Consider the following 72089-nt stretch of genomic DNA (forward strand, 5'->3'; position numbering starts at 1 on the left):
ATAGTCCATTTATATTATTTGATAATTCGTTTCCTCTGATGCATTTCTGGAGTGCCTTGTGTCCTTCGATTAAGCAGGCAACCGCCGTCCACATGCTCTGGGATTCCCCACATCCTGTCACGCGTTCCTCGCGCTTCTGTTGGCGCTGTCCAGAGGAAACGAACAGCTAAATAAATGTCAAATCGTACTGTATAATATTGGAACTATCAAAGAAGTGATAAAACGTATTCTGTATGTTTAAAATTACTACATCGCATGTTATCTCCGCTAGTTGGACAATAACAGTTTACTATAGATGCAATATGGACGTCAAATCAAACAAGACGTTGCTTGGGAGTGGCAATAAACCCAATGCAGCTGTGGTGAAAATGAATATTAAACTTATTGCAACTACTCTGAAGCTTTCCTTTTCAAAATTTTAGAATTATATTTTACGTGATTATTTGGGCATTTATTCAATATGATATAATTTTATACTTTGTGTTAGATTTACAATAATTTTTTTATAGTAGGTGTTATGACATAACCTAGGAAGCACGTGCAGATTCATATACCATCACAAAGATACTCACACTATTCTTCTGACCCACAGAAGTAGCGTATTCTATTTATTATGTTACATATTTTATTGATTATGCTATGGAAGTATGTCAAATTTGGTGGAACTTATTGTGGCAAGTTACGAAGTTAAACCGCCGCTTTAAATGGAGGTGTGTAACGTTACATGTATGTAGTCAAATTATTCGGCCACCTATGATTGGTAGGAGGCAAAGAAAATTTGTTTACACAGTTGAGCACTAGCTGATTGGCCCAGGTCAGAGGGTGCAGCATGGCTGGCCGAGCCAAAGCCAGTACTACTGGTCAGCCCAGATACAAAGGCAAGGAGCACTTAGTAGGATGTAGGTAAATCCCAAAGTATGTGGATGACAGTTGCCCACTTAGCTGGGGAAAGAAGATACAGTATAAAGCAGTATGAAATATGGTTGTAGAAATTCAATAGTTAGCCACACCTGCATAACAAAGCAAAGAAAATTGAGGCACATCCAATGAAACAACAGTATTTTCAATATTTCAGAAGCTGCAGAAGTTAATATTTTACAGTAATTAAATATTTTCACAATGAGCCTTAGAATTAACAACTTTTCAATACTTCATCAAACGAAATCTCTGATGATACCATTACACTATAACTACCATCTATCAAAACTTCATGTATGTATATTTTGTATTTATTGATTTATTACAGTAGATATATTTTACATTATGCAAACATCTGTCAGAACATTATATCCTCCACAATAACAAAACAACTGACTACAGCATTAGTACCTCACATCTTGACATACTTGTGTAGTTATTTAAGGAATATGTTACTATTTTAGCCAAGAACTTTATTTAAATATGATTGCAATCAATATTAAAAAAACCAATGTGATCTGAAAGTGGTCAGTTGCATGTGTTTGCTGACACCACCATTGAAAAGAACCCCAAAAGATTCTTCTACCAAACAAACATAAGTAATAGTTTGAACAATATTTAATAACATGTTGCTGTCATTGAACATAAGAGCATGCATGCAAGAATGCTGGTTTCTTCATTTATGAAAAAAATTACGATTAATATTTATTGTAAATAGTCTAGATGTGACCAAATGTTTGTGACATTCTTTTCTTTAAATATTGTTTTAGTATATTAGCTTAGAGTGGAAAGCTGTCCAGTTAAGTCAAATCATGCCTGTACAATGTAAGAGCGATATAGTTCTGATAGGATGTCCTTCGGCCAATGAAGAAACGGACAGTGACGAAATGCTACTGGAGTCAAGTCGAGACAAGGACTTTTTGGGTAGTGTGCTTATGGGAGTGGTTCAAGACACTTGGACGTTAGGTCTGGAAGATGGCAGACCAACCTGAGGTAGCGTATATATTCAGACACATCAATGGTAGATTCTGAGTGGTGAATGGCCGCTAAAATACTTTAACTTCTGAAGAGAATTTAACTTTCGTGATGTCTAAATAGCTCCAATGCAGAAGTTAAACTTTCCCACTTGCAATACCCTTTATGTCTCGTGTGTTAATGAGTAAACAATCATGCTAGATTCTGAGTTATTTTGAGCTGGCTAATATTTTGTGTATTGTGGTCTCGAAATAGACTTAGTTTTTCGTGATCTTGGATGACTGCTTAGCCTGAGTATTCTTCTACTATTCTTACTATCCACTTGATGCAGCTTTGTTGCATGTTAATAAAGTTATCTTTTTGACTGTTGTATAAGTGGTAATTGCAGACCGAATTTCCAAATAAATATTATTCAACAGAACTGTCTAGTGTTGTCTACATCGATTTCAGACATTAGAACAGATCCCATTTAGTAATTTTTAATTTATCTTTTATGTAATATTTTTGATTATTTTATCAATTTGCAACTCTACTCAACGCATAATTATTTGATTGCAGGTGATTATTTCCAGTGAATTTGTTGCTGGGCATCGAAGCAGATGTGTACAGTTCGACCCTACAACTTCAGCGAGCCATTCTTTTTAAACAGAGCCGTGCAATACCCAGTGTAAGTAACAGTACGTAAAGTCGCAGTTGGAAGTCCAAAACGTAACCTTTCTAAATAAGACATTAAAACGAGACCTCCTACATTACGTGAACGAATTCACGTGATCGCAAAAGGGTCGAATGACTGTGGAGCATATGTTTCAACACATAGAACAGTATCGCAACACTTGTATTGAGCACAAGTGTCAGTGTTTATGGCGGCTTATTGGGTCTTGTTATTCTTTGTCTAGCCTAAATCTAGTGTAAGAATAAAACTGTATCCTCTTCTGAACCAGAAGTGCTCCAGATACCAGTAGTATGGTTTATTAATATAAGTAAGAATAGATGAGAAAGATTTAGAGAAATGAATTATTGGTAAGGTATGGAAGAGCATATGTGAATTACAGCATGTTTCTGAGTAGTATGTGGAAATCGATTGTTTTGGTGTATAAGTATTTTTAGTTGAAATGTGTCCTTGTACAAATAGAAGTCTTCTGGGTTGAGTTTAACAAATTAAGGTTATAGAATTAGGACCATAACTCAGGAACTCTGAGGTTCGAACTAGACAGACTGAGTGGGGAAACTGAATCATGGCATAAATTGCATTCTGTGCATGTATGTCTAACTTGAATTAAAATACGTTTTATAACATCTAATCAACCTCAATGTAAGTTCATATCCATACGTGCCTAACTCTGTATAAAATATTCTTTTAACATTCCATCTACACTATGACATTTCCCTTACATAACTACGTAACTTACTAATCCAAAATAGATCAGGATCTGTCAAAGATTAAACATTGTTAAACATATTTGTTGTCCATTTTGACTTAACACTGCGTTATACTGCTTCAGCAGCCAAGAAGTTGAATCCTGAATAATATTTACAAATAACATAACTGCTACCCCTTCCTTCTGACCTTATCCTTCACTCAAAATTAAATAAATCAATAATTCATTGGCTATATCGCCTCAGGTAAGTAATAACATAGAGCAAAAAGGTAATAAAGTAACAGAATATAGTTTTACAATATTCTTGGTAAATAAACAAGCTTCATACTGTCTTGTACCAGATCACATGAGGTGGTGCATCACAACTTCTTCATGACGTCCTCTGCAGTACATTAAATGCTATACTCTCGTCCTGGAAACCGAGCTAAGATGCTTTCTTTATAAGTGATTCCATCTTCTCTGAAAACCATTGCGAGTGTGACACAGTATACAGTTTGCTATAACCAAACTTTGGATTTAATCGTCAACAAGAAGATATCTTCCCACAGACATCAGTTGATATATTAGCTTACATACTATGCAGTCATAATTTAAGGCTTTCTTCCAGTAACTCACAAGGTGGACATACTCTTTGCCATAGAACTTAAGACATGAATACTCCTATATCCACTCCTTTCAAAGCTGAAATCTTCCTCAATGTACAGCTTATAAGTTAAATATTTTCCTTATGTAGGTTTTCTGTTATTGTAGACTCAAATATATTCATTAGGACATGTGAATTGTCTTTTAAAAGTTACTTTGAACTGACACAAAGTCTTAAAATTATTTCTGCAATTGGAACTCCTTTCTGCTGCTTCTCCACTTAAATGTTTAATGGTAAAGTCAATTTGCATAGTCTCTACCCAAGCCTTGGGGAACACTTCCTTAAACTGCTTCATAGATGTAAATGAGTGCACAGAAACCACTGGATCATAAGTAATTCCAGTTCATTGTTATTCGCTATTCGTTATCAACTGCTGTATCTACTCATCACAAATCTCTTAAAATCGAATACCTTTACTTGCTCCATTAATAACGTGTTGCCATGTAATTTAGTTCCATGCCAATCTTATGGAAGTGTCAGTAGTTGTCATTCTAACATAAACATAATACCTTGCTTCAGGTTTCATATTAGCTGTAACAACCTTTATGAAGCTTACCCTTTTGACCTTAGCGAATATTTTACTCAATTCAAAAGCATGTGTCACTGGTGATATACTGATAATCCCAACGGCTCTACTATTATTAAAATCACATATTCCACTTTTATTACTTATATTATTAACTGGCTTAGGTGACAATGTCGACTTAACTGGTTATTCACTGTTATTACTTATCTGCATGCTTAGGTACTGCTGATTGACCTTCTGTGTATAGACAACCTTATACTCTTTTACTACTTGCTGTGTAGACTCTTGAATATTCTTTGTCAAGAGAGTGGTTTCTGCCCTTAAAAACTTCAAGTGACTACTCTCAGATCTTAATGCTCCTTTATATTTACTAATTTCAGTTATAACATCATCTATTAATTCTTCTTGTAGGCAGTCCACCTTTTCACATAATTTACCAAAGTTATTCACCAAGTCACATAATTTACCAAAGACATATAATTCCATATTGAAGCTTTTAAACTAGGTTATATTTTAGCCTCCAATCTGGGCTACAGCCTTTGTTTATCTGATTTCAACCCCTTATATAGACTCAACAAAAGGCTACATAAATTCCACTCCCTTTAATTACGCAATCTATGACTGACAGTTTCACTCTGTGCCTCAAACAAGTGCTCCTTATCAACATGGTCTCCTTCCACATGAATATAGATTAATTATTAACAAATGCCTTCAACTTATCTAAAGTATTTTGAAAAATGAAGAAAACAGCAGACTAGCTGCTTTACCCACAATCTTTCATTGGGTTGATGGCTGGTTTTGGAACAGTTACAGCTCAATTATCTGGTGCAAAAAATAAACTCACTTAATCATCTGAGGTCATCCTCACCCCAGTCCTGTCATAGAACCAAAAAATCCATGTCAAAAGAGTAAAAGGGACAAAAAGTCCATAACAGCCGTTCCCCATACTGCGCGACTGGAAACACATGTTCAGAGCCGGTGGTAGACAGAAAACATCTTTCGAAATTGTACTGAATGCTTTCTCTGAGAATCACTTTGAACAATTAGTTCATGAGCCCACACGAATTAAAAATGGTTGTAAAAACACCCTTCTACATCTACATCTGCATGGATACTAATCAAATCACATTTAAGTGCCTGGCAGAGGGTTCATCGAACCACCTTCACAATTCTCTATTATTCCAATCTCGTACAGCGCACGGAAAGAATGAACACCTATATCTTTCCGTACGAGCACTGATTTCCCTTATTTTATCGTGGTGATCGTTCTTCCCTATGTAGGTCGGTGTCAACAAAATATTTTCGCATTCGGAGGAGAAAGTTAATGATTGGATTTTTGTGAGAAGATTCCGTCGCAACGAAAAACGCCTTTCTTTTAATGATTTCCAGCCCAAATCCTCCTATATTTCGCGATAATACAAAACGTGCTGCCTTTCTTTCAACTTTTTCGGTGTACTCCATCAATCTTATCTAGTAAGGATCCCACACCACGCAGCAGTATTCTAAAAGAGGAAGGACAAGCGTAGTGTAGGCAGTCTCCTTAGTAGGTCTGTTACATTTTCTAAGTGTCCTGCCAATAAAACGTAGTCTTTGGTTAGGCTTCCCCACAACATTTTCTATGTGTTCCTAAGTTGTTCGTAATGAGATCGATGTTTAATGAGATCGACAGGAAGTGCAAAATGGCTTAGCAGGGATGGCTAGAGGACAAATGTAAGGATGTAGAGGCTTATCTCACTAGGGGTAAGATAGATACTGCCTACAGGAAAATTAAAGAGACCTTTGGTGAAAAGAGAGCCACTTGTACGAATATCAAGAGCTCAGATGTTATTCAATCTGTATATGGAGCAAGCAATAAAGGAAAGAAAAGAAAAATTCGGAGTAGATATTAAAATCCATGGAGAAGAAATAAAAACTTTGAGGTTCGCCGATGACATTGTAATTCTGTCAGAGACAGCAAAGGACTTGGAAGAGCAGTTGAATGGAATGGACAGTGTCTTGAAAGGAGGATATAAGATGAACATCAACAAAGGCAAGACGAGGGTAATGGAATGTAGTCGAATTAAGTCTGGTGATGCTGAGGGAATTAGATTAGGAAATGAGACACTTAAAGTAGTAAAGGAGTGTTGCTATTTGGGGAGCAAAATAACTGATGATGGTCGAAGCAGAGAGGATATGAAAGGTAGACTGGCAACGGCAAGAAAAGCGTTTCTGAAGAAGAGAAATTTGTTAACATCGAGTATAGATTTAAGTGTCAGGAAGTCGTTTCTGAAAGTATTTGTATGGAGTGTAGCCATGTATGGAAGTGAAACATGGACGATAAATAGTTTAGACAAGAAGAGAATAGAAGATTTCGAAATGTGGTGCTACAGAAGAATGTTGAAGATTAGATGGGTAGATCACATAACTAGTGAGGAGGTATTGAATGGAATTGGGGAGAAGAGGAGTTTGTGGCACAACTTGACAAGAGGAAGGGACCGGTTGGTAGGACATGTTCTGAGGCATCAAGGTATCACAAATTTAGCATTGGAGGGCAGTGTGGAGGGTAAAAATCATAGAGGCAGACCAAGAGATGAATACACTAAGCAGATTCAGAAGGACGTAGGTTCTCTGGGAGATGAAGAAGCTTGCACAGGATAGAGTAGCATGGAGAGCTGCATCAAACGAGTCTCAGGACTGAAGACCACAACAACAACAACAGGTATTTTGTTGAATTTACGGCTTTTAGATTAGTTTAACGAGTTCCTTTTAGCACTCATGTGGATGACCTCATACTTTTCGTTATTTAGGGTCAACTGACACTTTTCGCACCATTCAGATGTTTTTTCTAAATCGTTTTGTAGTTTGTTTTGATCTTCTGATGACTTTATTAGTCGATAAACGACAGCGTCATCTGCAAACAACCGAAGGCGGCTGCTCAGATTGTCTCGCAGATCGTTTATATAGATAAGGAACAGCAAAGGGCCTATAACACTACCTTGAGGAACGCCAGGAATCACTTCTGTTTTCAATTACTACGAACTGTGACCTCTCTGACAGGAAATCACAAATCCAGTCACGTAACTGAGACGATATTCCATAAGCACGCAATTTCACTACGAGCCGCTTGTGTGGTAGTGTCAAAAGCCTTCCGGAAATCCAGAAATACGGAATCGATCTGAAATCCCTTGTCAATAGCACTCAACACTTCATCTGAATAAAGAGCTAGTTGTGTCTCACAGGAACGATGTTTTCTTACTCCATGTTGACTTTGTGTCAATAGACCGTTTACGTCGAGGTAATTTATAATGTTCGAACACAATATATGTTCCAAAATCCTGCTGCATATCGACGTTATGTGGGCCTGTAATTTTGTGGATTACTCCTACTACCTTTCTTGAATATAGGTGTGACCTGTGCAACTTTCCAGTTCTTGGGTACGGATCTTTCTTCGAGCGAACGGTTGTATATGATTGTTAAGTATGAAGCTAATGCATCAGGATACTCCGAAAGGAACCTAATTGGTATACAGCCTGGATCAGAAGACTTGCATTTATTAAGTGATTGAAGTTGCTTCACTACTCCGAGGATATTTACTTCTACGTTACTCATGTTGGTAGCTGTCCTCGATTCGAATTCTGGAATATTTACTTCGTCTTCTTTTGTGAAAGCATTTCGGAAGGCTGTGTTTAATAAGTCTGCTTTAGCAGCATTGTCTTCGATAGTATCTCAATTGGTATCGCACAGAGAAGGCATTGATTGTTTCTTGCCGCTAACGTACTTCACATACGACCAGAACCTTTTTGGATTTTCTGCCAGGTTTCGAGACAAAGTTTCGTTGTGGAAACCTCTTAGCCACAAATAATCCTGATCTAATAGAGAGCGTCAGATGAATACAGGGATTAGTGAACACAAGGTCATTGTAGCGAGGCTCAAAACCATATCAACCAAATCACTAAAAATAAACGCAAAGTATATTTATTTAAAACAGCAGATAAAAATTCGCTACATGCCTTCCTAAGAGAGAGCCTCCATTCTTTCCAAGCTAATTATGTAAGTGTAGACCAGATACAGTATCGACAGCAGTAGATAGATTCATACCACATAAGTTAATAAGAGACAGGACTGATCCACCATGGTACTCAAAACACGTCAGAACGCTGTCGCAGAAGCAACGAAAAAAGCATGCCAAATTCAGAAGAAGGCAAAATCCCCAAGACTGGCTAAATTTCACGGAAGCTCGAAATTTAGTGTGGACGTCAATTCGAGATGCTGTTAATAGTTTCCACAATGAAATATTGACTCAAAATGTGGTAGAAAACCTAAAGAGATTCTGGTTGTATGTAAAGTACACCAGTGGCAAAAAACAGTCAATACCGTCACTGCGCGATAGCGATGGAAATGTTACCCATGGTGGTGCCACTAAAGCGGAGTTATTAAATACAGTTTTCCGTAATTCCTTCACGAAAGAAGGCGAAGTAAATATTCCATAATTCGAAACTAGAACAGCTTTTAGCATGAGTGACGTAAAAGTAGATGTCTTAGGTGTTGCGAAACAACTTAAATCACTTCAGAATGGCAAGTCTTTCGGTCCAGATGGTATACCAGTCAAGTTCCTTTTAGAGTACGCAGGCGCAATAGCGCCTGTCTTAGCAATCATATACAACCGCACACATGACGAAAGGTCTGTTCCTAAAGACTGGAAAGTAGCACGGGTCACACCAATATTCAAGAAAGGAAATAGAAGTAACCCATTGAATTACAGACCCATATCACTGACCTCAATTATAAGTAGGATTTTGGAGCATATACTGTACTCGAACATTATGAATCAACTTGAAGAAAATTATACTGATACATAACCAACACGGATTCAGAAAATATCGTTCTTGTGCAACACAGCTAGAGCTCTATTCCCATGAAGTAATGTGTGCTGTCGACAAGGGATCTCAGATCGATTCCATATTCCTAGATTTCCAGAAGGCTTTTGATACCGTTCCTCACAAGCGACTATGAATTAAATTGCGTGCATATGGAGTATCGTCTCATTTGTGCGACTGGATTCGTGATTTCCTCTCAGAGAGGTAACAGTTCGTAGTGATAGACGGTAAATCATCGAGTAGAACAGAAGAGATATCTGGTGTTCCGCAAGGTAGTGTCATAGGCCCTCTGCTGTTCCTGATTTACATAAATAATCTAGGTGATAATTTGAGCAGCCCCCTTGGATTGTTTGCAGATGATATTGTAATTTACCGTCTAGTAAAATCATCAAACGATCAATTCCAATTACAAAATAATCTAGAGTGAATTTCTGTATGGTGCGAAATAAAAAACAGTGCGAGGTCATCCACATGGGTACTGAAAGAAACCCGATGAATTTAGGGTATACGATAAATCGCACAAATCTAAGGGCTGTCAATTCGACTAAATACCTAGGAATTACAATTACGAGCAACTTAAATTGGAAAGACCACATAGATAATATTGTGGGGAAGGTGAAACAAAGACTGCGCTTTGTTGGCAGAACACTTAGAAGATGCGTCAAACCCACTAAAGGGACAGCCTACATTACACTTTTCCGTCCTCTGCTGGAATATTGCTGCGCAGTGTGGGATGCTTACCAGGTAGGACTGACGGAGGACATCGAAAAAGTGCAAAGAGGGGTAGCTCGTTTCGTGTTATCGCTCAATAGTGGCAGTCACTGAAACAAAGGCGGTTTCCTTTGCGGCGAGATCTATTTACGAAATTTCAATCATCAACTTTCTCTTCCGAATGCATAAATATTTTGTTGACAACCACCTACATAGAGAGAAATGATCATCGTAATAAGATATGAGAAATCAGAGCTCGAACGGAAAGATTTAGGTGTTCCTTTTTCCCAGGCGCCATTCGAGAGTGGAATGGTAGAGAAGTAGTATGAAATTGGTTCGATGAAGGCTCTGCCAGGCACTTAAGTGTGATTTGCAGACTAACGATATAGATGTCGATGTAGACAAACAGGAAAACAGCTGTATTAAGCAACTGTCCAGAGGTTTTCTTCATTTTTCAAAATGGACTTGTACAGTTGAAGCTTCCTCATAAGAAGATATCTTTATCTAAGGTATCCATCTAGCAACAAGATGATCAGTGATGCTGGATGGTGAACCGTCTGCCACTTTTGTTGGTGTACCATTGGATCTGTAATGTATTGACTGCTGCTGTGCTTCCAAACATTGCTACGTGTGGCCAGCAACCAGTGATCCATGAACTGGTTGCCCACGTGGTAGTTGCGTTGACAGCTCAGTTGTGTCACGTCCACTCACCGACGTCTGCTTTCGCCAGTGAAAAGACTTCTTCTATTTACTCACATGTCGCTGGAAACAAGTAAGTGAACAAACTTGCTTAAGTCCACTCTGGAGCAAAACAGGTCGCACCATCGTAACTAGTTCACTCCCAACTGCCAGGGTCGAACGTGCACACAGCTCACTAACTCAGAGCCAGCTTTCCCAGGCTCGTCCCCATTACTGCAGACGTCATTAGGGATGCAACTGATTGCACCCTGCTGTCAAGACGAGTGGAGCAGGGCCCAGAATACTATCCATAGCTGACTGGATCTGCTGTGCCACTGCCAACCTCTGTTTCTCCATATCTGTCTCTTTTCTAATAGTAGTAGCCAAGATCCTGGCAGGGTCACCATTGTGGAGAATCTCCTATCATGTGGGTCTACCTTTTTGTAGGTGTCTGCATCCTTAGCTCAGTGGTTAGCACATCTGACTCCCAAAAAGGATATGTACTAAAGCAACTGATAACCCACGCATAACAAAAATGGTTCAAATGGCTCTGAGCACTGTGGGACTTAACATCTATGGTCATCAGTCCCCTAGAACTTAGAACTACTTAAACCTAACTAACCTAAGGACAGCACACAACACCCAGTCATCACGAGGCAGAGAAAATCCCTGACCCCGCCGGGAATCGAACCCGGGAACCTAGGCGCGGGAAACGAGAACGCTACCGCACGACCACGAGCTGCGGACATGCGTGCATAACAACAACAAAAAATCTATACACAGAACGGAGAGGAGAAGAGTGGCATAACAAAACTGAAATGAAAAACCGATCTTTAAATAGAAACAAGTGTGGCAAATCTTGGACAAAGCTGCCTGAAGTACCAAGGTATCAGGTAATAAACGACATAGCGCCCACAAATGTAAAACTTGCAGCAGTTAGCCTGAGACCAACTGACAAATTCCTCAATTTCGATTCCAGTTACACCTAAATATACAGCTTCTAATGTGGGAACACAGCAAGAATATGGCAAGCATGCAAATAAATTCTAGCGCTCATCAGCAGAATCACTCCGGCAAATGTAAACTGAGAGTTGCTGACCGCACCGAATACAAAACCTGTCCCAAAACGAAAAAGGATAAGCACTATATGGATTTTAGGCCAGACTGTGTATAGAATAATCGAATTAAAGGGCAAAGACAACATAGAGTGCCTGTCACACTAATGGGGGGAAAATAAAAAGGACATGGTTTCCGACAGACACAGACCTTCAACAAAGCCACTCAGCCCACACGACGTCGCCGCCTCCCATACCCCTTGCATACGGGAGTCTAGCTGAGGAAGGTCGCAGCCCGTAGCTGCGCCCCACCTGCACAGCAGTCTCTCCCACAAATCATCTTGAATCCAATGACTGTGTAGTGTCAGATTTGTTTCTGTGTTGTTGCCAACGAATGTCGCCGTCAGTGCCAGTGAATAGTAAGTAGCAAATAAAGGAGAAAGTAAAAGGAAAAATTAATATTCTCTCACTGCCAAAAGTGTCAGTTCTCACAGAAACATTTTTTGCTTTATTAATTGCCACATACTTACATTAGACCTCTGCTAAGAGTTTTACTGTACTAAAGCACATCCAGTCGAAAAACTAAATTCTACTCTGAACTATCTTGCCTAATCAGTCCAAAAATGATGTGACTGATTTAAATTTCCCCTCAATATGTGTTTCCTCGTATCCCTTTATTTAGGTCTCACTGTCCGTCATATTCTTCCTATCAACTTCTAAATTATGTTAAAATTGTAGGCGATAATATAAAGTATTTTATTTGCACTGTCGCAGTGATAAATGTCTGTGTCACCTCTCCACATAAAATATTGACCTCCAAACTACGAAGTGAAGTCCTTGGAAGATCAAAATGTACTAAATTTCACTGCATACTAGCAACAGTGCAGACGATAGACCTAATCTCATACGTTTGTATCCTATAAAAATTTGTACGCTAGTAACATAGAACTACTTATTTGCTGACTGGAATGGTCAAATGAGGAAAGATGTCAAGAAACCTAACTCGAAAAGTTCACAAAAAGACTAAAAACATTCCAAAAACAGACACAAAGAAACATATCCTAAGTGCAAAAACAGAACGCACTTTCAACACCAAAAAGATGTTCAATAAAAATGTAATAAAAGAGGAAAGTTTTAAAAGGAAAAACTGAAATGAAATATAAAGTAACATTTCTTAATAATATGTATTCCTTGTAAGTATACAATAAAATAAATAAAGTTTTATGAATCCTAAAAAAGGAAAGATGCCATGCGACGGGGGAGGGAGGAAATCGATTCTCGGACGGATCGGCAATTTTCTCTGCACAGTGCTGGGCGTTGTGTTGTTCTCATCAGAACTGCATCATCATCGAAATGCAAGTCGCACAAATGGCAGCACTTAAAAAGACTTGTAACTCTGCCGCCGAACTTCCCAAATGTGAACTGCCGGCCATCAATGCCATACGATCCACCAACGGGTTACACGAACCCGGATGTACTAAGTCCTCGACATCAATCCAGGCCATATGCTACACAATAGGAGTCTAAACTAGATTCCCTGATACTTGCTAACTGCAACAAGCCCTGAAATATCCTTCAAATTACTTGACATCATGCTGTCAGTGTTGAGAGACATCGTGATTACTGAGACTGCTAAAAATTGCAACTTCTGGAGAATATGTAGTTCTTCCTAAAACTGCATAAACTGTCACTTTTATGTATATATTTTCTCACACGATAACGAAACTAATCGATCAATATTAACTTCAAATCAAGGAGTAAAACTAATAATCCAGTTCATTAAAGTCAAACAGATAATCACAAATCAGGAGACGCTGTAAACCAGTGGCGACCTATTTCTTTTATTTTCAGAGAGATATTGCGCCTGTGACTTCCTGGTTGTCATTAGCATTACAGTTCAAATACAATCTAGGAAATGTGGCCTGGCGCACAAATGGTATACACGATTCATAAATGAGAAGAGAAGAGGAGACTTCTTACAAGACTGGTTCATAACAATATAATCATACACTCTCGGCCATTAAAATTGCTACATCACGAATATGACGTACTACAGACGCGAATGTTGACCGACAGGAAGAAGATGCTGTGATATGCAAATTATTAGCTTTTCAGAGCAGTCACACAAGGTTGGCGCCGGTGGCGACACCTACAACGTGCTGACACGAGGAAAGTTTCCAACCCATTTCTCATACACAAACAGCAGTTGACCGGCGTTGCCTGGCGAAACGTTGTTGTGATGCCTCGAGTAAGGAGGAGAAATGTGTACCATCACGTTTCCGACTTTGATAAAGGTCAGATTGAGCCTACCGCGATTGCGGTTTATCGTAACGCGACATTGCTGCTCGCGTTGGTCGAGTTCTAATGACTGTTAGCAGAATACAGAAGCGGTGGGTTCAGGAGGGTAATAAGGTAAAGGCAGTTTACTGCCCGCCATCCATGAGGAGGACGTGTTGGTCTAGACTGAGCCACACACAACTGATTTCATCAGAGCGTACGGGCCTGACGATGGCTTTGATGCAGCGTCGAAACTAGTAGCGAAGTAAATAAAAAAATCGTAAGTACAGCTGGAGGAATTTCATTTTTAATAAAAGTTATACCAGCTGTGTCCCACCTTCATCCAGTTTAAATATGGAAGTACGGAGACTTTGACATCTCGTCGTACAACAGATCGATTCCCTGACCCAACTGTGTTTCATTCCCTTTCGCCCTTCGTGCAGCCGCCTAACTGATTCCAGAATATCTATTGTCTTCGCGTACGGTCTATCAGACTCCAGATAAATCTAGATTCATCAAGTGCAGACTGGCAACCAATACATTCGTGACAAAAACACCGCAACGCCCGCTGCTCGTCTGAAGCGAACAAGGGGCCAGGTAATAAAAAAAAAAAAGAACGAAATAAAAACGTATCTCGTAGGAGCGCAACAGGGGCGCCGTATTGTGTTGGTCTGTATTGTATTGTACTGTGCAGAGCCGGCGGTGCTAATGAGCGATGTCGCGGCACGGCCGACAGCCTGCCGCTGACGTATCGGTAGGAGAAAAGGCACAAAAGGAAGGGGGCGCGAAAAATGCCACGGGGTGGGGAGCAGCGGAGTGCAGCCAGCCAGCCAGCCAGCCAGCCAGCCAGCCAGAGTCACCTTGCGCGTGAAACGAAATTACGCGCCGGCTGTGAAAAACAGCGGCCCGCCGCGTCGAGAGGCGAGCCACGGGCCGTGACGTCGGCTCTGCGACCGTGGCGCGGCGCGGCGTGGCGTGCCCGGTCGGTCGCGCACTTGCGCCCGCCTCGCTGCCGCCCATAAGCAGAATTTGAGTAACACGCAAACAGAAACAAAATAAAAGAGAACAGCACGGTGGAGGAGGAGGAGGCGGAGGGAGAGAGAGAGAGAGAGAGAGAGAGAGAGAGAGCGGGAGAGGGTGGGGCGTGAGAGGGTGGCTACGCGGACGTAAAAAAAAAAAAAAAAGGAAAAGAAAAAAAAAGCACCTGTTGTGAGTGCTAATGAAAGATCAATACGGCCGGCCAACGGCAAGGGGAAGAGGCGGCAGCGACCGGGCGCGGCGGAATTAATTTTCCAAACTGGAGGCTGGATGTAAATAGGTTATATACTGTTCGGCGTGATTCTCTACGGCCGTTTTTCCCCCTGTAATTCCGCTCTCGAATCGTAAATCAAATGAAATAAAAATGGGCCGCGCGCCGGCCGCTCTTCATGCATCACTGATAGCTGCTGCCGACCGTCCGCCACGTCGCCACCCCTACGGACCGCCGCCCCCGCTCTTTTAGCCCGTAAACTTTTTTATTTTTTTAGTCACACGTGCTGGCTGCTTTTTTACGCGCTGATACCCCATACGCCTCTGCAGCCTAGAGAATGGCCACCTGAGCTCCACGTAGGACCTCACGCAGGCCGATCGTTCTGGAAGACACCCTCCACTCGCCCCCAAACGCCAATCGGCGCGGTAGCCCACCCCTCCTGAGACATCATCGAATACGGCGAATTTCCTCCAGCAACAGAGCGATTACGATTATACGTGGGTTGTTGCTGGCGGTTCTACGTACTCCGCAATGATTTTTTCCAAAGCCAGTTTCACCACCTAATACGCAAGAACAACCTGAAAATTTCCATAAACTACTTTTTCAATTTATAAAGAACAAAAGTCGACTTCGTTTACAAAGATATACCAAATTTCGTACAAGCTATAAATTTTAATCAGTCTGCAACCGCGCGACCGCTAAGGTCGCAGGTTCGAATCCTGCCTCGGGCATGGATGTGTGTGATGTCCTTAGGTTGGTTAGGTTTAAGTAGTTTTAAGTTCTAGGGGACTGATGACCTCAGCTGTTAAGTCCCATAATCCCCAGAGCCATTTGAGCCATTTTTATAAATTCTTAAAAACATGTAACACTTGACCATCTCACCCGAGTGTCAGGATTAGATGGCTAGGCACCTAAGCGATAATTGGCCATCGGACAAAACGCTTTAAAATCAAAGAAACAATTACAAAAAAGCTTTTAGCCTTTTAAAAGTGTTTTATTGAATCTCTCAACGTAAAAAGTATTTCATAAAGATATTAATTGTAGGTAAATCATAACTTAAACAGAATGTCATTTGTAAAAAGCAGTTTACAATTTCTCAATTTTTTAAACATGAAACTTCCTGGCAGATTAAAACTGTGTGGCAGACCGAGACTCGAACTCGACTCACGCCCCGGCCTCACAGCTTTACTTCTGCCAGTATCTCGTCTCCTACCTTCCAAACTTTACAGAAGCTCTCCTGCGAACCATGCAGAACTAGCACTCCTGCATGAAAGGATATTTTAAACATTTTTATTAACTCGTAGGAATATACTAGTTGTATATAGAAAATAATGAGACATCGTCTCAATTTTGCAGTTAGTTGAATCTAGAACTAAGCCAAGTTTATGAAGAGCAGTGTTTACTTTCTAGGCTTAGATTAACTTTTTTCAAATTGCGTTACCACTGCGATGCCACGCATCAACATATGATGTGCAGGTTTCACGTAGCCAATGCTTACACCCGACACACTCGATTCAATCAGGGTTTTATCTGTTTTTGAGTAATCTTCTCCGCATTCACCACACGCATCCTCTTCTTCAAGAAGTTCGCCACTTGATTCTTCCTTGTAATGAACGTCATACGACGAGTCTGAACTGTCTGAAGTACCTTTAACCTTACTGCTCCGAGCCTTTTTTCCCAATAGGCCCAGTTTTGTTCTCTTTTGCATGAAGTTTCAATTTTAATTTCTTAATATTTTCTTTTGACGTCAGGTTTTTAGCTTTAATTTTTCTAGGCCTGCGTGTGATAGTTTGACAGTCGAGTCTAGTTGGTAGGTGACTAGGTTCGTTTCACTTGAAAGCACACATCAGATAGGTCTATCGTCTGGACTTGTAGAAGGTCCTTATAGAGGTGACGTTGCTCTTCTTTCAGGCGATTTTTGGCAATATTTTCTTTTCATTATTAAATTTAGGGCAAGTTGCACAGTTGAATCATAACGTAGGCTTCGTACACAGGCCCTTGTTAAAGGAAAACCATGGGCTTTTATTCCTTTTTATGTGGTGCACAAGTCGCAACTCATTAGCTGAACCCAAACAAGGACTAGGGCCCACTGAAATTTTGGAATCAATGCCGGTCTTTAATTTTCTCTCAAGAGTTTTTTTTTTGGGGGGGAATATTAAACTCCGTGGAAGCTTTTCTCAGTGAATCACCATCATTTATTAATAGGATTCTGAACGTCTTCTTCTTTCCACGGTCCCCTAGAACAGTCGGCCTTTCGAATGTACTTATTTGGCATCAGTAAAAAAGAAAATAACGATGCCATCAAGATTTAGAACATAACACGTTTATGGGATGGCCATCCACCCCGATTATCGTATGGCCATCTCTCCCCATCAGCCAGGAGAGACGGCCATAGCGCGTCATCAAACATGGTGGACGCAAGCTCAAACAAAAGCTGCGTACCGGTATGCAGTTAGACCTAAACAATTCTAGAAGTAAAGTTTCCGTCGCTACTCACAGCCTATGTTTAAATCGAAAGGTTATCAAGTACTACATAGTTTCATGGTATTATTTTTATTTTATTTATTAATTCCTTTAGCTCCTTGTGTGGAGCATAGGGCTGCAACAAAGGATCGCCATCTCGTTCTGTCTTCTGCTGGTATCTTCATTTCTTCCCATCCTATTCCTTGCTGATGGCCTTCTGCTTCAACTGACCGTCTCCACGCCATTTTGGGCCTGCCTCGTCTCCGTCGTCCTTGTGGGATCCAGTCAAGTGCTTCTCTCGCAATATGTTCATTTGGTCTTCTAAGAGTATGTCCTAACCATCTCCCCTTCTTGTTTCTGATTTGCAGCTCAGGTGGCTTCTGGTTTGTTATTTCCCGCGGTAGCGTTCTCGCTTCCCACGCCCGGGTTCCCGGGTTCGATTCCCGGCGGGGTCAGGGATTTTCTCTGCCTCGTGATGGCTGGGTGTTGTGTGCTGTCCTTAGGTTAGTTAGGTTTAGGTAGTTCTAAGTTCTAGGGGACTTATGACCACAGCAGTTGAGTCCCATAGTGCTCAGAGCCATTTGAACCATTTTGTTATTTCCCAAAGAGTTCCGTTAGGGATGACTTTTGCCCACCGTATCCCCAGGATGTTCCTCAGGCATCTGTTGTTGAATGTCTGCAGCTTGTGGATTAACTGTTTTGTCACTTTCCATGTTTCACATCCATAAAGGAGCACAGGTTTTATATTACTTTGAAATATCCGCAATTTGGTTCCCAGTCATATTTCCTTCGATCTCCAGATAGAGCGTGGAGTTGTAAAAGCTCCTCTTGCTTTGTTGATGCAGCTGTTAATGTCCTCTGTTGCATCGCCATCTGGTGTATTCATGCTTCCAAAGTGGCAAAACGTATCCACCTTTTCAATTATCTAGCTCCCAAGCTAAAGCTCTGCAGTGCTGTTATCACTTGCCCGCATGTCTTCCGTTTTTTGGGCGTTAATTTTCAAGCCAACTTCCTTCGTTGCAGATATCAGATCTTCTAGCTTCTCTTTCATGTCTTTGAGGCTGTGGGATAGAAGGCAGAGGTCATCTGAAAAATCTAGGTCTTCTAGATGAGACCCATTGCTCCATCTTATTCCTCTCAATTTACTTATTACTTGCGCCATTACAAGATTAAGTACTATGTTAAAAATTATCGGTGAGAGCATGCAGCCTTGCTTAACTCCTGTTTTCACTGCTATTGGATCTGAAAGCAGACATTGATGTTGAATCTGGCATGTGTAGTTTTCATACATGCACTTGACAAGAGCTATTATTTTCTTAGGGATTCCAAAAGTTCGCAGTGAAATCCAAATTTTTGTTCTATTTGTACTGTCAAATGCGTTTTCAAAGTCTACAAACAGCATGTAAAGTGGTGACTGGTATTCATATGAATGTTGTGCTATTTTTCTCAAGTTGTTTATCTGGTCAATGCAAGAGCGACCTTCCCTGAATCCTGCTTGTTCCCTTCTTATTTTCTTGTCTTCATGTGCTTTTATCCTATTTAGGATTATTCGTGAAAGGATCTTACTTGGCATTGACTGGAGCGTGATGCCTCTTCAATGATCACCATAATAAAATAAGGGATATCAGAGCTCGCACGGAAGGATATAGGTGTTCGTTTTTTCCGTGCGCGTCGGAAGCGACCACCACCTTATGCTAGCAACAGTCCGACTAAAAATAGCTGCACACAAAAGACATTGTGGGCAAAAGAGGATTAAGTTTAACTGTAGAAAGTTGGACAAATGTCCGAAAAGAGTTCTTGACCCAATTGAGGAATCGTTTTGAAGTGATAAGCAGAGGAATCTGAGAGAATAACATCGAGGGGCAATGGGATGCAGTGAAAATGACCTATGCACTCAGCTGAATGTGGATGGAGAAGGACTCCTACAAGGTATGCCAATCAACGTACAGGCGCCATTCAGAGAAGAAATCGCCAAAGCTGTCCAACAAATAAAAAACGGAAAAGCTCCATGCCTAGACAACATCAACCCAGAGTTACTCAAAGCAGATCCATCTACAACAGCAGAAATTTTACATCCACTCGTAACAACCATATGGATGAATGAACAAGTACCAAATGACTGGAACAGAGGCTTGCTCATAAAGCTCCCCTAGTTTCATGGTATACTGAAAACTAAAACCATGGAAATTAGCTGAAATAAAGAGTCATCCGGAGCGGTAACAATAACCCACCTTACTAACTGCCAATTGACCGAGAGTGCTGTACAGCGAATCGTGGAAGACCTACAGCATTTGGTCATCTCTAACGTATGGCCGTCTATGTCGGGTTTACCCTACACTACCTGGTCAAATGTACCCGGACAACTACTCGTAGGGGTCGGTATGAAGTGTCCGCCGTTCGCCTTTGGGTGAGCTTCAGCCCCTCTGGGCAGACTTTAAGTGAGGTGTCTGAGTGTCTATGGAGGAATAGCAGCCCAGTCTTTCTCAAGAGCCGAAAGCAGAGAAGCTTGTGACGTTGGATACTGCAGTCTGGAGAGAAGTCGACATTCTAACACATCTCAAAAGTGTTAAATTGGCTTCCAATCGAGACTCTGGGTAGCCCAGTACATTTCAGGGCTGATGTTGTTGTTCTTCTTCTGCCAGTTGTGGCATGTTACGTTTCCTATTTTTTCTTCGATCTGTCAGGATCTGTTTTCGCTTTTGGTTTAAAGTTCTTCATTTGAAGCGGTAGTCTCTGAATCGATTTTTTACACATGTTCTACATTTACATCTGCATCAACATGTACATGGATACTCTACAAATCACACTGAAGTGCCTGGCAGGGGGTTCATCCAACCATCTTCACGATGATTCTCTATTATTCCAGTCTCGAACAGCGCACGGAAAAAACGAACGCCTATATCCTTCCGTGCGATATCTGATATCCCTTATTTTATTATGGCGATCGCTTCTCCCTGCGTAGGTTGTCGTCAGCAAAATATTTTCGCATTCGGAGGAGAAAGTTGGTGACTCAAATACAGGGTGATTCAAAAAGAATACCACAACTTTAGGAATTTAAAACTCTGCAACGACAAAAGGCAGAGCTAAGCACTATCTGTCGGCGAATTAAGGGAGCTATAAAGTTTCATTTAGTTGTACATTTGTTCGCTTGAGGCGCTGTTGACTAGGCGTCAGCGTCAGTTGATGCTAAGATGGCGACCGCTCAACAGAAAGCTTTTTGTGTTATTGAGTACGGCAGAAGTGAATCGACGACAGTTGTTCAGCGTGCATTTCGAACGAAGTATGGTGTTAAACCTCCTGATAGGTGGTGTATTAAACGTTGGTATAAACAGTTTACAGAGAATGGGTGTTTGTGCAAAGGGAAAAGTTCTGGACGGCCGAGAACGAGTGATGAAAATGTAGCACGCATCCAGCAAGCATTTGTTTGCAGCCCAGGAAAATCGACTCGCAGAGCTAGCAGAGAGCTGCAAATTCCACAATCAACTGTATGGAGAGTCCACATTGGCACTTATCTGTCCGTAACTACCTGAACGTCAACTACCCGAGGCGATGGATCGGCCGCCAGGCAGCCCGTGACAGAGCACTTCATCACTGGCCTCCAAGAAGCCCTGATCTTACCCCCTGGGATTTTTTCTTATGGGGGTATGTTACGGATATGGTGTTTCGGCCACCTCTACCAGCCACCGTTGATGATTTGAAACGAGAAATAACAGCAGCTATCCAAACTGTTACGCCTGATATGCTACAGAGAGTGTGGAACGAGTTGGAGTATCGGGTTGATATTGCTCGAGTGTCTGGAGGGGGCCATATTAAACATCTCTGAACTTGTTTTTGAGTGAAAAAAAACCTTTTTAAATACTCTTTGTAATGATGTATAACAGAAGATTATATTATGTTTCTTTCATTAAATACACATTTTTAAAGTTGTGGTATTCTTTTTGAATCACCCTGTATTGTGTGAAGATTTTGCAGCAACGAAAAACGCCTTTCTTTTAATGGTGTTCACACAAAATCCTGTATCATCTCAGTGACACTCACGCCCCTATTTCGCGATAATACAAAACATGCTGCCCTTCTTAGAACTTTTTCGATAGCTGGTAAGGATACCAGACCGCGCAGCAGTACTCCAAAAGAGGACGGACAAGCGTAGCGTAGGCTGTCTCCTTAGTAGATATGTTACATCTTCTAAGCGTTCCGTTAATAAAACGCAGTCTTTGGTTTGCCTCCTCAACAGCATTTTCTTTCTTCCCAATTTAAGTTGTTCGTAATTGTAATCTCTATACTAAAGCGTCAGAGAAACTGTATAGGCATGCGTATTCAAATATAGAGATATGTAAATAGGCAGAATACGGCGCCGCGATCGGCAACGCCTGTATAAGCCAACAAGTGTCTGGCGCAGTTGTTAGATCGGTTACTGCTGCTACAATGGCAGGTTACCAAGATCTAAGTGAGTTTGAACGTGGTGTTACAGTCGGCGCATGAGCGATGGGCCACAGAATCTCCGAGGTAACGATGAAGTGGCGATTTCCACGTACGACCATTTCACGAGTGTACCGTGAATATCAGGAATCCTGTAAAACATCAAAACTCCGACATCGCTGCGGTCGGAAAAAGATCCTACAAGAACGACTGAAGTGAATCGTTCAGCGTGACAGAAGTGCAACCCTTCCGCAAATTGCTGGAGCTTTGAAGGCCCGGCAATCCGCAAGTGTCAGCGTGCGAACCACTCAACAAAACATCATCGATATGGGCTTTGGCAGCCGAAGGCCGAGTCGTGTATCCTTGATGACTGCACGACATAAAACTTTACGCCTCGCCTGGGCCCGTCGACACCGGCATTGGACTGTTTATGACAGGAAACATGTTGCCTGGTCAGACAAGTCTCGTTTCAAATCGTATCGACAGGATGAACGTGTACGGGTCTGGAGCAATATTATGAATCCATGGATGCTGCATGTCAGCAGGGGACTGTTCAAGCTGGTGGAGGCTCTGTAATGGTGTGGGGCGTGTGCAGTTGCAGTGACATGGAACTCCTGATACGTTTAGATACGACTCTAACCGGTGACACGTACGTAAGCATCCTGTCTGATCACCTGCATCCATTCATGTCCATTGTGATCTCCGAGGGACTTGGGCAATTCTAGCAAGACAATGCGACACCCCACATGTTCGGAATTGCTATACAGAGGCTCCAGAAACACTCTTCTGAGTTTAAAGACTTCCGCTGGCCGCCAAACTCTCCAGACACGAACGATATTGAGTATACCTGGGATGCAGTATTGTTCAGAAGAGATGTCCACCCCTCGTACTCTTACGGATTTATGGACAGCCCAGCAGGGTTCATGGTGTCAGTTCCCCCCAGCACTACTCCAGACAATTGTCGAATTCATGCCACGTCGTGTTGCGGCACTACTGCGTGCTCGCGGGGCCCTGCACGATATTAGGCAGGTGTACCAGTTTCTTTGGCTCTTCAGCGTAGCTGAATTCACAGCATTTAGATTTGACTGGTTTATCGTGTAATCGAAGTTTAACGGATTCCTTTTAGCACTCGTGTGGATTTCATTATTTAGGGTCAACTGCCAATTTTCGCACCATACAGATATTTTTTCTAAATCGTTTTGCAATTTGTTTTCATCTTCTGATGACTTCACTAGACGGTAAGCGACAGCATCATCTGTGAACAACCTAAGGCTGCAGCTCACATTGTCTTCTAAATCGTTCATGCAGATAAGGAACAACACTTCCTTGGAGAACGCCAGAAATCACTTCTGTTTTACTGTACGATTTTCCGTCAATTACCACGAACTGTGACCTTATTGACATGAAATCATGAACCCAGTCACATAACGGATATGAAAGTCCATAAACACGCCGTTTCCCTACAAGCTGCTTTTGTCGCACGGTGTCCAAACCCTCTGGAAATCTAGAAGTACGGAATCAATTTGAAATCCCTTGTCAATAGCACTCAACACTTCGTGTGAGTAAAGAGCTAATTGTGTTTCACAAGAACGTTGTTTTCTAAATCCGTGTTGAATGTGTGTTAATAGACCATTCTCTCCGAGGTTGTTCATAATGTTCGAACACAATATATGTTCCTTCCAGTTCTTCCGTTTTAATGTAACTCTTCTTCCACACTCCAAATTTTCACTTCCTTTCGAATATCTTCATTTCGTATTTTACCTATACATTTCTCTTACATGCCTTTACTGGTCTAAGAAATCTCGTTTCTATTCTCTGTACTCGTTTTTCTTTTCTTTTGTTCAATATCCAAGAGTAGACATCATCTTTCAGTTGTAGAAACACGCCTACCAACTTTCGTTTACGTCGTACAACTTCTTGGAGTCGCGATTTTTTTTCCTTCGGTGTAGATACTTGCGCTATCTTCATGAGGACTAGGTGAAAACCACCTCACATCAGTTGCAATAGTGAAAAGGTATATTAAAACCCTTTGAACTAGGTGTCGACATCGTTAGAAACACCTTGTTCAGAAGGCTCAATCATTGACACTGATTACATAATGCTGTGCAGTTACGTAAAAAATATTATTTATCCTTCTGAGGAAAACGTTTTTAAAGACTTTGAAACCTAGGTGAAGGGGTCTTAATGAACCTTTTTCCTATAGCAACTGGTTTGGGCGTTTTCCGCTTTTTCCTCCCCGAAGATTGGGTTCTACGGCTGCTGTGTCCAACAACGTTCAAGACTTGGTTATCTGTCGTGAAGACTTCGAACAACTGTCTCGTGAATCGGTACTAAGAATGTTACGCAGTAGTTATCAAATGGGTGATACTTTTATCACAATATCTTTCGGCACTGCATTATTCCTTTATCAAGTGCTATAAAACAGGCAAACAAATCAATACATCGCAATACTACACAACTTTGTAAACATTTATATCGTCCTGTAGTTCAACAAACTTTAAAGTTTCTATCCCACTAGGCACCTTCAAAAGTAAAAGCCAGCAACCAAACTGGCATTGGCAAACTTAGAACTGCTCCTAGGACGTCTCATATTGCTTGTTATACTCCCACAAGGTGCAGTTATAAGCTAAAGGTATTTGCCATCACCTCTCCAAGATATTATACGTATGTCATAGCTGCCGTTGATGCTATTGTCTTTCGTAAAATCTATGAGTTTTGTATATCAGGGCCTTGTATATTGTAAAAACCAATACTACACATGTGTTGCAATATGTGCATCCACAAAGAATGGCCAACAGAAAACATTAAACCTAACGCGGCAAATTCGAATAAGTTTGTGGCTGTTTCCCAAGGAAGACATCGCCAAAGTGGGCGTATAGACTTATTCCGATGTGCAACTACATGTATATGACCAAGAGGGAGACACAGAAACTGCCTTGAACGTTGGTAAACTGCGACAAAGTGCAATGAAAGAACAATATGCTATAAAAATCAAAAACCGTTTCTAAGCCCTAGAAATGCTGAAAGCGGGAGAGAACTTGCAATAAAAGCGGAAAGAAACAAACTCAACTGTACTGACTTTAGCGGACGATACGTTGGGAAGAAAGAAGAGAAAGGTTCAATGAGACATGGCCGAAGGCTACAGAAAAGAGAAGAAAGACAAGGTAGAAATGGCTGGCTGACAGGGAACATGAGCAGAAAAGGATTTTCAGCATCAAAACGAAGAGAAGCGAATCCCGACAACAGAGAAGAGAATAAATGTAACCATTGTGTTAGATCAAGTTGAGACGGCGACGCACAACAAAAATTCAAGATAACTTTTCCAAAGCATCAAATCGGAAACGTGGATTTCAGAGTCAAATCTTTTTTATGAGAGACAAGGACTTCAACTTGAATGCCAAGGAAAGTTTTAATACCTTTCAGAATCGCCCAGACTCAGATGAGATGTTACTCAGAAACACCACGGAGGGAACGAAGATGCAGAAGAATTGGAAGTGACTGAAGAAGATGTGAAGATTGCAATCAAAACACTCAGAAACAACTGAGCCCCTAGGGCAGGGGGCAGGTTAAGAGGGGAATAAATCAAATAGTGTGTAAGGTGGCTATAATTTCGCGCCTTACAAGCACTCACCCACATACTTTGCCGTGAGCTACCACCACAATTAGGTATCATCTGATAGGTTGTACATCGTACATATGAATATTTAAAGGAGACTGACATTGTCACGTACATCTTGTAAATAATTGATAACGCATTGCATGAAAGGTGACGGAGTGTCTTTATCATAAAAATGGTGTAATGGATGATTGCCTATACTAGTAGAGGTTGGAACGCCAGTGGAGATGAAACGGCAGGCAGAACTCAAACTCTGGGTGGAAGGCCCGCACAGGTGTTGGTCCTGCTTAAAAACAGGGGAATGTTTCCAGAATGAGTGCGTCGTGCTTGGGTAGCTCAGTTGGTAGAGCACTTGCCCGCGAAAGGCAAAGGTCTCGAGTTCGAGTCTCGGTCGGGCACACAGTTTTAATCTGCCAGGAAGTTTCATATCAGCGCACACTCCGCTGCAGAGTGAAAATCTCATTCTGGATACATTAATACTGTCTTCTCCTCTCTGTGTTCTGCAGACGAGAAACGCGAACTCCCAGCCACAAGGACGGAGTTGAGATAACGTCTCAACGTAGGTATAGGCAGAGAGAGTGCTCCCAATTACTGAACGCTGCGTACTCAACGACGACTTCCAACCCGGATGTGAAGTCCACAATCGTATATGTCAAAGCTGATACTGAGCGACCGTCACACACGGGCGCTCACAACGGAAGACTTCGTCTCTCCACCGCTGGCCTTCCAGCAAGGCAAGAAATCGACGAACAAGTGTTTTGTAGCTGTAAGTCATTTCTTTCGTGGATGAATTACATTTCTGTAAGATTCATTGAATGAATCTCTGTCTGCCATTTACCTGTCCTACAGTTTGTTTCATGTCATCATTCCACGTTAGGTCGCTCCAAATGGTTAGTCCTAGGTATTTTATGATGATCAACTGTTTCTAGTCAGCTGTGACCAATAATGTATCTCATACAGTCAAAATCCGTTTCCATTACTGAGTGGTTGTAGTTGATTTTCTACTTTGCAAACATTTATCTCAGTATTAGAGACGGGCAATCCGCTCCTGAACTGATTTAGGAGTGGGTGATTGGTCAATTGGAAAGAAAGAACGTTAGCTGCTCTGATGCGATATGTCTCTGTGGTGACATTAGTGGGCAGAATGAGGACTCTGCAGTAGGCTGCTAAACGTTTCCCAAGCTGCAAAATAATGGACAATAGACTACACACATGTGAAGATTCGCGTATCATACCAAAGTGTTCAGGTTTTCTCAGCCATAAAAAGAACAGAAAATGAAGAAAGATAAATTCTTCAGAACATAGTATTAGTGCAGAAAACACTTTGCCACCTTATACTGAGTTTAAAGGATAACTGATTACAATGTAGGTACAATAGTGGTGTAGAAGAAGAGCAGAAACAATTTGATGTAGGACTCTTGTGGTCAATCAAATCGGTTAACTATTAATCATGTCTCTTTTCTGGCTCGGGTGATGGTTTGATAGTTTGTGTGGGTATCGGTCCGTGTGTGTCGGTTTTCGATACACGCTGTGTCCCAGGTTTTCGCCATCCCTTGTGATCAGCATATCTAGGAATGGTAGTTTTTTTGTCCTTTTCTACTTCCATGGTAAATTTTATGTTGGCGTGGAGGCTGTTCAAGTGTCTAAGGAAGTCACAGAGCTCTTCTTCACCATGGCATGATTAGTTCGATCGTAACGCGAGCAGGACGAATATGTGAGCCGCAGCACCTCAGACGCTAAATGCAACACCTGGAAAGTGTTCTGAGGAGCAATGGGTACTCCACAAATTATATTAGAAGTGTAACATCGCCAAACACTCGGTGATGTAAGGAATCTGAAAAAGAAATGTCGGGTACGGCCTTTCTTTCATATATTCCCAGAGTGACGGACAGAATCGGCCGTATATTGCGCAGACATGGCGTAAAGACGATTTTCAAACCGACAAGGAAGATCAAAGGGTGCTTAGGTCGGCAAAGGAGGAAAGGGACCCACTTGCAATGTCGGGAATATACCGTATACCATGCACATGCGGAAAAGTTTATGTCAGAATGACTGGACTATCCATGAACACCAGGATCAAAGAGCACAAGCGACATTGCAGGTTGGGGCAGGTGGAGAAATCGGCCGTGGCAGAGCACGCACTGAATGAGACCGACCACGTAATAAAATTCGCCGACACGGAAGTTCTGGCTGTAGAGAAGCACTATCACACGCGCTTGTTCAGAGAAGCTGTAGAAATACAAAAACACGCGAACAGTTTCAACATGAAAGAGGAAAGCCTTAAGGTAAACGGATCCTGGCTTCCCGTACTGCAGCGAACGACCGTCGCAGGTAGCAAGAGGAGAACCGCACCGGAAATGACCGCGGAGGAGTCCTCGGACGATGGCGCGCTCCAGTTTACCACCGGAAATGGAGGGTGAAGCTTTGACTATACCAGCCACTAGAGCTGGCGAAACGTCAGTAAAATCATTAGATGAACGTCGGCCGAAAAACCCGAGACAGGAGCCAATAGGCCATTTGTCAACAAGTGGCCACGAAAGCCTCAACAATTTTGTAGAAATATGAAAGCTTTACAAGAATCAATCTCACTTTTAGAGTTTTCCTTCTCAATGAAAGATATTTAGGATTTGGTTGTGGTATCTTTAAATTTTTCTGCAGATGAAAGGTAGAATACATAAATCTCAAAACTACTAGGGATGTAACGCAAACTTATTACTTCTCTATCTGTGATATTTACAGATAGGAGTAAATCATATAAAAGTGCAAGTAGAGTGACATGAATTAAAAAGGCAAAGTGACTTTCCTTTATTTACTTTTATGAGTGTTGAGTCATGAAAATGATGTAGTTCACGCCAATGAATGAACAGTTCTGATCCCATCTATGAAAAGAATGGTTTTGCTCATGTATACTCTTTATCTACCGTTTCGACATCCGTGCGATGATTGAAGGGAAGAACTGTTTTATTATATTTAGCGGTCAAACAGTTTCAGAAGAGCAGATCAAGTATTTTGTCGTTCTCCCTGTCACATTCTGTTTTGGTGTCAGTATAGCGACAGAGAGACTGAGTAGATCAATTCGATATGCATACTGACTTTTTATAAGGTCCAAACTTCTTAGCATCTGTTGGCAAAATTTTACTTTCACTGTGTCTTCTCCACATAACACCCCTCCCCCCCCCCCTTTCCCATGACAGTGCATCTGCAGACACTCATTGTGAGGGAGAGGACGTGTGTCAGAAAGCATTTTCCGTGAACTAATGTTCAGTGTTATGTCAAGGCTCATGTCACGAAGAATACAATCAAGAGAATCAAAAATTGTTTGGAGCCACAAAGCGGGTATCTAATTCAGGCTGTATAGGCAAGTCGAGACAAGATCAGTGGAAACGTGGCCTGGGACACATAAAGTTTGTCAGAACAACGTCTGATGTTAATGTTTCACTTTCGAAGAGCGGTATTACTGTGTGAATGTGAAGTGGATATCGAGGAAGTAGGGAACAAGTGCAACTTCACTGGCTGTGACAGGAGGTGCAGATTTCCTGGTCGCTGTTTTTCTACCTCCGCAACAGCTCCTGTGGAAGAGCCCGCGCTGTGGTTTTATTGCGGCGGTTTTAATGAAACGACGAGCAAACGCCGTGCTGCGTTTGCGAAATGTTTACAGTGGCCACAGCGGATGGGTAGAGAATATGAAATGATAACATTCCGCTTATGCTAATAAATTACTTTACGCTGCGAACAGCAAATAAAGTAAGGAAAAAAATGTGTGCTTCCGATCGAGACTCAAGTTCGGTTTTAGGAGTACCACGTATCGGTGCCAACAACTTTATACGATGCTTTGCGAACTCTTTTATTGTTAAACAGCTCGCCGAAAATACGGAAGAAAAATAAAAACGTACCGAATTAAATTTTTTCACCGAGATCAACTTCTGCATCTACACGATTACTCTGCGATTCAAACTGAAGCAGAGAGTTTATCAGTTACTTTCGGATTATTTCTCTTTCGTTCCTCTCTCGAATAGCAAAAAGAACACCTAAATACGATTTCCTTGGTGATTAAAGTTTGGTGAAAAGATCTGGCTACAATAGAAATGTCTTTCTTTCCAAGATTTCCACCCCAACTCACTTATGATATCCGTGACCCTCTATACACATACATAATACAAAATAATATGTCGTTCTCCGAAGTTTCTCGGTGTCCTGCGTCAATTCTATCTGCTAAAGATCCCACACAGTGCAGCAATACTCCTGAAGAACACTGACAAGTGTAGTGTCGACAATCTATTTAGCAGATTTGGTTCACCTAAGTGCTCTGCCAATAAAATGTTATGTTTTCTTGGCCTTCATCACGATATTTTCCATGTGATGTTTCCGGTGTAGGCTGTTAGTAATAGTAAACTCTAGGTATTTAGTTGAAATAACAACTTTTAAATTTGTGTGATTCATCATACAACCGAAATTTAACGAAATTTTTTAGCAGTCGTATGGAGGACCTTAAACATTTTATTGTTCAAGCTCTATTGCCACGTTTCCTACCATCCAGATATCTTCTACAAATAATTTTTTAATTCGTTTTGATACTATGATGAGTTAGCTAGACGGTAAACGTCAGCATCATCTGCAGAGAATATAAGAGGGCTCTTCAAATGATATCTTAAATTGTTTGTATAAATTATTTAATTTCACGTGATTAGAGGAGGCATCAGGATTACATTGGACCAGGGCTTCACACACACAGCACCTATTTTACATCACAGTTTCCTAAGAAATAACATTTTAGTTTGACAAATACAATTCAAATGATTTGAGTGTTGAAACGGAATTTGTTGTACCATTCCATATTTTTTTCAATAAGTTACGGTACCGGAGAATTATAGCGAGAGTGTTTTTTACTCTGTAGAAATAAATCTGTGGGTAACAAGCAGGAGAGAATGGACCAAGCGGTATTTTATTAATTTATTCATTATTTTTATTTCGCGTGTGCCACGTTTCCCTGCATCCTTTCCCTTATGCGATTTTGACAGTATAAATGAGAAATTATGTGAAGTAGGTGAAACCTTTAGTCAGAGGTTGCAGCATTGCATGAGTAGAGTGGTTCTGTGGTAGAATAGTACCAACCCCTAAACGCGAACAAGTTTGGCAAAGATAGTGTGCAAGTCAGGTCAGAGAGGTTGCGAAGGCACGAGTATTGCCTGTGTTAGGTTGACGAACCATCCCCTCCACTACCTTTTGAACGAACAACGGTTAGGCGATGTGACCGCAGGTCCGCTTGTTCCTGGGTAGCGGCGCTGGACGGATGTGGAGACGAAGCTCTCGGTTTTGGTGATGTTAACAATGGTATTAGAAAGTTTCAAATCTGTTCGTTAATAAGGTACAAATGTTGAAATCAGGTGTGAGATTACCACCAAACCCCCACAAGGCATTTTATTTTCATAATTTAGTCGAATTTCAGTAAGAACTTCGCGTTTGTGCCTTCGTCAGGCCATGGACCATCGGCCTGTGGTCTGTCCTTCACAGTAATATTTTGGGGATTTTTTTTTTATTTTTCATATTTTCTTTGTGTACTTGCTTTCAAGCCGAATGGTCATTTGGAGCAACCGCCACATTGGTAAAGTGCAGTTTCGATCTGAAAATGTATAGTAGACGAGTGGATAACCATATGGTAGTGGGTGAGCGTAAGATAGGGAAGGAATAACCTTGTGTGTTCGTATTTTTGCATTTCTGTTGGCTACCGCAACTTGGCCACGTTTGTGGAATAGTATTAATGTGGTAATTAGTCAATGTTTCTTGTGCCCCCCCCCCCTCCATAACTATTTGATTTGCTGACAATTCTGCGCGTTACATAAAATATACTCGTTAAACTCTTGTATCTGGGGAAGTCCAGATTTTAATGCCCATTGATGGAATAAAGACTTACAAAATTTTCCGCCCATATGAAAGTAAATGTTCTTCCCCCCAGCTCAGTAACGTAGTGTTGTATCTGAACGCAAGATTGAACCAAAATTGGCAGACATAGTCAAGTGCACCGCTGGCTACCCCTTCTTCAGCTTACGTTTCAATGAAAATTGAAATATTTAGGCAGATACTCTTTCGCCCTGACAGAGTTCGCTTGTAGTGTCTTCGCTGAACTTGTTCTGCGTGACCTATAGTAACTGAATATAATGAGCATGGGTTTAAGTATAACTGTGTACCTGCTTGAAATTCCATTGAAGCCAGGTCCGCGCTCCCCACTCCCTTTCCATAATCACGTGGCGAAAATGAATCATGTTAACTAGAGGGAACAGTTGTGATGTATATTCCAAAAGACACATGGCAAGTTGCTGAAATGACATCGATACTGCATAAATATCAATTAATCTATACCCTCGACTGAAGTTAGTTACCACCACAGTCGATTGCTGAGTTTACAAATGAAAGTAAATAAAAGCTCTATGCCGCCTGTTAAGCCCTGCATAGGTGCCTTCTGTAGTGGTTCTAAAAAAATATTGCGTTATCCGTTGCGCTCAAATTTCTACCGGTTGGTTAAACCCAGCTGCTAGAAATTGTTACTCCAGCAGTAACTCTCAGGGGCCTGTAATTTCGTGGACCAGACGAATTTGTTAAACCATTACTACAGAGGGTAGCTTACAGGAGCTGTAGGACATGATAAGCGACGGTAATTTTTCTACCAGGTCGAGTTTTGACATTAACTGTACCACCGGTAGCAGAAGGTTACGTTGCAATATGACTAAATAATACTGTTAACTAACAAGGTTAATACTGGTAGCACTTAGATTGCTGTTGCTGCTACTAATAATGCTAATAATAATAAGAATAATATTGACAATCATGATAGTGTCAGATATAAAACGAATTTATAGGTGTACAAAATAGACGTTTTCTGGTATAGCGAGTTATGCACCTGTTACTTCGCGTGAATAAAGAGCCAGTTGCGTTTCACAAGATCGATTTCTCTGTATCCGTGTTGGTTTCGTGTCATTAGACGCAATACGCTAGTACTGTCACCACTGTTTACTAGGTAAACAAGCTTAGAAACAGACTCTCGTTTGCGTGCCTACAACACCCCACAGTGTGTAGGGCAGCAAACTGCGGTCCTATCACGACATGGATTTTTTTTACTAGTGCCGCAGTTATTGTTGTACGCTGAAGTCGTATCAACGTGGCGCTCATGCACCTTGAAGCCGCACATGACTGCAACCTACACTAACTGCTGCTGAAAGAATTACGCATGATGTGGTCAAGGATTTCTGGTTTCGAAGAATTCCTATTAGGCAAATATATGGAGTTGATATTGTGAGGTAAGTGATTTGTGAAAGGTATAGGTTAATGTTAGTCAGGGCCATTCTTTTGTAGGGATTATTGAAAGTGAGATTGCGTTGCGCTAAAAATATTGTGTGTCAGTTTAGTGTTGATCAGAATAGGTAAAGAGCGAAATGTCTGAGTACGTTCAGTTTTGCTCAGCTGTTTGAAAATCAAATAATGTAAGAGGTTTATGAGCGCAGTAATTCAATAATTTTTCTAAGGGGGACGTTTCAATATTGATGGAAAACTGAGAATTCTACAGCTCCATTGTATCTCTCGCATAGAGAATACAAAGTGTCGACGTGTGAAAGTAAGTACCCGGTGGTTATAATTGAACTGTCGGTGTTAAGAGTGCTGCAATACGGATAGGATGCTGAAACATCGTAGGTACAAGTGACAATTATTGAAGTCTGTGAAATAAAATCGTCATAACTTCTCAAAGGTTTGCGTTACGACGTTGAAAATGTGCACTTGGCAGCGGGGAAGATGGAAATTAGTATACGCATGGATGGTTTGGTTTAGCGACGAAGCCCACTTTCATTTGGATGGATTTGTCAATAAGCAAAATTCGCGCATTTTGGGGGACTGAGAATCTCCATTTCGCGATAGAGAAGTGTCTTCATCCTCAACAGGTGACTGTGTGGCGTGCTGTTTCCAGTCACCGAATAATCGGTGCGATATTCCTTGATGGTACGGTACGTGAAGGTTTTGCAAACATGATTTCATCCCCATTATCCAAAGTGACCTTGATTTCGACAAGATGTGGTTCATGAAAGACGGAGCTCGACCCCATCGAAGCACGAGTGTGTCGGGCGTCCTGGAGGAGCACTCTGGGAACCGCATTCTGGCTCTGGTGTACCCAGAGGCCACTGGCGTGGGACTCGATTGGCCGCCATATTTTCCGGATCTGACCATATGAGAGTCCTATTTGTGGGGCTACATTAAAGATGGTGTACAGCAATAAACCCGAAACCACTGCTGAGCTGAAAAAAGCCATTCAGGAGGTCATCGACAGCGTCGATGATCCCACACTTCGCCGGCCAGGGTAGCCGAGCGGTTAGGGCGCTATAGTCTGAAACCGCGCGACCGCTACGGTCGCAGGTTCGAATCCTGCCTCGGGCATGGATGTGTGTGATGTCCTTAGGTTAGTTAGATTTAAGTACACTACTGGCCATTAAAATTGCTACACCAAGAAGAAATGCAGATGATAAACGGGTATTCATGGGACAAATATATTAAACTAGAACTGACATGTGATTACACTGTCACGTAATTTGGGTGCATAGATACCGAGAAATCAGTAACCAGAACAACCACCTCTGACCGTAATAACGACCTTGGTACGCCTGGTCATTCAGACAAACAGAGCTTGGATGGCGTGTACAGGTACAGCTGCCCATGAAGCTTCAACACGATACCACAGTTCATCAAGAGTAGTGACTGGCGTATTGTGACGAGCCAGTTGCTAGGCCACCATTGACCAGATGTTTTCAATTGGTGAGAGATCTGGAGAATGTGTTGACCAGGCCAACACTCGAACATTTTCTGTATCCAGAAAGGCCCGTACAGGACCTGCAACATGCAGTCGTGTATTATCCTGCTGAAATGTAGGGTTTCGCTGGGATCGAATGAAGGGTAGAGCCACGGGTCGTCACACATCTGAAATGTAGCGTCCACTGTTCAAAGTGCCCTCAATGCGAACAAGAGGTGACCAAGACGTGTAACCAATGGCACCCCATACCATCACGCCGGCTTATACGCCACTATGGCGATGACGAATACACGCTTCCAATGTGCATTCACCGCATGGTCGCCAAACACGGATCCGACCATCATGATGCTGTAAACAGAACCTGGATTCATCCGAAAAAATGACGTTTTGCCACTTGTGCACCCAGGTTCGTTGCTGAGTAAGCCATCGCAGGCGCTCCTGTCTGTGATGCAGTGTCAAGGGTAACCGCAGCCATGGTCTCCAAGCCGATAGTCCATGCTGCTGCAAACGTGGTCGAACTGTTCGTGCAGATGGTTGTTGTCTTGCAAACGTCCTCATCTGTAGAATCAGGGATCGAGACGTGGCTGCACGATCCGTTACAGCCATGCGGATAAGATGTCTGTCATCTCGACTGCTAGTGATACGAGGCCGTTGGGATTCAGCACGGCGTTCCGTATTACCCTCCTGAACCCACTAATTCCATATTCTGCTAACAGTCATTGGATCTCGACCAACGCGAGCAGCAATGTCGCAATACGATAAACCGCAAGCGCGATAGGCTACAATCCGACCTTTATCAAACTCGGAAACGTGATGGTACGCATTTCTCCTCCTTACACGAGGCATCACAACAACGTTTCACCAGACAACGCCGGTCAACTGTTGTTTGTGTATGAGAAATCGGTTCGAAACTTTCCTCTTGTCAGCACGTTGTAGGTGTCGCCACCGGCGCCAATCTTGTTTGAATGGTCTGTAAAGCTTCCTGTCGGTTAAAATTCGCGTCTGTAGCAGGTCATCTTCGTGGTGCAGTAATTTTAATGGCCAGTAGCGTAGTTCTAAGTTCTAAGGGACTGATGACCTCAGAAGTAGTCAATTAGTGCTCAGAGCCATTTGAAGCATTTCCCACACTTCAGCGGTTTGGCTCTGAGCACTATGGGACTTAACTGCTGAGGTCGTCAGTCCGCTAGAACTTAGAACTACTTAAGCCTAACTAACCTAAGGACATCACACACATCCATTCCCGAGGCAGGATTCGAACCTGCGACCGTAGCGGTCTCGCTGTTCCAGACTGTAGCGCCTAGAACCGCACGGCTACTTTGGCCGGCACACTTCAGCGGTTCATGCTGAATTTCGCTATTCGTCTGTGCCACTTCATCGCCAATGATGGCAGACATATCGAACATGTCATAACCTAAATCCTAGGTAAAGTGTGCGCACGCCGTAGTTTGGAACTGCTTTACCTTTTTTCACATAGTTCAATAATTGTCACCCTATATGTTCATTAACCGGTGCATTCCCGGAGTATGCTGGAAAACTAATAGTTTAAGTTTCTGCCAGTAGGTGGAAATATGGCACTCTGAGCAGTCAGAACTTGGCGTGGCTGCAGGAGGGCAGGAACAATCAAACATTAGACAACATTGGTCGTGGAACGTTAATTAGGGTAAGGTCACAGGTCACAAAACACAAGATTTGTTCTGTATAGTCTCAGCAACATGCTGCATCCAGAAGACAGCTTGTTCGACAGTTGCTTGCATATTCGGTGAAATCAGAGCGGTATGTCTTCATATACTATTGTTAACATCAATAGAGTCGTGATACATCCTTCATAGATACGCTCGTTCAGATATCTCCATAACGAGAAATTACATGGATTTAGGTGGAGGGATCTGGAAAGCCATACATCTTGAAACTGCCCAGATACCATGCAGTGGTTAGCGAAGGTTTCTCGAAGCAGATCTTCCATCTGGCAAGCGACATGTTCTGCCGCCAAATCTCGCATGAAAATAGTGGTGCGAAAGCAGATTCGTTCGTGAAAATCTGGAATCACATGCTGCACAAGGAGGTTCTCATAAGGTGCAGATATCACAGTACACCTAACGAAGAAAAACGAAGCGGGAATGAAGGAGATTGTGAAACCACACCACACAGTCACATACGCCACTTAACAATCGTGCATAACATGTGGCAGAGTATACCCTATATGCGACAGCTCTACGCATTCACATCACCGTGCAGAATGAAATGTACCTCGTCCGGCCAAAGAATATTCCCCTGGCACATGGCATCCATTTTCAAGCGTGCCAAAAAGCGAAGCGCAAAGTCATGACGCTGTAGCCTATCTCGGGGCTTCATTTGGAGCACATTCTGAGTCTTGTAGGGCTATCAGTGGAAAATGCGGCGCATAATTATTTGAACTGTTGACAGCTTACTTCTTCCAATTTCTTGATCGTAATCTTTAGCTCATTTATTGACGTGGGACCGCTTTCCATCTGTTTCTGTTGGCAGTATTCACACAATGTGGCGCTGCTATTGCTGCCGTCCTGATAAAACAGCTTTACCAGCTCTGCAAGGTCTTTCTTCTCTATAGCCTTTGCATTTCACACAGAAAAATTCAACCTTCTTAATTCTTTACAGCCGCGCGGGATTAGCCGAGCGGTCTTGGGCGCTGCAATCATGGACTATGCGACTGGTCCCGGCGGAGGTTCGAGTCCTCCCTCGGGCATAGGTGTATGTGTTATCCTTAGGGTAGTTTAGGTTAAGTAGTGTGTAAGCTTAGGGAGTGATGACCGTAGCAGTTAAGTCCCATAAGATTTCACACATATTTGAAAATTTTTTGAATTCTTTACACAAACAGTCACATCACAAAAGAAATGAGCGACAAACAGCATACTGACTGCGAAACAGGAAATATTTCACGTTCTGACTGCTTAAGCGTCATATTTTCACCTGGTGGCAAACAGTGGCACCATTGTTTTTTCAGCACATTCCGCCAGCGCACTGATTAATGAGCATACATACGATTTTGCAGCGTCCTATGATATACAAGGTGGTCCACTGATAGTGACTTTGAACTATCTCACGAAATAAGCATCAAACGAAAAAACTACAAAGAACGAAACTCGTCTAGCTCGAAGGGGGAAACCAGATGGCGCTATGGTTGGTCCGCTAGATGGCGCTGCCATAGGTCAAACGCATGTCAACTGCGTCTTTTTTAAAAATGGGAACCCCGATTTTTTATTACATATTTTTGTAGTACATAAAGAAATATGAACGTTTTAGTTGGACCACTTTTTTCGCTTTGTGATAGATGGCGCTGTAATAGACACAAACGTATAAGGACGTGGTATCACGTAACATTCCGCCAGTGCGGACAGTATTTCCTTCGTGATACATTACGCGTCTTTAAATGGACCGTTTACCAATTGCGGAAAAGGTCGATATCGTGTTGATGTATGGCTGTTGTGATCAAAATGCCCAACGGGCGTGTGCTATGTATGCTGCTCGAAATCCTGGACATCATCCAAGTGTCCGGGCCGTTCGCCGGATAGTTACGTTATTTAAGAAAACAGGAAGTGGTCAGCCACATGTGAAACGTCAACCACGACCTGCAACAAATGAGGATGCCCAAGTAGGTGTTTTAGCTGCTGTCGCGGCTAATCCGCACAGCAGTAGCAGACAAATTGCGCGAGAATCGGGAATCTCAAAAACGTCGGTGTTGAGAATGCTGCATTAGCATCGACTGCACGCGTACCATATTTCTATGCACCAGGAATTGCATGGCGACGACTTTGAACGTCGTGTACAGTTCTGCCACTGGGCACAAGAGATATTACGGGACGCGTTCTCTTTAGCGACGAAGCGTCATTCACCAACAGCGGTAACGTAAACCGGCATAATATGCACTATTGGGCAACGGAAAATCCACGATGTCTGCGACAAGTGGAACATCAGCGACCTTGGCGGGTTAATGTACGGTGCGGCATTATGGGAGGAAGGATAATTGGCCCCCATTTTATCGATGGTAATCTAAATGGTGCAATGTATGCTGATTTCCTACGTAATGTTCTACCGATGTTACTACAAGATGATTCACTGCATGACAGAATGGCGATGTACTTCCAACATGTTGGATGCCGGCACATAGCTCGTGTGCGGTTGAAGTGGTATTGAGCAGCATATTTCATGACAGGTGGATTGGTCGTCGAAGCACGTTACCATGGCCCGCACGTTCACCGGATCTGACATCAAATGGCTCTGAGCACTATGGGACTTAACTTCTGAGGTCATTAGTCCCCTAGAACTTAGAACTACTTAAACCTAAGGACATCACACACATCCATGTCCGAGGCAGGATTCGAACCTGCGACCGTAGCGGACTCGCGGTTCCAGACTGCAGCGCCAGAATCGCACGGCCACTTCGGCCGGCGATCTGACATCCCCGGATTTATTTCTGTGGGGAAAGTTGCCTCAGCAATACAGATAGCCGTGCCGTAGGTGCCCTCCCCCCATGAACCATAGACCTTGCCGTTGGTGGGGAGGCTTGGGTGCCTCAGCGATACAGATGGCCGTACCGTAGGTGCAACCACAACGGAGGGGTATCTGTTGAGAGGCCAGACAAACGTATGGTTCCTGAAGAGGGGCACCAGCCTTTTCAGTAGTTGCAGGGACAACAGTCTGGATGAATGACTGATCTGGCCTTGTAACATTAACCAAAACGGCATTGCTGTGCTGGTACTGCGAACGGCTGAAAGCAAGGGGAAACTACAGCCGTAATTTTTCCCGAGGGCATGCAGCTTTACTGTATGGATAAATGATGATGGCGTCCTCTTGGGTAAAATATTCCGGAGGTAAAATAGTCCCCCATTCGGATCTCCGGGCGGGGACTACTCAAGAGGGCGTCGTTATCAGGAGAAAGAAAACTGGCATTTTACGGATCGGAGCATGGAATGTCAGATCCCTTAATCGGGCAGGTAGGTTAGAAAATTTAAACAGGGAAATGGATAGGTTAAAGCTGGATATAGTACAAATTAGTGAAGTTCGGTGGCAGGAGGAACAAGACTTTTGATCAGGTGAATACAGGGTTATAAATACAAAATCAAATAGGGGTAATGCAGGAGTAGGTTTAATAATGAATAAAACAATAGCAGTGCGGGTAAGCTACTACAAACAACACAGCGAACGCATTGTTGTGGCCAAGATAGACACAAAGCCCATGCCTACTACAGTAGTACAAGTTTATATGCCAACTAGCTCTGCAGATGACGAAGAAATTGAAGAAATGTATGATGAAATAAAAGAAATTATTCAGATAGTGAAGGGAGACGAAAATTTAATAGTCATGGGTGACTGGAATTCGGTAGTAGGAAAAGGGAGAGAAATAAACGTAGTAGGTGAACATGGATTGGGGGTAAGAAATGAAAGAGGAAGCCGCCTGGTGGAATTTTGCACAGAGCACAACTTAATCATAGCTAACACTTGGTTCAAGAATCGTAAAAGAAGATTGTATACTTGGAAGAAGCCTGGAGATACTAAAGGGTATCAGATAGATTATATAATGGTAAGACAGAGGTTAGGAACCAGGTTTTACATTGTAAGACATTTCCAGGGGCAGATGTGTACTCTGACCACAATCTATTGGTTAAGAACTGTAGATTAAAACTGAAGAAACTGCAAGAAGGTGGGAATTTAAGGAGATAGGACCTGGATAAACTGAAAGAACCAGAGGTTGTACAGAGTTTCAGGGAGAGCATAAGGGAACAATTGACAAGAATGGGGGGAAAAATACAGTAGAAGAAGAATGGGTAGCTTTGAAGGATGAAGTAGTGAAGGCAGCAGAGGATCAAGTAGGTAAAAAGACGAGGGCTAGTAGAAATCCTTGGGTGACAGAAGAAATGTTGAATTTAATTGACGAAAGGAGAAAATATAAAAATTCAGTAAATGAAGCAGGCAAAAAGGAATACAAACGTCTCAAAAATGAGATCGACAGGAAGTGCAAAATGGCTAAGCAGGCATGGCTAGAGGACAAATGTGGGGGTGTAGAGGTTTATCTCACTGGGGGTAAGATAGATCCTGCCTACAGGAAAATTAAAGAGACCTTTGGAGAGAAGAGAACCACTTGTATGAATATCAAGAGCTCAGATGGAAACCCAGTTCTAAGCAAAGAAGGGAGGCAGAAAGGTGGAAGGAGTATATAGAGGGTTTATACAAGGGCGATGTACTTGAGGACAATATTATGGAAATGGAAGAGGATGTAGCTGAAGATGAAATGGGAGATACGATACTGCGTGAAGAGTTTGACAGAGCACTGAAAGACCTGAGTCGAAACAAGGCCCCGGGAGTAGACAACATTCCATCAGAACTACTAACAGCCTCGGGAGAGCCAGTCCTGAGAAAACTCTACCATCTGGTGAGCAAAGTGTATGAGACAGGCGAAATACCGTCAGACTTCAATAAGAATATAAGAATTCCAATACAAATGAAAGCAGGTGTTGACAAATGTGAAAATTACCGATACTATCAGTTTAATAAGTCACGGCTGCAAAATACAGACGAATGGAAAAACTGGTAGAAGCCGACCTGGGGGAAAATCAGTTTGGATTCCGTAGAAATATGGGAACACGTGAGGCAATACTGACCCTACGACTTATTTTAGAAGCTAGATTAAGAAAAGGCAAACCTACGTTTCTAGCATTTGTAGACTTAGAGAAAGCTTTTGACAATGTTGACTGGAACACACTCTTTCAAATTCTAAAGGTGGCAGGGGTAAAATACAGGGAGCGAAAGGCTATTTACAATTTGTACAGAAACCAGATGGCAGTTATAGGAGTCGAGGGACATGAAAGGGAGGCAGTGGTTGGGAAGGGAGAGAGACAGGGTTGTAGCCTCTCCCCGATGTTATTCATGAGCAAGAAGTAAAGGAAACAAAGGAAAAATTCGGAGTAGGTATTAAAATCCATGGAGAAGAAATAAAAACTTTGAGGTTCGCCGATGACATTGTAATTCTGTCAGAGACAGCAAAGGACTTGGAAGAGCAGTTGAACGGAGTGGACAGTGTCTTGAAAGGAACATCAACAAAAGCAAAACGAGGATAATGGAATGTAGTCGAATTAAGTCTGGTGATGCTGAAGGAATTAGATTAGAAAATGAGACACTTAAAGTAGTAAATGAGTTTTGCTATTTGTGGTGCAAAATAACTGATGATGGTCGAAGTAGAGAGGATGTAAAATGTAGACTAGCAATGGCAAGGAAAGCGTTTCTGAGGAATAGAAATTTGTTAACATCGATTATAGATTTAAGTGTCAGGGAGTCATTTCTGAAAGTATTTGTATGGAGTGTAGCCATGTATGGAAGTGAAACATAGACGATAACTAGTTTGGACAAGAAGATAATAGAAGCTTTCGAAATGTGGTGCTACAGAAGAATGCTGAAGATTAGATGGGTAGATCACATAACTAATGAGGAGGTACTGAATATGATTGGGGAGAAGAGGAGTTTGTGGCAGAACTTGACTAGAAGAAGGGATCGGTTGGCAGGACATGTTCTGAGGCATCAAGGGATCACCAATGTAGTATTGGAGGGCAGCGTGGAAGGTAAAAATCGTAGAGGGAGACCAAGAGATGAGTACACTAAGCAGATTCAGAAGGATGTAGGTTGCAGTACGTACTGGGAGATGAAGAAGCTTGCACAGAATAGAGTAGCGTGGAGAGCTGCATCAAACCAGTCTCAGGACTGAAGACCACAACAACAACAACAACGGGAAAGTTGAAGGATATTTGCTATCGTGATCCACCGACATCGCCTGACAACATGCGTCAGCGCATTGTCAATGCATGTGCGAACATTACGAAAGGCGAACTACTCACTGTTGAGAGGAATGTATTACCACGTATTGCCAAATGCATTGAGGCTGACGGACATCATTTTGAGCATTTATTGCATTAATGTGGTTTTTACAGATAATCACGCTGTAACAGCATGCGTTCTCAGAAATGATAAATTCACAAAATTACATGTATCACATTGGAACAACCGAAATAAAATGTTCAAACGTACCTATGTTCTGTATTTTAATTTAAAAAACCTACATGTTACCAATGTTCGTCTAAAATTGTGAGCCATATGTTTGTGACTATTACAGCGCCATCTATCACAAAGAAAAAAAAGTGGTCCAACTAAAACATTCATATTTCTCTACGTACTACACGAATATGAAATAAAAAGTGGGGGTTCCTATTTTAAGAAAACGCAGTTTATATCTTTGACCTATGGTAGCGCCATCTAGCGAGCCAACCATAGCGCCATCTGGTGTCCCCGTTCCAGCTAGGCGAGTTTCGTTCTTTGTAGTTTTTTCGTTTGACGCTTATTTCGTGAGACATTTGGCCCGGTCACGATGAATGGACCACCATGTATATAGCTGGCACTGCAGCATTCGGAACGCCGTCACTTTAATATAAGCACCCGGTATTATTCACAGTAATAAAGCCAACTGTGTGACTACTGTCCAAGAGGTCGGTGGAGAAATGTTATCACTATAATTCGCTATGGCTCGTCGACTGTGAAGGAGTGATACATTCCTGAAACTTGTAACGCCGGAAATGCATATCCTCGTATTTCCATCTATTGTACTATATTTTTTTCCCTTGTTTTGTTACCTCAAGATATGACATTTCTGTGTCTTTATATATTGTAATTGTTTTACTATTTGTATATATATATATATATATATATATATATATATATATATATGCATTTATGTCGATTTATAATTGGTTTATTTTGTGAATATTATTTGTATTTATACGCTGGGTCTGGCCTAGGGGAAACTATGCTATCGAACGAATACATCGATAGGTCGTGTGAAGAACGAAAGTGTGTAGGATCTTTGGTAGTGTGAACTCGGCCGCGTGGAGCGCGGGCGGAGCATGAGAGAGTCTGGCTGGAGTAGCGAGTGGAGCAGGTGTGTTGTGTGAAGCTCCCGCGAGTTGCCGCGCTTTCGGGATTTGGCAGCATGTAATTGCGCTCGACTTGCGATGATAGTTTCTGACATGGCGTCGCGGACGGGAAGCATTAGCTGGCGCACATCAAGATCCCGTTTCGTCTGGTGACCGTGTCGAGAAGAAGGCGCGCCAACATCCAGCTTCTGCAACAGCGACGGCCGACAATGAGTGACTGTCGCCACCTCCTCGATCGACGGCTTCAAACCTTCAATCAACCAACAAGGAAGACTAAAAGCACGTAAAGTTTCAGAACTGTATGGCAGACCTCAGCTTTTCAAATTGTTCCATTTGCCTCGCAAAATTACAGCAACTTAGCATGAACCTTTGTTGCTCATTGTCCCAATTGCATTACCAACCAGGGTCCCTTCCTTTTCCGAAATCAACCCGAGTGTCGTTGAAATTTAAACGCCAGCATAATTCCATTTCACTGCTTTAATTTCAAAGTGCACTTTAAGTATTCATAGCTGGCTACAATATTTAGATTACACGAGAACAAATTAAGAGTGCGAGTTTTGTTACCGTATTTTAGCTTACCTGTGACTGCAGCTCAGCTTGGTACGTACAAAATTTTACTATTGTTAATTGTTCAGAATCATTTAATTCAAGTTCAAAGTTAAATCTCTTATTTCTAAATTGCGTAGAGTCAAGTTGCTTTTGAAATGATTGTTGAGGTAGTCCAAGACTAACCGTATTTTACTGAATTTCGATGTACTTCAGAAAGAAAGCTCACTATTAACTTCAGTCACTAAATTAACTTTCGACTTTCCGGTTTTATTAATTCTTTTGCTACATTAAGTCAGAGTGTAGCGAGATTTATTACTTCGGACAAACTTTCAGTTTTCACACTACACGTGTCAACCTTCAGTTGCCACGCTTCTAGTGCTAATTATATGTGTAATAACCTTCCTTTTTCAGTTACTATAGTAATTGTCCTTAGGACTGGCGACCGTAATTTCCCCCAAATCTCAAATATCTAATTACCGCTAGTTAATTGTTAACGTAACGGCCGCACATTTACGTTATTTATTAACTTTACCCCTTTTCAAAATTAACTTCCAACAGTATCATTTGCATTTTTCCTTTCATTTAGATATAACCCTTTCCTCCCTCTTTACCGACAGATTAACTTCGGTGACGATTGCTTTTCCCAAATTTCCATTAGGTACACGCGGTTTAATTTTTCACTGTCATTAAGGTCGATAAGTGAGGGGGAGGTTACAAACTGATCACCTGAAGCTAACTAAACTGCAATTTAAAATTGCAGAAATGTAAGATCCTGCCTGATTAGGCTTCTGGCGCCACATTTCGAGTTAATCTGCAGTACGACGGCTCATCTGCCTCCGTAGTTGAGTGGACAGAGTTAAGACTGCAATGCAGACGAATCGGGTTCGATTCCCGGTACTGCCAGAGATTTATCCTTGGTGAGAGGACTGGAAAGGGGTGCAGTGACTCTCCTGATGCCAGCTGAGGATCTGCGTGATAAAGCAGTGGTGGCTGCTGGTCACGAAAACCGACAACGGCCGAGAGAGCGGCGTGCTGGTCCTACGCCCTTCCATAATGCATCCAATAACGCCATTGGCAGAGGATGAGGCGGCGGTCGGTCAATGCGGATAGGCCCACTGGGACGTGTGGACGGAGTTAACATTTTGCGACAGTTTCTTCTACTAGTACAAAAAACCTCAAAGTGCCGTTGTTGACTGCTTAATAGTGGGAGCAGTGTGAAAGTTAGTTAAAAATATTGTATGCTGTGCCATTTTTGTTGATTGCAGGTCCTTCTGTACACTTGCCAGTGGTCCCCGAGTGTTTTTACCCGATGTCTGATGAGGCTCCTGTGAGAGTGAAACGCTTCACATATTAAAGAAAAAACCATTTTGCAACCGAGAGAGCTTATTCTTTCTTGAGTTAAAATACATTGCATTTTGCTTCATCCCCAATACTGGATACAATAAGAAACAAAATTGCCTTTGTTCTGTCAGGTACAGTGCTAAGAAAACAAAAATAAAGATGATAAACACATTTCCACTTGATAAACACGAACGAGAAGCAAAAACAAAACCTGGCAAAAGAGACCACAGCAAACACTACAGTTTCTTGTCACTGCCATCTGGCATAACACACCGTTTGTGAACCAATTGATTCTCCTCATGATTGGAGCTACTTCTCAATGTGGCTAGGTGCTCGCCTTACCATATTGTGCAGATAAGCCTGTGGGACATTGTCGCAGTTCTCCACAGTGGCCTCTATGATGTTCTGTAAGGTCTTTGTTGGAACAGGACGACTGCCAACCACACGTTTTAGCGTGGACCACGCACTCTCAATGTAATTGAGATCTGAAGACTATGGGGTCTATTCCATCCGCTAATTCTACGATCCACTAGGTAAGTGTCCACAAGATTGTGACGATTGAGGCATTGCGTTGTCGTCCATCAGCGTGAACCCCACTCCAATATTTTCACCAAATGGAGCTTCCATACGAGCAAGTATGTAGTGCCGACACTTCACACTTGTCATCCTCCCATGTAGTGGCACAAGAGGTGTCCTGCTGCCACTTATGATTCCACCCCAAAACATGACTGACCCGCCTCGATAACGGTGGCGGGCTGCGATACAGTTAAGCTGTAACTGTTGTCCTCTTTCCCTCCACACACAAATGTAGTATTGTCAGGGTGGAAACTCATCCGTGTTCCATCCGAAACGAACGATGTTTGCCACTGTTGCTAACTCCAAAAAGCGTCGTTTCGTGTGCATGCGACATGAGCCCCTCCCCAATCCAGGTTCAGAAGAAGAGTTTTGAGAGGTCTTCTGTCGCGTAATCCCTGCTCATAGAGCCTGTTTCGTGTCGGTTCTGTTGACATCTGCCCTTCCGTAGCTGTTTGGAACTGCCGCCACGCACACGTACCACTGTGTTAACGGTTTGTGCTTGCTGTTGTATACAGATATCGGTCCTGCATACCTGTTGTTTACCTTCTGCAGGCACTGCTGTAGCGATCCTCAACTGATCCCGTCACTAGCAACTTGTTGCAGGTCCTAGAGACATCACTTTGACTGAAAGCGATGCTCACTATCTCGTTCCGTGCTCCATTCGAGTGACTATACAGAGCCTCTGTTCAGGCGTTACTGTTGACTATGATCATGATTGGTTTGTGGGGCGCTCAACTGCGCTCGTACAAATTCTAAACTTTTGCTCAGTCTAATCTCGCCAGTCGTGAATGATGATGAAATGATGGGGAAAACACAAACGTTGTAAGCGCTTCAGACTGGATCAGCGTGACAGCTACGGTCGCAGGTTCGAATCCTGCCTCGGGCATGGATGTGTGTGTCGTCCTTAGGTTAGTTAGGTTTAAGTAGTTCTAAGTTCTAGGGAACTGATGACCTCAGATGTTAAGTCACATAGTGCTCAGACCCACTTGAACCATCTGAACAACACAAACACCCAATCATGTAGAGGCAGGTAAAAATTCTTTACCTCGCTGGGGATCGAACCCGGCACCCCGTGCTCGGGTAAGCGAGAACGCGACCGCGAGACCACGAGCTGCGGACGCGCTTCTGTTGTGCTAAGAGTTGTGTGTCCCGAGGTACTAAAACTCTGGTAACGAAACACAGCACAGGTACTGTAATGTTTGCAGGTGACACGGACTGCACATGCTGCCGCCTCACGGTAGATATATGTACTCGTACCGACAAAATTAGATTACAAACAAACGGATGTATTGATACCATAACGTACTGCTGGATCACAACGTTCAGTATTGAAGCTTCAGCAATATGCAACATTTATTTTGACCACTGTGTTATTTTAATCTTGAGGCAGCAACACAAAGCGACGAAGTTAACTTGATACATTGTCGCAGGCTAAAGGTATGTGAACATAGCTCACAACGGCCGAAAATAGTAATCACATGTTCTCATCGCAACTGGCCGTGAGTGGGTGAAAAGTCACAACTCCAGTTCAAACGATAAACGCCCAGTAGCAATCCTATCGCTTACAGGAAGACTCGAACCTTTGGCCACTTGAGTGACGAAACACACAACGGCCACACGCAATGCACCTTCTCCCCACCGGTTTTCTGCAACTTCCTGAGTTGATCCTCACAGATACTGGGTGAACATTAATGAATCCTCCAAACTGCAGGGACGGATTCCTGACTGAAATGGAGGAAAAAAGCTCCTATGAACATGTGTCCGGAAATGCAGCACTGCGACGGTAGATGGCCCTGATAAATGACAGTTCCTTCCTCTAACAACGTCCCACGTATTCCATGTCTGTTAGGGAACGAGCCGAGGTGGTGTTTCTGTACCGCCAAGCAGATGCAAACGGTCGACGGGCAGCACGACTATACCAAAACAAGTACCCAGGCAGCCACCAGCCACATCACACAACATCTCAAGCCCTTTTTGGGTGTTTGTGTGCTCATGACTCCTTTTAGACAGACGAACGTTCAGGGTGGCGGCGGACTGTGCGTGCACCAAATACGGAGGACCGGCTTTTACAGGATCTGGCGTAAGCACAGTCCGCCGCCTCCCTGAACGTTTGTCTGTCTGAGAGGATCCGTGATCACACAACGCCCAAATAGGCTTCAACTGTTGTTGTGTGATGTGGCTGGTGTCCCTGACGGTATTTGACATTTGTTTCGGTGTAGCCGTGATGTCTGTCGACCTTTTCCATCTCCTAGGCAGTACAGAAACACCATCTCGGCTTGTTCCTGACATGAGTGCCCGACCATTCCGCTGTTAACAGTACGCTGTGTCACTCACACAGCCCGCAACACACTAGGAACACACGGCACCTCGTCAGAGAAACTCACATTCGTCAGAGCCATCTACCGTGGCGACGATGCATTTCCGGACACACGCTCATAAGACCTGTTTTCCTCTATTTCCAGTCAGTAATCCGTCCTTGCTGATTCTCGGTTTCATTTATGTTCACCCTGTTTAAGGCAGTATTTTCGCTCATGTCCTGTACGTCGAGAGAGAGACACCTCAGAGTAGTTCGCGGTTCCTCAGAACAATGGAAGTTCATGTACCGTCAGCTCACAAAGTTCGTCTGTTCCATTAAACACCACCTCCACAAGCTGGTGGCCCCATAATCAAACTCAGGCCTCCTGCTATCAAATGTACGTGCAAGGGGAAAGCCTGAGACAGCCAACTGATTCGGCTCTTATTTGGCAGGTCGCTTGTGTACAACCTAAAACGAACGGTTTCAAGGTATTTTGAGCCTACAACAGGCCGTTTTTGAGAAGACCACCCCTACAGTTCATGACACGCAATAGACTCAGAATTCACATGACAGATACATAACTGACAACTGAACGTTTTTTCATCGCACTGCATTGAGTACGTGAACGCATTTTTTCCTAGAAATCTAAGAAAGAAACTTTTCCGACTGTCTCTTGTGTACTCATAAGGTATAGGGCCTACGCTGTTAAAAGAAAGCGACGTTGGAGGAGCAAGAAAGGCATCCGGCTTGAAACAAAGAACCTAGGTTAGATCCCCCGTTGCATTCTAAAGTTTTTCCCCCTTTTGCATATTTTCTGCATCCAAAATGGTAGTAATTGGAGGATTAATAAGGTAAGTAAATCAATAAGGAATAATACAAATAAATTTTTCAAACTACTTGGATTAGTAATGAATTAAAATTTCAAGTTCCCTTGTATGATAATGGTTCCGAGTAAGGTTGCTGCGAACGCAAGCTTTCAACGTGCGTTATCCCTTAAGGGAGAAAAACTAGCCCTTGTCGCAGTTGCTAGTGCACATAAAATAACGCATTCGTTTAAAGCGCAATATTCCATCACAACGCCTTGAAAATTGTTACCTAAAATTTTCTTGAACTTATGAGAAAATATCGATTAATTTGATCCTCGGTTTATAGAAAAGGTCAATCATTTAAACGACTCGTTAAAAATGTTTGGCATTTGTTCAGACACGTGGAATTTTTGCAAATTCATTTTATAAAATATGCACTGAGAACGTTTTCAAATCATACATTGTTCATATCAAGTTTTTTTCTGATATTGTATTCCTGGACTGGATAAACTAAAACCGTCATCCATGACAGCGTGTCTGTAGATGGGGGTGCGTCAACTGACTTGCAAATGGTTCAAATGGCTCTGAGCACTATGGGACTTAACTTCTGAGGTCATCAGTCCCCTAGAACTTAGAACTACTTAAACCTAACTAACCTAGGGACATCACACACATCCATGCCCGAGGCAGGATTCGAACCTGCGACCGTAGCGGTCGCGCGGTTCCAGACTGTAGCGCCTAGAACCGCTCGGCCACTCTGGCCGGCAACTGACTTGCACGGTAGAAGTAATAGCGCCAAAGTGCGCACCCGTCTACCACTCATATGGTGTTTACTTTATAGCCAAGTTAAAAACTTTATGTCGAAACTTTCAAATTGGAATCTGCTTCTGCCAATCCAGAGGGAATTCTACAGTAGCCCAGAAGCAGTAACGATTCACAGTATAACTCATGATCAACTTTCAGCACCGAATTTTTAAATAATGTTGCCGTATGAGTCTTATGCATCAAGATTAGCTATCGAAAAAGAAATATTTTTAAATGTTAATTCAGTCCGTCGTCCTCCGAAGCTTCGGAAGGAACACTATAGTTGCGCTAAGATTGCATTCATTAGATGTTCTTGGTACGGTACCTTAACTATACTTGCTTCGAATGTTTGTATGACAGGTATTGTCCGTCTAGTTGTTCGAGGGAAATTGAGGACGTGTATCAGAGCGTGTGAAAGAGCCGTTATAAAGCGACCAGGATTACATTTTTACTCTATGCTAATCACCCTGTTTAACTGTATACTACTAATCCTATTGCTACCAATTTCAAAACAAAAATAAATAAAAAATCCTCCGGAATGCATTCGGGAATCGACGAAAACAAGTTCTCTGCTCCGCAGACAGATACTTTTTCTTTCTTTTAAGTTGAAAATTTATGCCTGTCGGGGACTCGAATCCGCATTTACTGCTTCTCATGAGCGGTTGCCTTCACTGCTCTTTTTGTTAATGAACATATGTTTTATAGATTTTATGTTTAAATTATACACATATTCGAATGTAACGAAAAAAAGACCAATAGAGAAATTCAAACCAGTGATCCATTGATTATCCTCTTACCATTCGTCTAACGCTACTGCTTTTTTTCGCGTTACCATTTTTCTTTTCCTTTTTTACTTTCTTGTCCATCACAAATATAATAATTCATGATAATGATAAGGTGGACTTGCGACCCAAATATATTTTTTTAAATTTTTTAATTTGCTCCAGTCTTTCAAGTTAGGGGACTCACATGGTCCCAAGAACAGTGAACGTAATAAAATTACAATACAAAATGAAATTTGCGTGACAGTGCCTTTTACATGCGTATGTGTTGTCGTAAATAGAATCCTGGAAATGTGAACTGACAACCTAAATGTGCTACTGTGCTCAAAGCCACATCACTTACATGAAATTGAAAAGAATACTGTGGGTGTGAAAACGGATCTCAATCATAAGCAAATAAATAAGCAAACCAATAATTTACGGTCAGCAGACCTGGTCAGTGCGAACTGTTTAAAAAAAAACCACAAATATATAAAGAAACCAAACCAAACTTTAATGTCGACCTGTATAAGAATGTAACCTGAAACACATAAAATTTCTGCACTGACATAGGCCCTGGTAAAATAAAAAAAAAAAAAACGTACACAATCTTCATTGGTCAAAGGAAACGAAACAATCATGCACTATGAATATCCCCTACAAGACTCCGCAACAACTAAAAATATTACGTCCGTATGCATTCCAGCGATTGTTCTGACTCATCATTCCTCCTCGTAATAAATCTGCAACTCACATACTTCCAAAAGTGCGTCCGTGCATCACACTCTACAATCAACGAACCCCACCTACTGCACAGCGTTGTATTTTGTTAGTGAACGATATAAAGAGAAAACAACCAAACTCAGGATACCGTCCCGGTAATATAAGGGGCGTTCAAGAAAAACGAGCCGGCGTCTGGAATGCGCAAACCGGTGGCAGGAGGTTAATGCCGTTGCGTGTGTCACGAGGTGGGGTTCCGACCAGAGCATGGAAGTGCACAGCTCGTCGCTAGAGGCCACACGTACCCGTCACGTGACTATACAGATCTAACAGATCGTCCAACGCTGCCAGTCGCATTGCAAACAGTGACATGGAGGTGATCAAAAGAAGAGTAAAGAGGTGTTGTTCGTTTTCTGACAGCGGAAGGAGTAGGAGGATCGGACATTCATCGACGAATGTCACAAGTGTACGGCGAACACTGCACGTCCCTCGCAAGGGTGAAGGCGGGGCACAAGCGTTTCAGGGGAGGACAGGTGTCGTTAGCCAATGATGCAACGTCTGGAGTACCACACTGCATTACCGATGGCATCGTCCAGCTGGTGGATGCACTCATTACTCACGACCACCGAATGACAGTGAAAGCCATAGCCGACATGGTCGGATTGAGCGTCGGAAGTGTTCACACCATCACAAAGGAACGACTGCACATGCGCAAAGTGTGTGCCCAATGGGTGCCCCACAGTCTTCAACCACACCAGGAAGCACGCCGAAAGGCCCACTGTCTTGCCCATATGCAGCGCTATGCTCGGGAAGGGAATGCGTTCCTGGCACGAGTGGTGGCTGGAGATGAGTCATGGTGTCATCGCTTTGAAACAGAATCAAAACGACAAAGTCTCCAGTGCGAGCATCCAGGGTCATCACCACCAAAACAATTCAAGGCCGTCCACACGAGTGCAGGAAAGGTTATGCTGACGTTATTCTTTGACCAAGATTGGCCCATTCTGATTCACTTCCTGCAGCACGGGACAACAATGAATGCCCAGCTACCCTGACCACCCTTCGCCAAGCGATCAAATCAAAGCGAGCAGGCAATCTCACCCGTGGGGTGATTCTGCTCCACGACAATGCAAAGCCTCATACGGCCAACACAGTCGCGGCACTCCTGCAGAAATTCAAATGGGAGATTCCCGGCCACCCTCCCTGTGATTACGCCATTTTTGGTCCCCTTAAACAGGCTCTGAGGGACAAACAATTCACCTCGGACGACGACGACCAGCTGCACGCGCTGAACTGGTTAATATCGCAGCCCCACAAATTTTATGAGGCAGCCATTCACCGCCTTGTCACAGTGGGACAAGTGACTCAACAGCCAGGGCCAGTACTTCTAACATACAGGTACCGGTTTCTGTAATTATGCCCTCAGCTCGTTTCTTTTTGAACGCTCCTTATACGACATAATAACGACATGCATTCGAATGCATCAGAAAATCAACACTGTCCAGTCCCAACTTCCCAGAGCTGGGATCCTAGTACGTCTTTCCAGGTACAGTGTGGTTCATCTATCCATTTCGGGATCCAAATCAGTGTCTACCAGAATCAACTCTTCTTGTCTGGTACTACCCAGCTACAGGAAGGGCGGGGAGGGGGGGGGGGCAGTGATCCTTGAATACACTGCTTAAGTAACCGCCATTACCAGAAGACTGATAGTCTGATGCTAACTGGAATTGTACTGCGATTGATCGTGACAGTCCTGGAAGAAACTCCAAAAATCAAACACATCTTTGAGACCATCTCGCAAAAAGTAGAAAACAGAAAGTCCAATGTCAGTGTTGACGAGCCCAGGCGAGGCGTAAAGTTTTGTGTCGTGCAGTCATCAAGCGTACACGAGTGGGCCTTCAGGTTCGTTCAAATGGTTCAAATGGCTCTGAGCACTATGGGACTTAACATCTTAGGTCATCAGTCCCCTAGAACTTAGAACTACTTAAACCTAACTAACCTAAGGACATCACACACATCCATGCCCGAGGCAGGATTCGAACCTGCGACCGTAGCAGTCCCGCGGTTCAGGACTGCAGCGCCTAGAGCCGCACGGCCACCGCGGGTCAGAAAGCCCATATCGACGATGTTTTGTTGAATGGTTCGCACGCTGACACTTGTTGATGGTCCAGCACTGAAATCTGCAGCAATTTGTGGAAGGGTTGCACTTCTGTCACGTTGAACGATTCTCTTCAGAAGTCGTTGGTCCCGTTCTTGTAGCATCATTTCCCGGCCGCAGTTTTGTGGGAGATTTGATCTTTTACTGGATTTCTGATATTCACGGTATACTCGTGAAATGGTTGTACGGAAAAATCGCCACTTCATCGCTACCTCGGAGATGCTGTTTCCCATACCTCCTGCGCCGACTATAACACCACGTTCAAACTCACATAAATCTTGATAACCTGTCATTGTAACAGCAGTAATCGATCTAACAACTGGTCCAAACACCTGTCTCCTATAGGCGTTGCCGACAGCAGCGCCATATTCTGCCTGTTTACTTATCTTTGTACTTGGATGTGCATGCCTATACCAGTTTCTTTGGCGCTTCAGTGTATATTTGACTGTGCGTTGATGATGTAATCAAAAAGGTAAAAAGCTGAACAATGAATAAGTTCAAATGGCACTGAGCACTATGCGACTTAACTTCTGAGGTCATCAGTCACCTAGAACTTAGAACTAATTAAACCTAACTAACCTTAGGACATCACACACATCCATGCCCGAGGCAGGATTCGAACCTGTGACTGTAGCGGTCGCTCGGCTCCAGACTGTAGCGCCTAGAACCATACAGCCACTCCGGCCGGAAATGAATAAGTATAAACGGAGCAAACCAGTAAAAACATCAAAACTAAACTGGAAAAAACAGTACCTGTATAACATTTTAATTTAAATTAACAAATCCAATAAAATAAATCAGTACTTGACAAGACTGATTGATTGATTTGGGGTAGCAGACCAAATAGCGAGTTCTTCGGTCCCATCGGATTGTGTCAAGGATGGGGAAAGAATTTGGCCGTGCTTTTTCAAGGGAAACATCCTGAAATTTGGCTGAAGCGATTTAGGTAAATTCCGGGAAAACTAAATCAGAATGGCCGGACGAAGAGATCTTACACATGTAAAGTGATATGTAAACGGAGTAGAAGGTAGAATTGGCAGTTACTAACAACCAAATGGAGCGCATAGGCAAAAGCAGTATAATAAAAAAAATATGAATACAGGAAATTGAATGGAAAGAACAGACACTGTGTGAGACCTACCCTGTCCTGGCTGACGTGTACAATTGCTTTTCTGACGCGAGCTCCCAGTTTCTACAGGCTTTGCACCAGGGCTAGTAGACTGCATCCTTCACAATGCCCCATAGAAGGAAATCTAAGGAGTCTATGTCTGGGAACCTAGGGTGCCAGCAAATGAGTCCTCCTCGGCCAATTCAGTGACATAGTGTAAGATGGCAAGAACTATGCCCCTGACATGAAATCATTAATGATCAGCTAACTCACGTTGAGCGAACAGTAGGGCTGAACAAAAATGACTGACATGGCACAATGTGTCTTGTAGAGGGTATAGTATGGACGTATTGGAGTAATTAATGTCAGGTGATGGTTTTAAAGTAATTCACACGACATGAAAACTTTGTGGAAACGCGTCGATTTACTGAAGGCTACTTTATCCCAGGGAAGTATTCAAGTTGACCACGGCATGCGGCTGGGGAACAGTGAAGGGAAGCGACAATAGGCAGCTTAGGGCGACTCAAACTCTTCAGAAAGCGGTAACGGGGTGCGGCCTCCAGCTGCCTTAAGATGAGTGACAGTGAGAAGGGGTGGTTGACCCCATGCTGGTGTACCGGGAAGCAGATGGAGAACTTGTACATCTGTTGATAAATGTCCATCCTCCCGTTTTCAGTGAAACAGGGGAGAAAGCCGCGCAAAGCTACGGTGGGGGGGTCAACAAAGGTCAAAATATGCGTGTTCGTGACCATAGCAACTTCACGCTGAATTCACGGTCCACAGAGTCTGAAGTAAATCAGGTGAAGAGCGACAGAATGAAATACGCCGGCCTCCGATGGGAACATAGGACCAAGGAATTTGAAGTACTCTCCTGGGAATCAGAATTCTGGAAATATTGGTGTTTGTGTTGATGGGTGGCCTGGGAGGAGCTAAATAGCAGAAGTTGGGCGGAAGGGAAATTTTGTGGGAATTTGTTCACTTCCCAGAGCAGGCATTGGTCGGCGCTGGGAAGTGACGCAAAATTAATGCGACTTGCGCTGCAATTGGCGTAAGTGATTTTGCTGGAGGGGAAACCAAGGCGAAGAGCGGACTGGCAGAAGTCTCCATAGGGATCTTCCGTTCCCAGCTTGCCTAGAGTGCGGACGTGGCGTTCTTTACTCAGCTTGCCTGAGAGAGAGTGAGCATCTCTGCAGTTTAGGACTTAGCAAATGGAACGACTGAGCTTGGAGAGAGAAAGTTTTCTTTCAGCTATGTACTGAGCAAGACAGCTAGAAGTGAATAGATGAGCGCATAACGACGCCGCGCCGCCATGCTGAATTCGGTGATATTGCGCCCGCTCCGGCCACTGATTAATTTGTTGGATCATGTCAGCAAAGTTTCTACGAGGGTTTCCTGGGCTGTGTATTGTAGAATTCTTCTCGCACTTTGCATTACACCTGGGTCAGTCGATAGGAATTACTTTTGATTTATCGCGCTTTACTCCACGCAAACGCAATTTATTACCACTGCCTGATAGGAGAGTCATGTAATGTGATGATTGAAGGTCGTGAGTTAAAGTAAATCTGTGCTACTCGACTGCATCTGTTTTCAGTCAAGTAGTTGAAATCCCAAGTCACTTTCTTAATTAATTTTATGTTAAACATTTGCATCTGGTGTTCATTAGCTGAATATAACATCAGTGTGCACCTCTTTTAATTAAAAGGGATCAATTCTGAATCAATTAATGTCAACACTGCCACCGCAGTTCAATCAGGAGTCACAGGGCCTTATTACTGTCTTTGCATTATCCGACATTGCGGCGGTTTTGCACTCTCTGTTGATCTGTTAGTCAATTACCTGGGGTGAACACACACCAAAACCAGATAAGTGGCGGGTGGGGTGTTAGAATAGAATTGCCATACAAAACTTTCCTAACGATGAAGGCTCAGTGACCAGGGACACCAACTTGCTGTTACATGAAGTCACGTTGAAGTTCCCCGACCTGAGGAAACGAAAACTGTTCAAACATGTCCAGATTAATAGTCGTTATTCAAGCCTCTGCGAAGAAAAACGGTTCCACTACTTGGCCATGAATCAGAATACATCGCACGTTTAACTTTGGGCTGTCACTCACAATTTGCATGCTGCAATGGCGTTTCTCAGAGCCTAAGATCCTCAAGCTGTGTCGGTTTACCTTCTCGGACACACTTCGTCTGTGAACATCATCTTCTCCAAATATCTGGGTCATCGTCGACGCGATTCAGAATCTCAGTTGCGAATGTTTTGCATATTGACCTGACATCAGGTTGTAGCGCTTGCAGCAACTGCCCCTTGTAGGCATCAAGTTTCAGTCTCTTGTGCGGCACCAGCTTCAACTGTCAAGACGCGTGACTGATTGATGTAGTAGGCATCCAGATAAATGCCTGTAACATTCCTTTTGCGCATCTGCATCACTCATGCTCGGACGCCCAGAACTCGTCTTCTTCATGAAACTTACATAGTCTCTCGAGTGCCACTGGCTGATGGTCAGAGATGACGGTCCATACCCTGCGCCATCTGCTGGGGGACTGGTGACGGTGGGGGAGAGGAGAGGCGGCCATTTTCGCCAATTATTCCGCAAATTGCAGCCTTGTACGTGATACGCCCGCTAAACCCGAAGGGCAGAACGGCCAAAGGTTGAGGTCTGTTTCTCCTTCTAATTGTCATTTATTGTAATTTAATAACCTTTACAGCGGTAAAATACAGGGAGCGAAAGGCTATTTACAATTTGTACAGAAACCAGATGGCACTTATGAGAGTCGAGGGGCATGGAGGGGAAGCAGTGGTTGGGAAGGGAGTGAGACAGGTTTGTAGCCTATCCCCGATGTTGTTCAATCTGTATATTGAGCAAGCAGTGAAGGAAACAAAAGAAAAATTCGGAGTAGGTATTAAAATCTGTGGAGAAGAAATTAAAACTTTGAGGTTCAGTGATGACATTGTAATTTTGTCAGTGACAGCAAAGGACCTGGGAGAGCAGTTAAACGGAATGGACAGTTTCTTGACGGGAGGATATAAGATGGACATCAACAAAAGCAAACCGAGGATAATGGAATGTAGTCGAATTAAGTCGGGTGATGCTGAGGGAATTAGATTAGGAAATGAGACACTTAAAGTAGTAAAGGAGTTTTGCTATATGGGGAGAAAAATAACTGATGATGGTCGAAGTAGAGAGGATATCAAATGTAGGCTGGCAATGACAAGGAAAGCGTTTCTGAGGAAGAGAAATTTGTTAACATCGAGTATAGATTTAAGTGTCAGGAAGTCGTTTCTGAAAGTATTTGTATGGAGTGTAGCCATGTATGGAAGTGAAAAATGGACGATAACTAGTTGTACAAGAAAAGAATAGAAGCTTTCGAAATGTGGTGCTACAGAAGGATGTTGAAGATTACATGAGTAGATCATATAACTAATGAGGAGGTATTGAACAGGATTGGGGAGAAGAGAAGTTTGTGGCACAACTTAACTAGAAGAAGGGATCGGTGGGTAGGACATGTTCTGAGGCATCAAGGGATCACAAATTTAGTATTGGAGGGCAGCGTGGAGGGTAAAAATCGTAGAGGGAGACCAAGACATGAATACACTAAACAGATTCAGAAGGATGTAGGTGGCAGTAGGTACTGGGAGATGAAGAAGCTTGCACAGGACAGAGTGACATGGAGAGCTGCATCAAATCAGTCTCAGGACTGAAGACCACAACAACAACAACCTTTACAACAACAGCGGCACAGGACCTTTACCGAATGCAACTATTTCACTGCTGAAGGCCTCCAAACAAGAAATCTTAACAAATCAACAAGATAAAAAATCCAATTAAGATAGCAATAAAATAATTTAAAAAAACAACATACACAAAGTGCAATACAAATGGCTGAGAGCCACAATTGAATTTCAAAATTTTAGAATATATTACCATATACTTTTGAAGGCAGAACGCCAGAATGTTTAACAACAAGAAATGTTAAATATCAACGAGATAAAAATCCAATTAAGATAGCAGTAAAGTAACTAAAAAAAGCAACATATGCAAAGTGCAATACCAATGGCTGAGGGCCACAATTAAATTTCAAAATTTTAGAATATATTACCACAGACTTTTAAAGGCGGACGGCCGGATTGTATAAGCTTGAAAGATAAATTCAAAAATTTATTCTGCAAAAATTTTAAGTAAATGAATAAATAACCATAAGCCTTGAATTTGATGTAGCTGACAACAATTAATTAATCACCAGTGGCACTCAGAAAGCCTCCAGGAAGGTCGGTCTCTCCTCGTTCACTTAGGCGAGACAGGCGGTGAGCCCAACTATACTTGATCTGTCAGAACCCTACATGAGAACTCAAACCAGAAAGGGTTGAGTATGTATTAGCTGTCAAAATTACGCACCATGTCGGAAAGCGACAACAGGTTAGGAAAGGATGCTGCCTGAAATTGTGTTAGTCGCCAAGGCAGGTAAGCAGAACACTAACGGCCACAAGACAGAAAATTCCACTGGTGCACTCAAATCATAGTCGACCAAAATAGTTAATTGCACCGCATGGTGGCTAAATCTCAGCAGTAGAAACACTCGGTGTTGCTCACCAGGAAACCTCCACAACAGCGAACCACCGAAACGAACCACACAACATAAATATACGTGGCTTGGGTACTTGGAAACCACTACTCAACTTTGACGTCCTGTGTCGGTGAACCACGAAGCTCGTAGCGATCGGACAGCTCCACACACGCTCCGACACTGTGCAGGGGCTGCCAGCGGCCCCAGCCGACTGCACCGCGCGGAGGTAACTTCCCTCATCCGCAACAACCGACCGACTCACTCCAGACCCCCTAACCGGAAACTATATGCCCGAAACCAAAGATGGTACACGGCGCAAATATCGATACACGTCACTGGTGCCACACGTAAAGAAGAACCACTACGTAACTGCAACAAGGGCGGGAAACCAAACACAGACAGACAGCGAAGTTCACGAAAACGCATAGTTGGGAGAGAGCGCGGCTCACTACGCATTCCCATTTCTGAAATATACGCAACCAAAGTTACGAAAATCATTTTGAAACTCATTTCATAAAGTTCAACCAAGCAGCGACAGAAGAGTCTAGTAACACATTAAGGAAATTCATTGAAGCATTGTCTCAATGCATACGAGTGTGTTCTTAACTTGAGGTAAAGTTATTCGACATTTGTCATGCTGCTGAAGTACGGTAAGCGGGTAGCACTTTGAGCTAGGTTCTGTTGCAGTATGCAAAGGCGTAGCCGTGAGGGGCAGGGGACAGCAGCTGCCTCTGCTCTTCACCCCTCCAATCCCCTCTCCAAAGACAGATTCTCTCTGGAAACCGGACTGGCATCTTGCCCCACGTAACAGAATATCCGTCTGAGGCAAGTCAGAGCATCAATGCACGCTCACCAGCCAGAACATGAGGACCGTCTACACAATAGCCGGTATGTCCACCTTTGGCACGGGTGACAGCGGCGACGCGTCACGACATGGAAGTAATGAGTCCTTGGCAGGTTGCTGGAGGGAGATGGCACCTCATCTGCACACGCAAGTTACCTAATTCCTGTAAGTGCCGGGCAGGAAGGCGATAAGCTACGACGCTGCGTTCAGTCATATCGGATTCAGATCTGGCGAGCTTGGGGGGGGGGGGGGGGAGGGGGGGCAGCATATCAATTGGGGGTCGCCACTGTGTTCCTCGGACCAATCTATCACACTTCTGGCCTTGTGACATGGCGCATTATCTTGCTGAAAAATGCCACTGCTGTGGGGAACCATAATAGTCATGAGGGGGAGCACGTGGTCTGCAGCCATCGTAAAGTACTCCTTGGACATCATGATGCCCACGTGACTGTTCTCCAGAGCCGGCAGCTTGTCTGCGTCCCGCAGTAAAGGTGCCAAGGCGCTGTTCCTCTGGAAGGCGATGGATTTGCGCAGTCTCATCGGCAGGGTGAAGAAGGTATCGGGAGTCGTCAGATCATTCAACGCTCCGCCACTACTCCAACGTCCAGTGCCGATGGTCAAGTGGCCGTTTCGTCGCAGTTGGCGATGTGGATCGTCGGCTGCGGAGGCCCATCGTTGGAAGCGTTTCGTTCGCTGCGTGTTCAGACTGACCTGTTCTCTGCCCAGCACTGAGGTCTGACGTTAGTTCCGCCACAGCTCGCCGCCTGTCCTGTTCTACCAGTCTGCCCAGCCCACGACGTCCGCCATGTGTAATGAGGGATGGCCGCCCAACCCCACGGCGCCTGGAACTGGTTTCACCTTGGTTTCCACCACGTCTTGACGACACTCACCACTGCACAGTTTTTGGAAATGCTCGAGCCAAGCGTCGAGGGCATCACAATCTGCCCTCAGATATATCGTGCACCTTCCGCATTCTACACACGGCAGCACTCTCACTTATACTACATGTACCATACTTGCGTCTGTCTAGCAGTCATTCATCTCCAGGTGACGCTGCTCTCGACTGGACGTATTTATATCGATAGTAGGTCGGTGGTCATAATATTCTGGCTGATCAGTGTATATGGGCCGACAGCAAGTGCACACACAGCCATTTATAATAAAATCTCAAAACTATTTTACTGATGCTTCTAACCAGGAGAGTGCTACAGAAGAATGCTGAAGATTAGATGGGTAGATCACATAACTAATGAGGAGGTGTTGAATAGGATTGGGGAGTAGAGAAGTTTGTGGCACAACTTGACTAGAAGAAGGGATCGGTTGGTAGGACATGTTCTGAGGCATCAAGGGATCGCCAATTTAGTACTGGAGTGCAGCGTGGAGGGTAAAAATCGTAGACGGAGACCAAGAGATGAGTACACTAAGCAGATGCAGAAGGATGTAGGTTGCGGTAGGTACTGGGAGATGAAGAAGCTTGCACAGGGTAGAATAGCATGGAGAGCTGCATCAAACCAGTCTCAGGACTGAAGACCACATCAGCAACAACTAACCGAGAGAATTCTATTGTCTGTACGGCGTTATTTCCCGAATGTACACTTAAGGCCCGTTTCGCATTGGGACACTGATGACCCTCACCGACAGAGATACATTCGTTTGAACTGGAGCATCCACACCGGGACACCACACCGCCCACCCGGCCACTGTGACCCAGCAGTGACTCCACCCTCGCCACATGTGACGGACACGGTCACTGTGTTCACAGCAGCCACCGCCACACATGGATTAGTTTGGATTGGAGTGTTCGCACTGGGGCGCGGATCACAGACACAGCGCTGCAGATTTGCCAACAGAGAGGCAGTCATTTCTGAGATAGTGCCGCGAAACATTCATTGTACATTATACTGTACACATTGTAGCCATGAGCTTAGATTTGGCTAACAGGGAAGAATTTATAAGTGCAGTGGAAAGTCGTCCTGCTATTTGAGATGTCCAAAGCGATGCCTGTAGCAAAAAAGTGATGAAAACGAATGCGTGGCAAGAAATCATAACGAAGTTACACTACTGGCCATTAAAATTGCTACACCAAGAAGAAATGCAGATGATAAACGGGTATTCATTGAACAAATATATTGTACTAGAGCTGACATAGCCGGCCGGAGTGGCCGTGCGGTTCTAGGCGCTACAGTCTGGAGCCGAGCGACCGCTACGGACGCAGGTTCGAATCCTGCCTCGGGCATGGATGTGTGTGATGTCCTTAGGTTAGTTAGGTTTAATTAGTCCTAAGTTCTAGGCGACTGATGACCTCAAAAGTTAAGTCGCATAGTGCTCAGAGCCATTTGAACCATTTTTTTTAGAACTGACATATGATTACATTTTCACGCAATTTGGGTGCATAGATCCTGAGTCATCAGTACCCAGAACAACCACCTCTGGTCGTAATAACGGCCTTCATACGCCTGGGCATTGAGTCAAACAGAGCTTGGATGGCGTGTACAGCTACAGATGCCCATGTAGCTTCAACACGATACCACAGTTCATCAAGAGTAGTGACTGGCGTATTGTGACGAGCCAGTTGCTCGGCCACCATTGACCAGACGTTTTCAATTGGTGAGAGATCTGGATAATGTGCAGGTCAGGGCAGCACTCGAACATTTTCTGTATCCAGAAAGGCCCGTACAGGACCTGCAACATACGGTCGTGCATTATCCTACTGAAATGTAGAGTTTCGCCGGGATCGGATGAAGGGTAGAGACACGGGTCTTAACACATCTGAAATGTAACGTGCACTGTTCAAAGTGCCGTCAATGCGAACAAGAGGTGACCGAGACGTGTAACCAATGGCATCCCATACCATGACGCCAGGTGATACGCGAGTATGGCGATGACGAATACACGCTTCCAATGTGCGTTCACCGCGATGTCGCCAAACACGGATGCGTCCATCATGATGCTGTAAACAGAACCTGGATTCATCCGAAAAAATGACGTTTTGCCATTCGTGCACCCAGGTTCGTCGTTGAGTACACCATCGCAGGCGCTGCTGTCTGTCATGCAGCGTCAGGGGTAACCGCAGCCATGGTCTCCGAGCTGATAGTCCATGCTGCTGCAATCATCGTCGAACTGTTGGCGCAGATGGTTGTTGTCTTGCAAACGTCCCAATATATTGACTCAGGGATCGAGACGTGGCTGCACGATCCGTTACAGCCATGCGGATAAGATGCCTGCCATCTCGACTGCTAGTGATACGAGGCCGTTGGGATCCAGCACGGCGTTCCGTATTACCCTCCTGAACCCACTGATTCCATATTCTGCTAACAGTCATTGGATCTCGACCAACGCGAGCAGCAATGTAGCGATACGATAAACCGCAATCGCGATAGGCTACAATCCGATTTTATCAAAGTCGGAAACGTGATGGTACGCATTTCTCCTCCTTACTCGAGGCATCACAACAACGTTTCACCAGGCAACGCCGGTCAACTGCTGTTTGTGTATGAGAAATCGGTTGGGAACTTTCCTCATGTCAGCACGTTGTAGGTGTCGCCCCCGGCGCCAACCTTGTGTGACTGCTCTGAAAAGCTAGTAATTTGCATATCACAGCATCTTTTTCCTGTCGGTTAAATTTCGCGTCTGTAGCACGTCATCTTCGTGGTGTAATAATTTTAATGGCCAGTAGTGTAGTTTCTGAATTCAGTGAGAAGATAATGGACGATAAAAACATAATTGGTAAGTTGTTTGTTGTTTTTTCAAATTTAATTCCTAATTTTTCGGACCATAAAAGAGTAGCGAAAATAGATGAGCGTGGAAACCATGAACTCACCAGTACATGGCTAATGAAGAAGAAATCCAAAAAAATACTTGCATTTCGAAATTTTTGTAACAAAATTAAGTGTGCGTCTCATCGTCAGCCGAAAAATATATTTAAAATGTTATTGTCCATTCCCGTGATTTCATCTTTCAATTATCGTAGCAGTTCATCAAATGAAGTTTTCAACATTCGAAAATACTGAAAAAACTTCTTCTCATCTTGTCTCAGATCGACATAAAGAATATAAAACAATATTTTCTCCAGCCGATCTCGTAGCAGTGAATGTAAGTGTAACGAACGTTTTGTCTTCATTCTCCTCCCACTCCTCTTGCTTAGAAGTACTAACAAAAGTTCCTTCTCGCTCGAGTCGATTTCACTGACTAATCAGTTGGCCATACCTGCGGTTTCGGACACCGGTGATCCAGGAGTGTTCACCACAATTACCGCTGACCGTCACGAGAGGCGCAGTGTGAAGTGGCCCTAAGACTCGCTTACCTCATTCACTCACAGACTATGATGTTTAAAATTTTCTCGGCAATCCGAGGTATTGTATTCCCTTGCACAGCGCTTACTTGCTGCAGTTTTGTCTTGAAAATGGCAGGTTGTGCTTCTGACGAAAGATCGGCGGCTTTAGACATCGTCACCCGTCTGCATTGCCATAAGTTGTCTGAACATTGTATGCGCCGAGAGAAACTCAGGTATGATACTGTCTTAGCTGTTGAGAGTAACAACTGTGATTACAGTCGGTGTGTCATCGAAACGTCGGTGGTTGAGATAAACAGTGTCTTGTGCTATGGCTTTGCGTTACAGAATGCATAAAATACTGCTGACAATTTTCGATTCGTAGTGTGCCAATCATGTGTACAGGCAACAGGGTTGAATATTCCAAGAGAACAGCATGCACACCACCTACCAAACAGGTGGTTACAGAGTATTCGAGCTTGAGTTTGTTTATGAGCTGTAAATGAATTCATTAACGCCCAGTTTCGAGTATTACCGCATTGGAAAAAGAGATTTCATCGCCCTTACATATCTGTGTCGCGTTGGTATATTTGGGTTGCAGGATCTGTCAATCTGGAAGACGTAGAATTCATGCTGCTCTCTCTCTCTCTCTCTCTTTCCGCTGTTTCTCTCCAATCACCTCCCCTCCCCTCTCCGTTTCCCCCCCACCGTCCTTCCAGTAAAACGCCGTAGCTATTCCATTTGCCTCGGATGAGACAACCGTTCAGCGCCGCGGTCGATGGGCCCCCGGAAGCAAAACAAAAAAAAGGAGAGTCGCGGGGGTTTCCCCCGGCCGCAGCCCCTGCGGCGCGGTTGGCTGGAAACGGGGGCGGCGACAACCGCAACCCAGTGCTGCCACCCGGCCGCGCTTTATTGCGGTCGCGCCGGCGGCGGAAGTTGGTAGCCCTGGCCGGCGCCCCGCCCTGTCCGCCCGGAAAATAAATGTCCAGAGTTGGCAACGTAATTTCTGGCCGCTACACGTGCACGGCCACTTGGCAAACAAACAACTGTACTCTTGCAACTCGCCAAAACACACACACACACACACACGTTCTCGCGAGAGAGGATGTAAAAAGCGGTCTGAACCGCCGCGGACCGCAGTAATTATTCACTTAAACATGCTCCCGGGCCCCTTGCAGTAATTGCGCCCATTCCGCAGCGCGAGAAAACTCGCCCCGCCGCTTATCGAGATAACTAAATCTGGCGCCCCCGCCCTTCCGGGCTTTATTTCGGCTGATGGCGTTCGCATTGCGCCGGCGGCCGTTAGTTAAATGCCGGGCTTATCTGCCGTCGCTGGCGGCGTCCATCACGCTTCGCGATCCCACACTGACCGCGCCCACGCGCTACGCCGGGCAGGTGCCAAACTCATTAACTGTGGCATATGGGACTCTACTCTGCCGTATAGTGCTGACTGTGTGGTTTTACGAGCTCCATCGCTGTCGGTCCGTTTTTCCTCGAGGAGGTGACACCTCACGGGCGTGTTAGATGTACAGAGAGGTCTGTACGTTACTAGGCCCTCCTTGTGCAACACGTCATTCCAGATTTGCGAGAACGCAACTGTGTCCACACCACTGTTGTCATGCAAGATGAAGCGACACCTCATGTCGCGTGACATCTGAAAGATTTGCTTCGAGATACCTTCGGTAATGACCGCATCATCTCTATGACATTTCAAGATGCATGGCCGTCCAGGTCTGCCGACCTAAATACCCAAACAGAGTAATTCGTATATCTCAAATATTTGCACCTGGTACGTCTGCCCATGACACAGTTTTCACGACGTACATGCTAGAATGTCCCAGAGAGAAACCGTAACTGACTACACACCGAGACTTCAGACGCGCTAATTTTATGTGAACTTTTAACTGAGGCGCTAGAAATATTTTGGGGGACGTCTTCTATTCCCTTCTCGGACATAAACGAAAAACGGCAAGGACTTATTAACAGACTTACTCAACTAAATGACGAATATGTTTTCCTAAAGACCAGAAAAAGGAAACGTAAACCTTGGCTAACTGAAACAGCTCATCAATCTCAAGAAGTGCACATAGGGAATACATACTGCATCCCGAGCCTGAAAATCATATTGTTTACAAACGGAACAGAGTCAGTCAAGTTGTGAGAAATGCAGAACTCAGGCATGCCCACACTTTTAAATGACAACAGAAGTAGACTAACTGTCTTATGGAAAAAGCCGTGTGGTTTTGGTACAGGCAAAGTAAAAGCTGCAACTGATCCCATCTGAAGAGCTAAACCGGTATTTCACATTGCTTATAACCACAATTGAACCTGAAACCAAACAGAGCCTCATTGATTACATTATGGGGGTAAATAACTGTAGCAACGAAAAATAATATCTAAAGCATATTGCTTGCAATACCGATGGGGCGGGGGAGGGGGGGGGGGGGGAGCGGAGAGGGGGGACACCATCATGAGCACTAGATGATTATCTGCTGGTCACGATGGCATCACAGTGCAAATGATGCTCATCATTAACCTACTACTACTCCTATAGCAGGTATCTTCAATCACTCCTTAAGCAAAATGTTTTCTCTGACGCTTGGAAACAGGGACTATTTAAACCACCACCTAAAAAGGATGTTGCCACAACACACACTGATTATCGGTCTACTTGCACTCTTCCTGCACTGCACAAGGTCTTAGAATATATAGTCCATGACCAGCTAACGAACTGCCTAACTACAGTCAACCTACCAGAGCACTACGAATCAGGTTTCCCTAAACAAAGCCTTAATAAAGGTAGCAGATGACCTGAAGTTTGTCACGGGCGCACAAGAGGCGACGCTAACGTATTTGTCTGCAGCAAAGGCTTTGACACTGTCCACTTCTACATTTTATTTGCTAAATTTAATAGCCTAAATTTCTCGCCAAGTGCAGTGCAACGGTTCAGTTACAGGCTGGCGCACGAAATGTGCTACCAATTGTTTCTTTCACAATTTACGACGCACATTAGATATCCCGCTGAGATCTCTACAGCAGTACTAGCAGAGCTTGGAAAAACGAATGAGTTACGAAATGACGTGTAATTCACGATACTGCCGCTAGGAGACTAGTAAGCAGCAATGGCTGACAATGGAAGACTGACGACACAGCAACGATCGGCAAATGTGTTACTTTTTCATGAAACGAAAAGCGTTGTTGTGACTCAGAGGCGTTTTGGACAACGGTTTAACACACGATCGGTCCCTTGCAAGAAGACCATCCACAGGTTGTACGATAAATTTGTACAGGAAGGAACAGTACTGGAAGCGAAGCGACCTCGGCATGAGCCTGTTTGTTCGCCGGAGAATATTGAAGTGAAGTCCCGGGAAATCGTGTAGAAAGGCAGCAGTGCAACTGGGAATATCCAGACGCTCCGTTCAACGCATTCTTAAATGTCACCTCCATATGTACCCAAACAAGATGACCTGTGCACAGAAGCTCACTGAAGAACACAAGCAGCAGAGACTACTGTTTGCTCAGTGGGCGGAGGATAGGGAAGAAACTCTCAACAACGTTTGGTTTTCAGACGAGGGGCATTTTCATTTAGACGTGTGGTTAACAAACAAAATGTACGCTTTTGGGCCACTGAAAACGCACAAGTGCTTCATGAACGACAACATTATGCTCCAAGGATTAAAGCGTGGGCAGCAATTTCCAGTCATGGACTTATTGGGCCCTTTTTCTTTGAAGAAACTGTGAACAGCGAGCGTTATTTGAGCATGCTTCGCAATAGCTTCATTCCACACCTTCTTTCTACTGCCTTGCCCTTCAACACGCAGTGGATCATGCAATATGGAGCTAGGCCACATACTGAAAACACTGTGTTGGAGTTTTTACACGAGCATTTCGACATGCGGATCATTTCACTCAGGTTTCCAGGTCGCTTCAATGACGGACAAAATTGCCCCCCCCCCCCCCCCCCCAATAGTCCAGACCTCAATCCGTGTGACTCTTTTCTTTGGAGGAACCTAAAGGAAAAAATTTTCCCGAAACGTCCACGTGATTTAATGGAGCTCAGAAGACTTATTCTTCAAGCTTGCAGTGAAATTACGGAAGACATGTGCCGTAGGGTAATCACTAACTTCAGTGTTTGTTTGAAGGAAGTTAGGAAACGAAATGGTGGACATATTGAGCATATGCTGAGTTAGAACAAATCTCCATGGACGGCTTTTCAATGTAGTATATGTTGCTTTCAGATTGTCTTGACAACAAAGTTTATATTCAAAAACAAATTGGTAACACATTTTGTGCGCCACCCTGTATATCCGGCGCTATGAAGCCACCATGGTGACTGGTAGTATCAGGTGTCTCCCAGAGTTCGGTATTACGTCTTATACTATTTTCATTGTACGTCAATGGCGTGTCATCAGTTTTGTCCTACTGCAAATACCCAATGTACACTTATGACCTCCCATTGCATGTAAGTGTAAAACCAATAAAACTGAAGACAGCTATGGGGGATCTCAATAGCGACCTGTGTGCTCAATCAATATGGGCTCAGGATATAGAGTTGATGAGCAACCGATGCAAAACCCAAGCGATACTAGTTGGTAATTGTAAGCTGATTAGCCTGATATATCGGGAATCTTTAATCCTAAATGGGACAAATATCAGCTTATGTTCTCCAGGAAAGAATCAAAGAGCAATAACAGATGAAAATCTGAATTGGACTGCACACTTAACTGCAGTGTGCAAGAAGGCATCAGCATCTCTCTATCCCCTACAAAAATATAAAAATCTCTTCCCTCTTGACCTGAAAAAGACACTTGTACAAACACTTACACTTCAGATTATTGATTACAACGATGTTATCCTACAGGGTCTTTCTCAGAAGCTTACGGGGCATGTAGCAGCTTACGGATGCCTGTGTTTGTTATACCTGTAATGTTCGACTCTTTGATCATATTTCACCATCACATTCACAGCTGTCACGCCTGCGTGCAGGCACGTGCAAGTATTTCCATGCCTACTCCCTTCTGTACTGTCTTATCAACGTACACTCTCCCTCATGACTCTGCTCGATCTTAACGCTCTTCTGTCCCACCCCATCGTTGAGCTGCTTTCTCGAAGTCCTTCTCAGTTGCCGGTACTCGACTCTGGAGTAATCTCCCACATAATATTAGAGAACTGAATAACATCTTCAGCTTCAGAACAGAGTTAATGACATATCTATTAAAGCAACAATAAGGGTTACCATTGCACCTTTATGTGTTATCCTTGTACATCCTTCTTTCCAACCAGATCTTCGTTTCCCAGTATATTTAGCTGGTGACGTTCCTTAAATTTCCATTCCCCAGAAGTCGATGAATCAGGAAATATTTACTTTGTAGACATATAAATCCTTTTTACCTCATACCTGTCACTATCATTTTGTAATTGTTGTCATTGTCTTTATTACTATTATCACTATTAATGGCAGCAGCTGCAGTAATACAAGTACTGCCAGAATCAACTTTATTAGTTCAGTCAGTATTATTTACTCACATTACCACTTCAGACGCTCAAATTATTTTAAAACTGGTTTTCATACAAAAATTATTTCTCAGATAACTATGATGTAAAAAAGGTACTATGTGTGTGAAACCCTGATCTGATGTAAGATAGGACCTGATGGCCCTAATAAAATATCAGGTTAAATAAATAAGTACATGGTTCAAATGGTTCAAATGGCTCTGAGCACTATGGGACTTAACATCTTAGGTCATCAGTCCCCTAGAACTTAGAACTACTTAAACCTAACTAACCTAAGGACAGCACACACATCCATGCCCGAGGCAGGATTCGAACCTGCGACCGTAGCGGTCGTGCAGTTCCAGACTGTAGCGCCTTTAACCGCTCGGCCACTCTGGCCGGCAATAAGTACATCCATGTGACTTCTGGTTATTGGGACATCTAAAATATCGTGTCTATTACGGAGGTATCCAGACCGTTCCTGACCTGAAGGACAGCATATGACAATATATCGATCTTATTACGCCGGATACCCTGCAAGCAACCGTATCACGGATGCAGCGTGTTGCTGAGGCGGAAGACCGTGTTGAACACATGTTGTTACTTGTGACCATATCCTAATAAAGGTGCCAGAACCACCATTATGACGTGTTTGATCGTCCCTCCCATTTCCCTGCAACCAGACCATATTGTGACTGCTTACAGTGCCATAGTTTCACATGGTGGCAGAAGTGGCACTATTATTTTTACCTACGACGTTTCAGCGTCCTGGGATGTATACAACCCACAATGCAGCACTCAGAACACCTTGAGGTTACTTACAACCACACGGTATGTACGGTAATTACAGTCACCCAAGAAGAAGTTGTGCGACATAAGTGACAGTTGGTGAGCATATTTCTGTATCCAGAAGATGATGTCTATTCACATTTCACGTCAGTTGCATAAGGTGTAAGTGGGCTGTTTAGGTTTTTATATTGGTAACGCCACGTAGCGCTCGGTATGAAAATCACTGGCTGTGCTGTGTGCAGTCTGTGCCTGGTTTGCATTGTTGTTTGCTATTGTAGTGTTGGGCGGCTGGATGTGAACTGCAAGTAGCATTGCGCAGTTGGAGGTGAGCCGCCAGCAGTGGTGGATGTGGGGAGAGAGATGAAAAAAAAAATTTATTTTGTATTTTAATAATTTTTTTTTTCATTTCTCTACCCACATCCACCACTGCTGGCGGCTCACCTCCAACTGCGCAACGCTACTTGCTGTTCACATCCAGCCGCCCAACACTACACCTTTTTCTGGTACACTTTTCGAATTTCACACGCTTTTGAACACCATTCCTGGCGCTCTATTCTTTGTCCCCCACCCACGCTCCCCTTAAACTACTGTACTGAACTTAACTTGCTGTTCTGCTATATGTCACCCACCCACGCACATTATCCCCTTAACTACTGTACCGCTAACACCATGTACACATAAAAAATTCATGCAAATTAATTAAATCGATATCCTTCATATGTATGGGGTAGCTTTTTAATTCCCAGTGAAATCGATGGAATATAGTTTAAATAAAAGATCGCTAGTAAAAAGTACATCCTGACACCCGACACCCTACCCAGATGACGCCGACTCCTCACACTTCCAGGAGAAGCAAAGTGACGATGCAGCCGTCAGCTGCGAATCCACATGCAGGTGTCAGTTTGGGTCACGTAAGGATGTGGCAGTGGCATCCCTTTCATACTTTACACCTGAGAAATACCTGTCAAAACACGTGTTCACTGGGCACCGTTGCTGGCGTGGTGACACATAGCTTTCGTGCCCTCGCGTCCAGTGAGATGGTTACCTAGTGGCTCTCCCTCGCAGGCGCAGCTAAAAGGTTGTAAGTGTTATACTGACATCACATGTCAATGTAAATAACAGCCAAGTCTCCCTCTGGGTGCGCTATAGAAATCCGCTGCAATGCTTCCCAGAATAACACAGGATGCATTCTTCCTAGCGACCTTAACAGGGCAGTCCGTGCGTCACGTGTAACGTCCTGCTTTCGACATACGTCTTAGAAAAGGTAATCGTTCGCCCTTGTTCTCATCGCTAAAAGCCTCCATTATGTCTGTGCATGCTTGCGGAAACACCGTTGATCATAAAAGCATTCTTGTTGTTTGCAAAGAGAGCACTGTCTAAGCACAAAGGGGAAAATCAGAACAATTACGGAAACAGAATTCACACATTACTCTCAGAACTTTCCGTAGATACCTGGCCCCCATCTTGTTCGAAACGGTCTGCAGAGGCTCCTATTTCCCAGCACA

This window comes from Schistocerca americana, chromosome 7 (assembly GCF_021461395.2).
Source record: "Schistocerca americana isolate TAMUIC-IGC-003095 chromosome 7, iqSchAmer2.1, whole genome shotgun sequence".
Lineage (NCBI taxonomy): Eukaryota > Metazoa > Arthropoda > Insecta > Orthoptera > Acrididae > Schistocerca > Schistocerca americana.